This window comes from Lycium barbarum, chromosome 5 (assembly GCF_019175385.1).
Source record: "Lycium barbarum isolate Lr01 chromosome 5, ASM1917538v2, whole genome shotgun sequence".
NCBI lineage: Eukaryota > Viridiplantae > Streptophyta > Magnoliopsida > Solanales > Solanaceae > Lycium > Lycium barbarum.
In genome coordinates this window covers 130,553,808-130,625,896 of record NC_083341.1, presented here as the reverse complement: position 1 = coordinate 130,625,896, position 72,089 = coordinate 130,553,808, and the positions used below count along the sequence as shown (strand labels likewise).

The following is a 72,089-nucleotide window of genomic DNA, read 5'->3' as shown; positions in this document are numbered from 1 at the left end:
CATATACTGGACGTCCTGCAGATTTCTTGTATATTTAGAAGTGAAAAATTATGTTATGTGACTTTAGTATTTCCAGTATTTAGCAATGCAGTTGAAGAATAAATTAAACTAGTTAGGATTATTTTTTTTAGTTCTTGTTTTTCTTCTAGTGTGTAATCTGAGATTCACAGTTTTAAGTGTTTTTGTTGTGAATTAAATTGTCTAAAGGTAGATACATCTAGTTGATTTTGTATTTGTGTTATTGGCTTATTACCAAAGCTAATGTAACTGAATAATGATATTGTCCTTTATAATATCTTCTCTGAAATAATCATGTCTCTCTTTTGTAGAAGAAAACCAAAATTATGAATTTTCTTAGTCTAGTTCTCTTTGTTATATCATATATGAATATGTTTTTATTGGGTGTGCAAAGACTTAACAAATAAGAAAATTCTACATATGAGGTATGGCTACTCTGTAGTGTCAGGCATTTTGGGAAAAATTCGGCCTGACAAGTGCAGAATTGGTGGAAGTACGGGACAAAGCCCAATCTTAACTCACAGCAAGAACTAGGCTCATAGCCTCCTCAATTCCCCAAGTTTGAGCGGTTTGATGACCCATTCATTTATTAACTCAATCAATTTAGATCCGTCTAATATGTAATTCAAAGTGACCCATGAGAAATCTTACTATAATCTTTTTATTTTATTTTTTATATATGTTATATATAGTCATAATAAAGATTTTTTATTAATTTTGTTTGGTAAATAAACAAATAAATTAAAACTTCGTAAGAGTTGGGCAGGTTGAACTTTAACCCGTTATTTAACTCATCTTAGTCCAAGTAATCTTTGGTGTCACGCCCCGAACCATGGCCTGGACGTAACACGGCACTCGGTGCCTGACTGCATGTGACCGAGCGAATCACATGGCTTGCTGAATCATCATGAAGCATACATGAGCGGAAATATATTATGAAACATGATGGGCTTTAAGAAAACATATGAAGCCATAATAATTATAAAATACTTGTTTAAAAACAAGAACGCGGATAATACCATAACTGAGCCAAAATGGCTAACTGATTCTGAAAGTCTAACATGACCCAACTGACTTGTCTAGTCTATGAAACCTCTATCATGAGTCTGACTGGAAAACATACTTACTGGGACAAGGCCCCCAGCATACCTTTAGATGCAAAACTAAATAACGAAAGACAATGTCTAAACCCCGAATGAGATGAGGCTCACCAATAAGCTGGTACGTGCAAATCCTAATGAGTAGAAACGTCGTCCTGTAAATCCGTACCTGCATCGTGAAATGCAGGCCCCCGAGCAATAAAAGGGGACGTCAGCACATTGAATGTACTGGTATGTAAAGCAACCGAAAGAAACAACATGGGACATGGAATAACATGATAAGAACTGAAACTGAAAACCTGGACATGAACATGAGCATGAGTACATATGTATATATATAACATAAGTAAAAACATGATAAGTAGGGAGAGCATTTCATAAACCGACATGTGATATCACCACGTGGGTACGTGGAGTCTGGTACCTCGCCGGACCAGCATAACCCTCATACCTTGCCAGAGTATAAGGTGGTAACGTGCCTGATGGATCCATTCAGTGTAAAATTAAGGTATCGTCCTAACTGGGTGGAGCGATCCTTGTCCTATGGTGGCTACATAGTTTCAGGCTATCTGAGCCTTCTCGGTAATTCGTGCAACTCCCAAAAACATGAACATAATATAATTGGCTAAGAAGCCCATGATTTTCGTGAATTAACTTGTACTTGTTTTGTAATCATGATTTCACGAAATAACTTGTAAACATGGTTTCATGAAATAACTTGAAATATAGTTTCATATAAACATAATGAGAACACATGAGGAAGAATTCATGATTCATGGATTAAGCTGGGATTCCTAATAACTGTAATGAAAGATTAGGAATACAATAACGAATATAGATACAAGATTCATGTACATAAATACATAACTACGGGCTACCAATATGTTGGATTTAGTGCCCTAGGATTTGAACTTCATGAATATCAAGAAACGGAGCATGGGGAAGAACGTAGAGATTCTCACATGTGGATGGAAGTTCTACATACCTTGACTTCCTGCTTTTTAGCGTATCACAATGTCTTTCAATCCCTTCAACTTTAATCTATAGCAATACAGGTCATAGGGATTCTATATTAGCAACAATATCCATGCTTTGATCATCTAAGCATTTTATCAAACACTTGGTGGGCATGAAGCTCCACAACCTTCATTAATGGTGTTTTCTTCACCCAATCCCCATTCTTTTACTCCTAGTTGATTCTACAATCTCAACATATCTATATTCATGATTCATTCCAACTACTACTCAACAATGATACTATTCACACTCTTATGACCCATTTTCTATATGCTTCCTCAATCCAAGTGTTTTTAACTTATCAATACTTCAATCATCATAAAACTTACCTTAGTTGTTGTAGGAATAAGCCTTGAGTTGAAATGCTTCACTTGAACAAAACCCTAGTTCCACCTTCCATGGAATTTCTTGACTTGAATGGACTTTGATGTGTTTCTCACACTTAGTTTTGTGGATTGATGAAGCGGATCTTTAGTTTCACTTGGATTCTTGCATATGAAGTGTTTGGAAGGCTCTAGAGAACTCTTGAGTCGTGGAGGAGAAATGGAAATGAAAAAAAATGAACTTGGGTCTCTTATTAAAAGCTTAAAATCTGATCCATCGGGTAATTCTACGCCAGTTTTTACGGGCCGTCAAACTGTTTGACGGACCGTCAAAATGGCCCGTAAAACTGCCCAGCAAAATATGGGTTTCTGTGACCATTTACGCTGGTCTGTGTCAATTTGACGGACCGTATAAATTTTTACGGGCCGTCAAAATTTCCTACGGACCGTCAAATGGTCCGTAGAAATTTTCTGCTCAGACAGTCTGTCGTAGAATGGCCATAACCTTTGATCCCGCTATGCTGTGAGGGCCCACGACCTATGGTTGGAAAGCTCTTTCAATTATCTATAACTTTCATTCTTAGTGTTTGTCCAAATTACAAACTTATAATGGCGTGTTGGCCCCTCCAAGTCAGATCATCCGAAAACGTTTCCTTAAATCGTCCTTTTGGATGGCTTATGCCCATATTTGGCTTATGGGTCCTTCTTGAAACTTACTTAACACTTCATTACCAATATAAGAGACATTATAATTCTTCTCCAAAATGTCATTAAGCCATCATTAATTCGATACTCGTAATTCTTGCCCGACACACAACATATACCTTGCTTTCCTTAACAACTTTCGTCTCCTACCTCAAATGTCTTTGAAATCTCATTTAGAATCATTAAATATTACTTCTTACTCGTCAACTTGTCGTATACGTCATACCCTTCGTGGGTCTATTCGCGGTATGCTAACGGGGAAATTTTCAAGGTGTAACATTTGGACTGATTAATGTCCCGCTCATTTATTAATTTACCTCTTTTGATATATACGTCCATTTACCACGCTAAGCAAGGACCACCAGAAAAATGTTAAAGTTCTATTTATAGAACAGCAGGAAAGAAAATATACCATTTGCAAAATCTAGGAAGAGAAGGAAAATATATACATCTCTTGAGAAAGATGGTAAAATTAGCGTCTAAACTTTATGTTTCTATTTTCATTGCTTACTATATTAGTATGAAAAGGTGAGATTATATCTTGAATTAAAATTCAAGTAAGATAATTACTAGTACAGTCAAACCTTCTATAATTGTCATTCGATATAACAATATTTTATTATAACGATCTGATTTTCTCTAGAACCGATTTTTCATGTTATATTTTACTACTCTATAACAACATTGTGACATTCATTATAACGGTACACTCTTTATAAAATTACCTCTCTATAACAGCCATACTCAAATATTGTGTAAGTATATTTTGGAAAAATATATAATGTATAAAAATAAAATATTAAAATATTTATGATAATCATCATTAATGTCATGAACATAGTAGAAAAGTCAACTGTTAAGCTCTTAGATAACCTTTAAGGAAAAATTATTGAATTCTTTTTTGCTGAAAGTTTGGACAAAATTCTTCGTCAATTCAAGCGTTATATTATCACTAAGAGACTGGGATTTAAATTACAAGCTACAATTGTAAAATTCTTACATCAAACTTGAAATATTTAAATTCTCAATTAATTTTAAATGCATATGTTCTTTAGATTTTAATTTTTTATCGGTATGTTACAACCATTATACTGAGTATGTTGGTGTTGTTTGGTATGGTACAACTAGTTATCGATTAATTAGTCTTTTCAATTTTAAATTAATGAAATGAAAATCAATTGAGATTTTAAAATTAACAAATATATTATTTTTGTTTATAACATAAACGTATAGAAAAATAATTGTTTGCGTACTTTTGTTTATAACAGATAAATGAGATCTAAATATCAAATATCAGTATACATGCATAACAACACTTCACTATAGAAGCAATGAAATTTTCGGACAAACACTGTAGAAGCAATGAAATTTTTGGATAAATATTGTCATTACGGAGATGTTTGATTTTAAGTAGTAATTCCTGCCGTACCATCATGAAATGGAAGAGCTAGAGTTTAAGTCAGTAGGTTAGTTCAATAGCATTTTCATTGCGGTTCGAATGAAACTGTATTCTTTAATTATTTAGCTACAAATTTTCCAAGAATATTAGGATCTTCCTAAGGTTTTGCAATCTTTAATAGTGACAACAATGTTCAGAGTTCATTGGGCTAATTAATTGAAAGTAGCTGCAAAATTATTAATTAAGTATTTAATAGAAATGCTAAAACTGATAATAAACGGTGTAATTTCATTATACTTTCCTCGTGACTGCCTTAAGAGATAAGAGTGTTTAAAGTCTACCTCTAAGCGATGCCTAGTTGAAAAATTACATTGTATACATTATGCAAAATAAGAAATAGCGTGTAGATATATAAATTGACACTACTATACGTCATGAAATTCCTAGTCCAATATGTCTTAATTTTTTAGTCTCATTTGTTAACAAAATCGAGGTCGTAAGGAATCAAACTCTAATCTTCATACACTAACAATCGACTAAAACACTATCCCAAAACTCCTTTCGATCCCTTTAAATGAAAATAAAAATCTTTTTTGAACTCATTTTTAACGAGATTATCGTGAAAACAAATAAAAAATCAAAACTCGTCGAAACCACTTGTAGTAATATACTTAAATTGTACTCCCTCTGTCCCAAAAAGATTGTCCTCCTTTCCTTTTTAGTTTAACCTAAAAAGATTATTCCCTTTCTATATTTAGAAATAATTTAACTTTATGAGATAATTTACAGCCACATAAATATCTAAGATTTATTTTGGATCACATATTTTAAAAATATTTATTTATTTTTTAAATTTTGTGTCAAGTCAAAAAAAAATAATTTAAAAAAAAAGGAGGGAGTAGTATATTGCTAATTGAAATTTTTGTGTACGTACTGACAACCAGAGTTGTTCTCTAGTGGAGGGTCCTTAACATTGAATAGGTTGATAGCAGTAGCACACCCTAGATGTAACGTGATTAGTTAGCATCACTGGGACGTGTTCTTCTTGCAAGACATTCCATACTTACAAAGTTATTTTTTTCCTTAAAGTGTATTTAATGGTGGTGTGACTATTTACTTCCTTTAATTAATTCCAACTTGACATGAAAGTGATATTTGTGCTCCTCGTGGCTACATAGCTGGCTTGGTTCACCCTTGTCCAACCATATATTATAAAGGGACTGTAACTATTTAGTAGGCTAATTATTTATGTAGATAAGCTCTAAATAGGGTGGGCGTTTGATATTCGATTCGATATTTTTAAATTTCGGGCTCGATAATTCAATAAACCATAATTGAACGTAGATATCAAATACGTAATCGGAAAAGTTCGGTTCGGTAATTTGATAATCGGTAATATCATATTGAAGTTGGATAACATAACTTGTAAACACAAATTTCAAATCTTTCGGTCAATATATAATCTTTAAAAAATTAGTCAAATTCTTCAATTAATCAAACGCTCAACGTGTCGCATATAAGCCAAAACTCGAATAGTACACAAACCTTGTTCAGATGCATAGTCCATAAGACTAGCATTTGACAGAAAAACTTATTTAGCTAGTCGTTGCCTCTTTGAGTCTTTGGGACTAAGGACGGACTTAAGGTTTTCTAGCTTTGCACTAATATTGTCTCTTGATAATGAAATTTGATGGGCCTGTTAGTGTCATATAATTAGGTTTAGGGGTGAGCCATTAAATAATTCGGTATTCGGAAAATACCGAATACCAAATGGTATTAATATCTAGTACCGAATCCGAATTTGAATCCCATAATTTTAAAATTTTACTCCCGAATATTGTACCGAATACCAAATTATCGAAATTCCTGATTCGGTTCGATAATTCGAATTTCAATTATTTATGCCCAACCCTAGCTTTAAAAGTTTTGACATGCTAATAAGTTAACCATCTAATTGATTGATCCATCCATCTGATCATGAAATTGATATATAGAGATTTCTTTTATTGTTAACCACTAAAAGATTGTTCTGGAAAGCTTTTGTAAGTTAGATCAGATCAATTATAAGTACTTTTTGATTTATTTACACGATTGGTAAACATTTAAAACAGTGCTTATAAGTCAAAATTAGTGTCAAAGAAAAAAAAAGTCAAAATTATTCAAAAGTTATAAGTTGATCATCCCGATTTGTAACTTTTTCGCTTATCAATACTTACGATTTAAACAAAATTATTATTATACAGTTTCTGATTTTTTTGTAATCATTGAAATGCCCTTCTTAATAAAATCCCTAACTCACCTTTCATTCCAATTCTGTCGTATGTCTTTCTCTATAAAGATGCTTTGTAATCTATTTTTAAATAGCTTTAAGGGCATTTCAATCATTTTCAGCGGAAGAAATGGTTTACTTCCAAACACATCATAAAATATGATAACTAAAATATACTTCTGCTTATGTGTTTTTTATGCCAATATTTCTTAATCAATTAACATGATTTTTATTAATTATTGTTGAAAATAAAATTGGTGGGATTACATCTCGTGCCTTAGAATTACCCCCTTCTCCCCATGACAAGGAAAATACCCCTCCCCCTTGTATTTGCTTCGCGTGTCTTTTAAATGCTGGTCTATTCATTAAAAGAAAAAGAATTAGTAGTAAAATATTTTTAAAACATAAAATCTTGGTAATTACGATGTGAAACTTGGGTCATATGGTACAACTTTTTGCTATTTTTTCATAAGGTATTTCTGTTGTAATTTTTTTCTCTATTGAACCCCACCCTTCTTAATTTACTAGTTAGGTCTATATGAAGGAAGTATAACTTTACGTGATTATTCAACACTAGGAGGAAAGCTAGCTGGTCTATACTGCAACTTTTGAAGTGGCTTTAATTAGATCTCAAACTTTTGAAGATGAGTCAAATTTCAACAGTAACTGAAAAGGTTATCCAAAATCATCTCAATCATTCATTACTTGAATTGACATCCAATATTATTATTGAAAAGTAGATGAAGAGGAAAAATGCACAAGGACGACTACTAAAGCATGTTCACATCAGTGACCAAAAAAAAAAAAAAAATCACATAGAAATCCTAGTTTATTATATTCTGTCATTTTCCTTCGAGATAAATTCACAGTACTGTATATAATTTTGATCTCCCGTCATAATTATTTACACTTGAAAATTTTGCTAGACGAGAACCAGGTTCATAATTGTCATATAACATCGAAATATTTCTTCATGTTTCAGTGAATAAAGTTTAGATATTGTCCCAGAATCAAATCAAGTTTCGAAAAGAAATGAATATGGATTCAATTTCAAAAGTTGCCCATGACCTTATAAGGCGCAAAAACTTCAAACGAATTAGTAGAATAATCTGACACATACCACTAAAGGTGTCAACCGGTTCATTGTAACCGGTTTTAACCGGTAACCGGTAACCGGACCGGTTAAACCGGAACCGGAACCGGTATAACCGGTTAACCGGTTCCGGTTAACCGTGTATTAGTTTACCGGTTCGGTTCCAATTTTTTTTTAACCGAAACCGTTTAAACCGGTTAAAATTAAAAAAAAAATAAAAAAAAAGGAAAGAGCCGTTGGGCCTTGGTAATGGACCGTTGGCAACGGTCCATTTGCAAAAATGGTCGTTGCCAAACGGTCATTTTCTTAATTTTTGGCCCCCCAATTTTTTTTTTAACACTTTAACCCCTCCCCCACCCCTATATAAACCCTTCTTCATTTTCATTTTAATTCACATCAATTCACTCTTCTTCATCTTTCTCTCAAATCTCAATCTCTCAATTATAGTTACTTTGCAATAATTAGCCACAAAGTCTTATTATAGTTTCAACTTTCAATTATTAATTTTGCAATTATAATATTGTTGGTGGAGTTGGTGATTTTGCAACAATCCGAAGTAACTTTGATGGATTTGCAATTCTAGCCGCCTTCGCTTTGTTGGAAATTAATCCGGCAATTTGGTACCTTCGTTCCAACTCTATCTTTAATTTTCGCAATTTAATTCTAGCAATTTATTTTTCGCAATTTAATTTACGCAATTTAATTCTAGCAATTTAATTTGTTGTAATTTATTTTCTCGTGATTTATTTGATTGTGATTTAAATTATTTCTATTTAATAATGTCAAAGAGATTAAGACGTGGTGCCGGTAGTAGTAGTCGTACTGTTAGGGGTGCGCTTAATGAGGAAACATTTGTGGAAGAAACACCTAATTTAGGTATTGATGTTGGTGGAAATAATCCACTTTTAGGTCATGAGGCAATGCAACAACATTTTACCGACACTTTTAATGAAGACTTAGATGATGATGATGAAACACAACCCCCCGAAAATCCCATAGGAGATACAGGTCCTGCACAATCACATACACAAGACAAACCGCCTAGAACTCGTAAGCCAACAGCTAAAGTTTGGAAATTTATGACTAAGGATAGGGAAAACCAATCAGTTACATGTACCCTATGTGGACAAGTATTTAGTTTTAAGCAAGGAACTGGTAAGGATGGTAGAACGGGTACACTAAATGCTCATATGAGAACCAAACATATGGATGTTTGGGGAGAGCAAACGGGTTCAAATGTGGGGGGGGGGGGGGGGGGGGGATTCAAATGACGATAGACCCACGAACCGGTAGAAATTTTAAGTATGACAAGAAAAAAGAACGCGTAGAAATAACTAAAATGGTAGCTTATGATTGTTTACCATTTTCCTTTCCCTCGGGTTTGGGGTTTGTTACTTACATTCAACGTTGTTATAACCCGTTATTTGAGGGTATTCCTAGAAGTACTTGTAGAGCCGATGTTATAGATTTGTTTAAAAAATATAGATTTTATTTGCGCCATGTATTTAATTCTTTAAATTGTAATGTTTGTCTTACCGCTGATTTGGGTCTTAGTATTAACCATTTAGATTTTTTTGCTATTACATGTCATTGGGTTGATGACAACTGGGTTATGCAAAAAAGAATTATAGCTTTTTTATACGACGAAGGAAAAGGTCGTCACGATGGAAAATTTTTAGCCGATTCAATGTCTACTATAATGAGATTTTTTAACATTTATAGAAAAACACTTTGTATTGCTTTAGATAATGCTTCTAATAATACAAAGGCAATTGGTCTTTTAAAAAGAGAAATAAACCCTCCTCTAAGAAATATTTTTCATGTAAGATGTAGTTGTCACATTTTAAATTTAATTGTTAAAGATGGTCTTATGCATTTTGATGATTCTGTTCAAAAAGTTAGAAATGTTGTTGCGTTTCTTTTTTGTAATGCTAATAGGGGAAGAATTAGAGATTTTAAGAATGCTTGTGTGGAAAATAACCTTAGACCTAGAAAAATTCAAGTAGAAATTGAGACTAGGTGGAACTACACTTACATTATGCTACAACAAGCATATGAGTATAGGATTCCCATACAATAAGTTCACAAAAAATATAATATTGATAGTGAGGATTGGTTAACTTTTAGGCATTGGGAAGATGTTAAAGAATGTATTGAACTCTTAGAAATTTTTTATAATGCAACTCTTGCTTTTTCTAGACAATTCTATCCCACGGTAACCGAAATTTTAGCCTACTTAGTGGAAATAGCTAGAGGTTTACAAGAGTATAAATATAAACCCGATTATCAAGTGGCTATTTTTGAAATGATAATCAAATTTAAGAAGTATTTTTTTCCCATCCCAACTTTATTTATATTGGGTTCCCTTTTAAATCCTTGTTTAAAAGTGTCTTATACTAAAAATTTGATTAGTCAAATTTATACATTTTTAGAAATTGAAGAGGGAGTTCAACCATCTTTAGTTGAAGCCGATCTCGCTATTGATGATGAATTTAGAAAAGTTTTTACTCATTATTCTAGTTTGGAAGAGCGTGCTACACCCGTTGCTCCACGCCCTACTACTTCTCAGAGTAGCAAAAAGGGCTTGTCGGGTTTAAAAGTTTTACATTCACTGCCTACTTCTTCTTCTACTGCAAACTTTGATGAATTTAACTTTTATTTGATGCAGCCAAATGTGGATATCAGCCAACTGGATGAGGTGGACGTCTTAGCATGGTGGAAGAAGTACAAGGTAAGCTATCCGGTACTTTCAAGAATGGCTCGAGATATCCTTACGGTTCAAGTATCAACCGTGGCTTCGGAGAGCGCATTTAGCCAAGGAAGACAGCAAATTGGAGACCATAGACATTCATTATCCGACTTTAGCTTGCAAGTACTAGTGTGCATTCGAGATTGGATTAGATCGGAGCAACGCAACCAAAACTCAGAAGCGGAGGAAGGCGAAGAGGAAGAAATTGAAGATTTGATAGCTAGTGGACCGGACCAAATGGAAGACTTTGAAGATATTTCCATGACCGAATATGATGTGGGGGAAATTAACGAAATGGTTCAAAATTGGTGATCTTATTATTCTACTATTTTTGTACAACTCATGTATTATTTGCAAGTTAAAAAAAAAATACAACTTGCAAATAAATGTTATCCAAGAATGAATAAAATATATGGCTCATTGAGCTTTCTTCTATTTACTTGTGTTCATATTTTGACTTTTATTAAGTTAGGAATATACCTAAAATATACTAAGAATATACTTATAAGTATATTAAGTTATATAGTATACTTAAACATATATAAGTATATATAGTATATATAGTATATAATAAGTAAGTATATATAGTATATAGTACATATATATAAGTATATATAGTATATATTATATATAAATATATATAGTATATATATTAAGTATATATACTTATATAGTATATATAGTATATATGTATATATAGTATATATATTAAGTTATACATATAGTATATATATTAATTTATACATATATATAAGTATATATAGTATATAGTACATATATATAAGTATATATAGTATATATAGTATATATATTAAGTTATACACATATATAAGTATATATAGTATATAAGTATATAAGTATATATGTATATATAGTATATACATATATATAAGTATATATAGTATATAGTACATATATATAGTATATATATTAAGTTATACATATATATATAAGTATAAATAGTATATATAGTAAGTTATACATATATATAAGTATATGTAAGTTATATATATATATGTATACGAAAAACACTATTCTGTATTGCTGACTTGCTATCAGGCTGTTAGTCAGTAAATATTTACACTTTAATTATAAAGTTGTATAACATATGTAAATATACCTACAATATACTAATAAATTATATATATATATATATATATATATATATATATATATATATATATATAATACAAAAAAAAAAAAAAGATTTTAACTACTCCAAACCGGACCGGTTCCGGTTTGGAGTTTAAAACCAGTTAACCGATTCCGGTTTTTTAACCGGAACCGGCCGGTTCCTTAACCGGTTACCGGTTGGAACCGGTTGACACCTTTACATACCACCAAAGGGATGTGGTGGGATGTAGGGCTGGGCATAAATATCGAAAATCAAAAAATTGGATCGGATCGAATCGAACCGAACTTCAAAAAATCGAAATCGAAAGAACCGAATCAAACTAGTTTGATTCGGTGTTCGGTGTCCACATTCAAAAAATCGAAACCGAAGTTTGATAAAATCGAACGGAAGAACCGGACGCCCACTGAAATTTAATACATTACCTAAAAAAATTAAAATAGTCTAGGCCCATTAAGTTTAAACAAAAAAAAACAATTGTAATAAGCCCTCTTTTGCTTTTGTATCCCTAATTTTCCACATCAGTTGAGAAAATCAAATATTCTTAACAAAGGAAGGTGACTATGATGTGTCTTTAGGATTAATGTATGTCATTTATGTGTTTTCTTAGTTATTTTTACTGTATATATATAACACCTAGTAATCCTATATCATGGTTATGATTTTTTGTTCTTGTGTATCCTGCTTGTTTGATTTTAATTTCAATTTATTAGTTTTTTGTTTTACTGCTTTTGAGAATATAAATTAGTGTAAATAGAATCGTTTCTAATGTCATATAAAAAAAAATCAAATTGAAAAAACCGAAAGCGAACCAAATAAAACTTCAAAAAATCGAAATCGAAAGAACTGAACCGAACTAGTTGGGTTTGGTGTTCGGTGTTCGGTATCTACCTTCAAAAAATTGAAACCGAAATAGCCGAACCAAAGTTTAAGAAAATCGAATTGAAGAACCGAACGCCCACGCCTAATGAGATGAATGAAATTCTTCTATACTTTAACCGGAGATCTTGAGTTCATGTCCCGAGACTTAAATTTTTTTCAGTACTAGTATGAAGCCCCCCACGCCCAAATAGATTTCGAATACCATAATTATGATTAAATAGAAAAGGAAAGAATAGTCCGAAGCGTTCGCAAATCAGTCTTCAATGTCATTATATATAATTTACCTGATGTCGGACATTATTTTATAACTCAACATGAAAATTTACATGTGTTATAAGATAATAAAGTAAGCAAGAATAATATTGTAGAGAAAGAGAAAAGAGAGGATATATCTTTATTTCTCTTATTAGAGATTAATTTACAATGAAGGAGAACCTCTATATTTATAGGGGAAAAGTGACTTGATCCCAAAGTCACTAATCCTAATATTTCTCCTAAAAATAGATATCCATAATAATAAATAATATTTATAACAACATGGCATTTCTTTTGAATTTTATTTTTTGTCCAGCGCATAAAGTGATCAGGTCCCTTAGACTCTACCTGAAATTTAAGTTAAATTCTCATGAAGCGGTCCAAGAAAATAATAAAGATCCTTATCACTTTTATGGCAACTTATATTTGCAAGTATATAATGTGTATAGATTCTCTAACAAGTGTTAAATAAGGCTTGTTATTTGATACAGGCGGTTTCCTGTTCTTGTGAGTTTCAAGTACTTCGACTGGCTTAATATGTTAGCTTGTTAATTTCAATTTCTATTATTTTCACCTATATATTGTTTCTTTTCATGGATCAGTATTACTATCCCTCCTTTAACAAAAAAAGATAAAGCCCTTTACATAGACTTCCTGATGGACAATCCAATCTACTTTTTAAATGATAATGAAACCGCTTTAGTATATTCTAGTGCCCTTTTGACGCAAATAGTTTCTCGGACTTTACGCTTTTCAATAATGAACTTTGTATCAATACTGGCACATACATCTCTTGCATAGTCCAAGATTTTTCTAACCCAAAAATAAATTTTTGGAACCAAAATAACCTATTAAAAAAAAATCTAAATAGCTTTTGTGCACAGATTATGTGCGTAAAAGGACCAAAGTATACATTTATAGTTTGGTCCTTTCACGCACAGAATCTATGCGTGAAACCCTCCTCCCCTCCCGCCCCGCACCCCAGCCTTTATTTTTTGGAAATCAAACTCAAAATTAAGCTTTTTTCCATACTTTGACAAAAAATTAGCCACGTTTCAAAACACCGGAATATAAATATTTTAGATAGAACTTAATATCTTTTTTAGCGTACAATAATGTCGGCTCATTACATCAGGTATACATATATGTTTGGATCGTCGTTTTAGGGGTTGTAAAGTACTCCAAAGCAAGTTTGGAAACTTGTTATCTTTAAATTTTTTTTGGTACTTTGACCGAAGATTAGTCACGTTTCAAAACGTCGGAATATAAATATTTTATATAGAACTTAATATTTTTTTTAGCGTACAATAATGTCGTCTCATTACATCAAGTATACATATATGTTTGGATCGTCGTTTTAGGGGTTGTAAAGTGCTCCGAAGTAAGTTTGGAAACTTGTTATCTATAGGTTTAATTGTCATATTTTATAGGGTTTTAATTAATCTAGGACGTCGCATGAGTTATTATTAATTGACAATAAATACTAAAATAACTAATTATCGTTAAAAAAGATACCCAAAAATATATATAATATTAACATAAAATGTACATTTTATTTATAAATACACAATCTCCTAATGCTTAAGGCCAACCCCACTACCCTCACTATCATCAGGATCCTCTCTCCTCCTCTTAATGACAGGATGATTTATGGCATGATCATCCTTTTTTCCCTTCTTCAGGCCCTGAGTGAAAATATGCTTCCTGTGGGAGACGACGGCGGTCTCCACCCGAGTAGTCTCAGTAGATGCCTCAGGAGATGACTCAATCGAAGGAGACTGGATCACAGGAGCAGAAGAATGAACCTGAAATAACATATAAACAATTTAATGTTTCATAAACTAAACATGAAATAACATATAAACAATTATTTAATAAATTATTTCTTTGTAAAAAAATAAACTTGTGTGTCGACGGCCTCCTGAGATGGCTGGCCAGAGGGCTCCTTAGCTGGCTCCTCAGCTGTCTCCTGAGCGCTACTCGGACCTGTAGCTGGAGGTGGAGACGGGTCAATCTGAACAAGAGGAGGCGGGTCCACAGGCGTAGAAGAATGAACCTATAATACATGTAAATAATTTAGTTTAGATTAATAAAATAATTAATTAATACATTATTTTATTGTTAAAAAATAAACCTGTGTGTCGACGGGCTCCTAAGATGGCATGTGAGAGGGCTCCTAAGCGGCCCGCGGAGCCGGAGATGCAGATGGTGTCGTAGGCCTGGCTGTAGAACGAAGAAAGTAGTCATCGAAAATAATATCCAAGTCCTCATCTCCGTCTCCCATATGTAAATCACTAACTGGCACCTGTGGAAATAATGACCAAGGATCATAATGTGGGAACATCTCTGGCGTATATCCAGGTCTCTGTGAAGTCGACGGCCTGGAAGAAGAAGTCGACTGGATATCTGTAGCCGACGGAGGCTGACAGGCTATATCGTCAGGCTCATCTACTAGACCTCTGCCAGCCCGACCACCTCTATCAGCTCGACCCCCTCTATCAGCCCTACCACCTCTATCAGCTGGAGGTGGAGACGGGTCAATCTGAACAAGAGGAGGCGGGTCCACAGACGTAGAAGAATGAACCTATAATACATGTAAATAATTTAGTTTAGATTAATAAAATAATTAATTAATACATTATTTTATTGTAAAAAAACAAACTTGTGTGTCGACAGGCTCCTGAGATGGCATGTGAGAGGGCTCCTAAGCGGCCCGCGGAGCCGGAGATGCAGATGGTGCCGTAGGCCTGGCTGTAGAACGAAGAAAGTAGTCATCGAAAATAATATCCAAGTCCTCATCTACGTCTCCCATATGTAGATCACTAACTGGCACCTGTGGAAATAATGACCAAGGATCATAATGTGGGAACATCTCTGGCGTATATCCAGGTCTCTGTGAAGTTGACGGCCTGGAAGAATAAGTCGACTGGATATCTGTAGCCGACGGAGGCTGACAGGCTATATCGTCAGGTTCATCTACTAGACCTCTGCCAGCCCGACCACCTCTATCAGCTCGACCCCCTCTATCAGCCCTACCACCTCTATCAACCCTACCACCCTCAGGAACACCCTCTGGTGCAGGCTCTGGAACATCCTCATCGACAGGATGCCACTCCTGTGCCCGTGTCATACCAGTGTGGTAAGCAAAACTATCCGTGCTGCATATGCCGTTATCCCGGGATCGGTGGACTCCATAAGGGGAATGCTCTCATGGCGTGTCATCAGAGTCATCCGTAGCTACATATATTTTCAAATTTTAAGAATTGAATAAATTCGTAAAGTAATACATAATAAGACGATGGATTAAGTTTAAGACTAATATAACTTACCAGCGCCTCATACGCTCCTGAGAGTGATGCATATCCTCGGCCATCAGGATGCGGCGTTGAGGGGTTGGCAATCAAGGAGCGAGTGATACGCATGTACCATGTCATGTACTCATAGACCGGAGTGTCATGTCCGACCCCCGCTGGAGTCGTCATTCTCGCGTTCTATGCATTGACTTCCTGGTGCATATGCGCCCGCCATGCCGCACTGGTGATCGAACACTCGTCCCTGGTATAGTGGGTGTGCTCCCAACGTGTAGCCGCGGGTATGTTCTGCACATGCCCAAACTTCCGTAATACGCGATCGGGCGCGTGATGCTCAACGATGTCCATATGGATCAATGGACACAGTGCCATCCACATGTGCTCACCAGCCCTACAAAACGCCGGCAGCTAACCCAAAATCTAATCATACGGCGTCCATATGAAAGCCTATAAAAGGAATTCAACTAGTTAACAATAAAAGACTAACAAAAATAACAAACTAATGTTAAATAAAAAAAACTTACCTCGGGCGCCATCATGCGGTCTAACTGATCCCTAAACGAGAGAATGACATGGTGTGTCTCCACACCTCTGGTACGGCCTCGCGACTATCTCCGCGCGTGGCATATCCTCAGCAATATAATCATCGGGAGGGTGAGCAGCTATGGGCTGAAAAGGTCTCAACCTAGTCCACACCCATATCTGTCATAGTCATCAAAAAAATTATTTATCATTCGTCATTTCGAAAAAATATATTTAGTGTTTTATTACACATACTTAAATATATTACCTGAAGAAGAGGGCTAAATGCAGTGACCTCAAGCCTCTCGCCCATAGAGGCTCAATCAAATCCTCTGTATATGTAAGCCAGGACAACGGCGCCCCAACTGTAACATCCCAGCTGGTCTAGATCCTCAATAAATAGCAGATACCTAATGCTCATATCCGCACCCGACGTGTTCGGGAACATGATGCCTCCGAATATGATGAGAAGATATAAGCGAGCACGTCGGTCAACATCAGCCTGAGGCGTCGCCTCATTAATCGGATCCTGCAGATCTACGAGGCGCAAGTGAGCATGGAGGGAGGACCGCAACACCCGACTTCGTGCATGCATATCCCTCTGTAGAGACTCGAAACCAGTGAGTGATAACGTCCAAATACACTCCTCAAAGAGAAAGTGTACACGGTCGTATGCAATATATTTACCCAACTATGAGTCGGGGTCGATCCCACAGGGAACAATGTGCTAGGCGATTAAGAAAGTAAGGAATTTTTACTAACTAAGCTCTGCCAAACGATAAATGATATTTTGGGTTTTTGAGAAAGTTATGACTAATGCGAAAATATATAAACTAACCTAGAAAGCAAGTAAATTGATCAATGGCCACAAGCATGGATACAAAGGAAATTACACTCAAGTAACGATCCAATATATTTTATGATATTACAACTAAGAGCGGGTCTATGTTAATAGATAATGATTTCTAAAATCTCATTGAAAGTTTCTCAACCAAATCAATGAATTTCACTCTAAGCTTTCTCAAGCCTTAGAGTGTGATGTTAAACACAATCAATTCAACCTCAAGTTAACTATCCTATCTCTAGCTCAAGTTATTAGATGAGTTTAATGACCCAAATCCTTGCTATCAAACTCTTTTCCTAACTTTCACTTTCTTTCTCAAGCAAAGTAAAAGTGCTTAGGCACAAATAATGTTTGCAACCATTAGGAGATATTTAAGCATGAAGAGTTAATAGAAAAACAATAAACCCACTTCATTAGAAATAAAAATCATTCAATACATAAGCATAACAAGAGATTCAATCCAAACTTTAATCAAGAATATTTTCATAAACAAGATTCAAGTATTGAAATGAAATACTACACACTTAGATATACAATACAAAACAAGAGATTGAAGAAATGAATTAAAGGTTTAAGAAATGCTCAACCAAATCTTCAAATCTTCAACCCCAAAGTGTGGTGTAGATGAACCCTAGCCTCCAAGCTTGCAAAATGGCAAAAGATGAATAAAATTGCTCCCTTCTCTTTCTTTTGTAATTACCTCATTTTTTCAAGTTCCAAAAATGACAAAATATGCCCCAAATTTCAGTTTTTGCAGTTCTGCCCGTTTTTTGCAGTTCTGTCCCGTTTTTGCAAAACTGTCCACTTTTGACAGTTTTGCAAAACTGTGCAGTTTTTGTCCAATTTGGCCTCTTTTTGACTTGGTTTCTTCCGATCACTTCTAAATCACATAAACCTATAAAATGGAAGTAAACGACATTAAATGCACTATTTTTTCAATCAAAACATAGCAACAATCTAAGATTAAAGAAGAAATAAGTTGGTAAAATACCAACTTATCAGTGAGCCTAGTCAACTCCTAGCGATACGGTAGCATCTCCGGAGGCTCCACTCTATACAATGCATGTCCATCAATCTGTAGACCATAAATCACCTTAACATCCTGCAGGGTCATGGTAGCCTCGCCCGTGCGGAGATGAAATGTATGGGTCTCTGGTCGCCAGCGCTCAATCATGGCCGTCACTAGAGCCCAATCGTGCACAAGCCGACCAACCTCGATGCACCGGTCGATACCGCCCGACGTAATATATCTATGACATGAGGATGTGGGGGAATAGCCTCTAGAATATCCCATGCTGACTCCCCCGTACGGGTACGGACCACTCTACTAGAGGATACCGGTGCATCCCATACATACTGGGACCTATGCTCATGTTGTAGATAAAGTACCCCTCTGTTGTCGAAGGGCCCCGGCTCCATGGAGGTGTCCTATCTATTTTAGGCATTTTAAATTAATCATTAATACATGAAGTAAGGATTAAAGTGGTATATTTTTTACGCATTTTAAATTAATCATTATTTTTTTAATTAATCTCTAATACGTAGTATTAGTTATGTAATCTTTTACCGAGAAATTATACAAAGGATTGAATCCTAAACTAAGGATTTTCAATTTCTAATTAGCAAATAAATATAACAATTAAAGATATAAAGATTAATAATTAACAAATCAAAAAATTAACAATTAGCTAGCAAACAATTAGCATATAATTAATAAATAAACAATTAACTAACTAATCAAATAATTAACAAATTATTAATAAATAAACAATTGGCTTAACAAAAACTAAATAAATAATTAGCTAGTCTAACAATTGAAATAACTAATCTAACAATTACCAAATACTAAATAAACAATTAATAAACAGTTAACAAATTAAAAACAAATAAACAAATAAAAAAAATTAATTATCATATAATTAATAAATAAACAATTAATTAACAAATCAAATAATTAACAAATAAAAAATTGGCTTAAAAAAAGCTAAATAAATAATTAGCTAGTCTAACAACTGAAATAACTAATCTAACAATTACCAAATACTAAATAAACAATTAACAAATAAAAAAATAAAAAAAAATGAAAAAAAAATGAAAAAACGGGCTGAAACAGCCCTTTTGCGCACAAAAAAAGTGCGTAATTTTTTTTTGTCCATATTCGCACAATAGTAATGCTTAGGTTAATATTGTAATAGAAAAATTGTAGTAAAATACCTAGATTGAAGGTTTGATTTTGAGTTTTTGAATAGAATTATATGCCGCTTTATTGCGAAGAAACTTATTTCTATACTTCAATATACCAAAAATATTGACTTTTGGGTTGAAAATCAACAAGAAAACGATGTTTTTGATTGCGTGAGACCTCGGAAAGGGACCTTTAATGGCTGATTTTTTTTTTTTTTTTGAATTGGGGGACCACTGGTGGGGAAGAAGAAGGGCCTGATTTATTTACCTCCTTCACGCACAAATTCTGTGCGTAAAAGGACTTCAGTGTAAAACTACACTTTGGTCCTTTTACGCACATAATCTGTGCGTAAAGGCTATTTAGGGCATTTTTTTAATGGGTTATTTTGGTTCCAAAAAATTATTTTTGGGTTACAAAAGTCTTGGGCCGTCTCTTAGTTTTTTTTTTTTTTTTTTAATTATATAAAACACGTGTTTTTGCAAGTGTAATATTCTTTTTCTACCATGTTTAGATTTTTTGTTTGGTGCATAGTAAGGTAGGATATCCCAACACTAATTTTTTGTATCATATTTGGTAGAAGGTATAAATTTATTCTGAGATAAATTTATATATTCTACCAACAGAGTATAAAATGAAGTACAATCTTAAGGATGTGATATCCCACCTTATCCCATTAACCTTGAGATTATTTTATCCCATCTCCTAAATAGGATAAATTAGTCTCGAAATTATAATTTTCGGAATAATTTAGTCCGCATACCAAACGACACCCAATAGTTTTAGATTATACGAGTATATCGCAAGGGACTAGTTAATATGCCTACAACTTGTGTTTTACTTCATTTAAGTGGTCAACTAGTCACAACGTTAATTAATTACTTAATTTCCTGCAAGGTGTTGGAAACATGTGGCATCCTGTTAAATAATAAATGGACCTTATGCCTAATTTAACCCCAAAAGCTAATTCAAAAGGTGAGGATTATCTACGTCATATTAAAGAGACCATTCATCTTTAATACAGCGATGTGAGACTATTCACAATATCTAAGCTTCTGCGCATTTAAAAGTAAAGCCAAATTTAACCCTCACTACAAGAAAAAATATATTTGGCAACAAATGTTTTTTGTTGCAATAAATTGATTATTGTTACAAAAAGTACTTTTGACAACAAAAAAATATTTTGTTGCATGAACTTTTCCCAACGGCTGTTATTGCATCAACGTGCAACATTTTTTTTTTGTTGCCAAAAGTACTTTTTGCAACAATAATCAATACTATGGCAATAAAATTAAATTTTTCGGCAACAAAAAAATCATTTGCCATCAATAAAACTAAATTGTTACCAAATATAATTTTTTTTATTGCGATTTCTATACTTTCTTGTAGTGCCTTTTTGGTAATGACGAAGACGTCTGATCCAAACTATTAACTCACGGCAAATTTGGACAATTTCATACTGTTCATGAGCAAATATGACCTTTTTTCCTTTTAATATCATATAAAGGTTTATGCATACAAAATTTAGCGCTACATACATATATTAATTGGTTATATCATACTCCAACTTATTGAAGTTAGTTTGTGTACCATTTAAAAAGAAAAAAGAAAAGAAAAAGACAATTAAATGGGGAAGAAATGACTCCGCCCTACTAGTTTCTATTATATATAAGTGTCAAATTTGGACTAACACAACTTCACCAACTTGTACCAAAAGCTTTACAGCTTGTACACGCAATAATGCTTGTACCATAAGATATATAACTTGTACACTTTACTCAACTATTTTTTTATCTCACGTGGACATATGTCATAGTACTTAATATTTATTCTCTTCTCATGTATAGACATATGCACTTTTACTTGTTCAGTTTTGACTTTTTCCGTTCTTGCTGAATATTTATTCTCTTCTCATGTATAGATGTATGCAGTTCAATTTTAATTCTCCTACATAAATTTCTATTTTATTTATTTATTTTCCTTCTCATATATAGACGTATGCACTGTAATTTTAATTCTCCGACACATTTATTTCCTCCATGTACTTTTACTTGTTCACTTTTGACTTTTCCTGTTCTTGCTAAATATTTATTCTCTTCTCATGTATAGACGTATGTAGTTCAATTTTAATTTTCCTACATAAATTTCTATTCTATTTATTTATTTCTATATATATATATATGTGTGTGTGTGTGTGTGTGTGTGTGTGAAGAGAGGACTAACATAGCAATACAAATTTGTACCACAAGCTATATAAATTGTACAGTTTAACCAACTAATAGAAAAACGAAGTACTTCATCCGTCCCATATTATTTGGCCACATTACTAAACAACGTTTTTATCCCACATGGACATATGTCATAGTACTGAATATTTATTCTGTTATCATGTATACACGTATGCACTTCAATTTAAATTCTCCGACACATTTATTTCCTCTGTGCACTTTTACTTGTTGACTTTTGACTTTTCAAGTTCTTTAAGAATTAATAAATTAAGTGCTCCCTCCGTCCCATATTACTTGGCCACATTACTAAACTACTTTTTTATCCCACGTGATATATGTCATAGTACTGAATATTTATTCTCTTATCATGTATACACATATACACTTCAATTTTAATTCTCCGACACATATTTATTTCCTCCGTGCAACTTTTACTTGTTCACTTTTGACTTTTCACGTTATTTAAGAATTAATAAATGAAGTACTCAGCATTACTAAAAATATATGTCCAAATTACTTGTTCATTTACAAAATCAAGATAAAATTAATTAAATCTGTTCCATCTTACCCTCTCCGTCCCATATTACTTGGCCACATTACTAAAAACTGGACATATGTCATAGTACTGAATATTTATCTCTTCTCATGTATACACATATGCACTTTAATTTTAATTCTCTGACACATTTATTTTCTCCGTGTACTTATACTTGTTGACTTTGACTTTTCAAGTTCTTTAAGAATTAATAAATGAAGTACTCCCTCCGTCCCATATTACTTTGCCACATTACTAAACTACTTTTTCATTCCACGTGAATATATGTCATAGTACTGAATATTTATTCTCTTCTCATGTATACACGTATGAACTTCAATTTTAATTCTCCGACACATATTTATTTCCTCCGTGCACTTTTACTTGTCCACTTTTGACTTTTACGTTCTTTAAGAATTAATAAATGAAGTATATATTTTATCATAATATTCGTATTTATTGGTGTATAGTCTCAATAGCTTCAGAAAATGATTTGAAAATGAGTAACTGATGTGAAGGTTAAAATAATAAGAAGAGAAATTTCTTTCTCTTGATATGTTAACGTGGACAAGTAAAAGTGAAGGGAGGGAGTGACTTTTATCCCTATTTTCGTTCTTTGTCAATATTTTACTTATTTTACTCTTCTTTGCATTTTCTGATTATTGTTTCTTTACATTTATAAAATGTATTACTTTATATTTTAATTTCGGAATTAAAATTTTGGTGATTTACGATATAACATATATCTTTCTAATTTTGATTTCTTTGTAAAAATTATTTTTATCTATAATTGTTAATATAAAAAATTACAATATATTTTTGAAGTAATTTAATAGTTCTTTTTATTAGTTTTGCTTTTAAAAAATTCGATATATACATTAATTGACATGGATATCAACATGTCGGTATACATATGAGATATTAACGAATTTAAAAGAAAAAATCTAGAATCAAAATATTAATTTTCCCTCATATTCTTACTAATTTTCTTTTTCACATCGATGAACAACTTTCATTGTCATGACAATGAGAAAAAAGTCCAATGCATCGTACAGGCATGTATTGCTAGTAGTATATATAAATGTGGATCATTAATTGAACAGAGATATTTATAAATCAAAGAATAACGCATGTTGGTCAGTGGAAATTTACAAAGAAGAATAAGGAACATTTTTGTGGTCCTTTAATTTATGGTTAAATACACATTTACGTGGCACATAAAATGAGTAATCTAAAATACGATGTTCTATTCTTGATGAGTTGATATTAAAGTTAAATATCTAGCAGATAGCAAAAAAATTATAAATTTGTTAGATATTTTTGTTTCAGAATTCGAAACCTCAACATTACAAATAATGGTGAAAGCTAAATGTGGGACAATTGATGTTGAACAAAATAATTGAATAAAACTACATCCATAATTATCAAAGTTGACGTTTTGATTTTTTACTTGGTGTCTGGTACACATCCTAAGGACTAGATTTATCGATTTCGCTTCACAGAAGGTCCATTATTAGAGGTAGGATGTTTTTCATTCTCAGATCAGTTCGAACCCGAAATATTGGTTAAGGATGGAGGAATCCTATCTATTTTCCACAACCTCGATTGTGACATTTTAAAGTTGAAGCCTCTAAATTGGTGCCTTTGAAAAATTAAAAGTTAGTATTAGAACAAAACTAAATCCAAAGTAAATAAAAAAAAAAAAAAAAGGCGACAGAAAATTAAGGGATACAATGGCTAGCTTAAATTGCTGTAAAATGAAAAGTATTGTTAAATTAAGTAATCATTTAAAAGTATCTATAATTATGTAATTAATGCTCTTATATCAGCATGTGGTATAAAAATCTAGTACATTTATAAGTAGGTGTTTGGACATGCGATTTCAAACCATGGTTGTTATACCCCATTTTAACCGGGTTAGAGCGGAGTACAACATATTGGAGACTCCTAAATTGCTTGTTTAAAGAGTCGCCACCTAATTGATTTTTACGGCGAATTAGGACACCTAATTATTAACTAAGGTAAAGTTAAAACTAAACCTCCGTTAATAGTCTGCTTAACCAGTGTGATTCTAGGTAAGGGTTCTATATTATCCTAAAGGGAAGGGGTTAGGCATCCTTTAGAATCCGTTAACTACGGTTATCCGGCCAAACTTAGGTTAATTAATCAAGATTAAATATAGTGTTTAAATTTTAAGAAAATAGCTTGTACATATTACTAAGGTTTCAAAGGAAAATATAATAGTGCCGTTTGAATTAACTTGTAGAAAAATATAGTAATTTTATAAAGGAAATGCTGAGACTTATAAATGTTGTTAAAAAAAAACTTTGAATGCGAAGAGTAATGCTATTTTAAAAAAATATGACTTGTAAAAAAATATAATAATTTGTGTAAAAGGAGAATTTAAATACTATTTAGAATAAGGTTTATAAATTGTTGCTAAAGCTTTAAACGAAAATATAATGATGCAATTCAAAATGAGACTTACAAATAAAAATAGTTTGCATATAAGTAATAGCTTTTTTTTTTTTTGTAAATATAATAGTTTGCATATAAGTAATAGCTTTTAAATAGAATGCAAAAGAGGTAAGTTTTCTTTTTCTTTATTTAACTATGTTTGGCTAAAATATGCATAATTGGGTGACTCTTAAAAGTGTGTTCATAAAATATATTTGAATTTATATTTACACATTAGTGACGTTTTGGAATTTCTAGGATAGTAAGAATAAAATATGATTCTTTTAACTCAATATGTATAGCCATGCTAATTTACAAATCAATTAAATAAAACCAGAAAAGAAGAGAATAAAACTTATGGAATTAATTCGTAGTCTTCCTTAAACTAACTACCCGTTACTAAAACTAAACCTACTGATTAATTAGGATTTATCTAAAACTAATAAGAACAAAACAAACAAAGAGTTAGTTGAATAATATAAATTTATATGCACAAAATAAAACAAAGGGGTAATAGGTATCAAATGGGCCAGCCCATTCGGGGACTGCTGGACCCATTTCTGTTGGGCTTCGGCCCAGCAGTTTTTTTTTTTTATTACTGGGCTGCTGCTGCTGTTCCTGTGTATCGGGCTTTGGCCCAGAATATTGATTTCTATTTTTTGCTGTAGACGGGGATGGACCGAGAGAAGATCTCGTTGGGCCTTTAGCCCAACACCGGATGCGGAGAGGGACGAGTCCTTTGAACTCGTATGCGAGGTTCATGCGAAAAAGAATGAAAGACGGAGATTAGTATATGATCAACAAGGTTAAGCATACAAACATATAAATTCAAAACAGACTCCGTTAATTATATATGCTATGTATATCCAAGTGCATTTCACGAACACAACTTCAATATGCATTGATATACAGATCTCAATCTGACATATACTTGCAACAAACGCACAAAATTTAAGCAAACCCAAAACTGAAATATAGACTATGCTTTTCACGCAAATGACGTATATATATATATATATTAAGTATACTTCGAGTATACATACGCATAATTCGTAAGCAGACAGCAATGGTGCGCACATACGCATTATTGGAAGTTAACTAGAGACTTACTTGGAGTCACACAGCATATAGAAAAGCAGTAGAGTAGTCAAAGAGATAAAGAAGACAAGTATGAGCACACATGTGAAGTTAGAAAAGCAGAAACAAATGGAGGGCCCGGAGTATTTATTCAAATCAGTGATATTTCACCAGATTATAGTAATCTTTTTTTTTTTCTAAGAAGGCAGCAAAGTTATAATAACAACCATTACATCAAGTGTAGCATATATGCTCATTCTAAAACACTAATCCATTAAGAATACTTTAAGAGTGATCAGCATGCTTGACTGCAAACAACATCAACAAAATGACAGACAAGGAAGAACCAAAAAATGCTACAGCTCAGAAGGTATCCCAGCTACAGGAAAAACAAGTCCTGGACACCTATCATGCCCAATACACTTAGAGAAACATGTATATGGGAAACTTGAAGGGTCATTTGGAGTTTGCACATTCAATCTTTTACTCAGCTCTAATGCATTGTGATGTGTGATCAACTGATGACCAAACTGCAATTTTGTGACACACACAGAAAGAGAGCTGGAACTAAACATAGATAAAGATGCATATTCAGGATTCAACTAAGACCAGTTCTAAAAGTGGGAGGCAGTTGATGGCACAATACAACAATAAAAGGAATCTGTATGGTTTAAGTTCACTTACTACTTAAATGTAATCATCAACTAGCCATTTCGAAGTAGATGAGCATAGGAGTTACAAACACAGATTAATACAAGCAAGAGAGGAGAAAAGCATAACTAGTTATTACAAATCTATTTTTTAACACATAGAGGACCTGAAGACTAGATGGGATTAATATCTAATTCTTATTTGGATCATGGTTAATGAATGAACCAACAGAAGTCCAAACCTTTGCACTTAGAGCATGCTTGCATGGACACAAGGCTTTTAACAGCAAGTTCTAAACTAGACAAAGTTAGGGTTCAAGTACCTATATAGCCAGTTAAAACTCCAGTTTAAATCTTCAACATGATCATGTCAAGCTATTTAATGAATGTCAGACACCAAATAAAACACAATAGGGGTGCTGCCTGATAACGTCCAAAATACACTCTCAAAGAGAAAGTGTACACGGTCGTATGCAATATATTTACCCAACTATGAGTCGGGGTCGATCCCACAGGGAACAATATGCTAGGCGATTAAGAAAGTATGAAATTATCACCAACTAAGCTAAAGCCAAACGATAGATAATATTTTGGGTTTTTGGAAAAGATTATCACTAATGCAAAAATATAAACTAACCTAGAAAGCGAGTAAAATGATCAATGGCCACAAGCATGGATACAAGGGAAATTTCTCTCAAGTAACGATCCAATGTATTTTACAATTTTACAACTAAGAGTGGGTTTGTGTCAATAGATAATGATTTCTCAAATCTCATTGAAAGTCTTCCAACCAAATCAATGAATTTCACTCTAAGCTTTTCCAAGCCTTAGAGTGTGATATTAGGCACAATCAATTTAATCTCAAGTAACTATCCTCTTCCGAGCTCAAGTTATTAGATGAGTTTAATGACCCAAATTCTTGTTAATTAATCTTTCCCAACCTAGATTTCCTTTTCCAAGCTCAATCTAAGTAAATGGGTGAGTCCTAGGGTTAGCTAATCCCTTTGGAAACATTCAAGAACGAGATTAATTAAATCAACAAAGACCCACTTCAATAGCAATAAAAATCATTCAATACATAAGCAAAACAAGAGTTTCATTCAACACTTTAATCATAGAATATTTCCATAAACGAGATTCAAGTGAAGAAAATAAATACTACACACTTAGATATACAATACAAAACAAGGAATTGAAGAAAGGTTTAAGAATTATCTCATTAAAGAACTCCAATCTTCTCCTCCAATGGTGTAGGTGAAAGAAACCCTAGCCTCCAAGCTTGTAAAATGGCAAAAGATGTGTTTTACAAACCCTAAAAGAGTATTTATATCATCCCAAAAACGGAAACAAAATCTGGGCAAAAATACCCTCGTGCACAACATGCTGCACAACATGCGGTTCGCATGTTCAACATGCTGCACCGCATGTTCAACATGCTGCACAGCATGTTGTTCGCATGTTGAACATGCTGCACCGCATGTTCAACATGCTGCTTCGCATGTTCAACATGCTGCTTCGCATGTTCAACATGCTGCACCGCATGTTCAACATGCTGCACGCATGTGTTGCTAGCATATGCTGCCAGAAAGTGCTTCTTGTTCAATTTTTGCTCCGTTTTGCTTCATTTTGCTCTCCGGACATCTTATCCTACAAAACAACATAAAAACACACAAAGTAACAACAAAAGTTCTTAAAGAGTCACAAAAATTTAAGGAATTAGCATCGAATATCGCGTAATTTCACGACTTATCAATACCCCCAACTTAAAGTCTTTGCTTGTCCTCAAGCAAATCAAAACTAAAATCTCAATGAGGAATCACTTTAAGCACAAGAACATGACTTTGGTTGGTACCAACAATTAGGCTACAAGCATGTGAAGATTTAACCAAATAACTCCCTCATTTCAAAATACAATTTCAAGAATGCAATAGAGAATTAAAACTAACAAGCAACAACACTCAAGTCTCAATAAGTGACTCAAAACCACTAGTTTCCTAGATATGCTCAATTGACTCAACTTGGAATTTAACATCACCACTCTATCGTAATCCATATGCCCTCACAAGAAAGAAAGTCCCAAAATCACTATATTCACAACAACAACACAAGGGACAAATACACAAAAGTCACTCACGCTCAACAAAGAAGTTCTAGTGCTAACAAATATCACACCATAAGCTTGCCCTTATTTTCGTTCATCACTAACTCAAGAACTTTCAGTCGGAGATCACATAGGGACTTTTTAAGATCGTAATGTAGGCTTAGGGAAGGGTAGGATAAGTATTTGAGATACAAGTGATTACACCCTCCTTGAACACTACACAAACTTTCCTCTTCATTTCAAAACATCGCTCCTTCCTTTGCATACTAGTTTCCCTAGTTATTCAAACTTTTTTTTTTTTTTTTTTTTTTTTTTTTTTTTTTTTTTTTACACAAATGGTTTGCAACATTTTTTTTTTTTTTTTTTTTTTTTTTTTTTTTTTCTTCCTTTCTTTTGAATTTTTCACAACACCAACCTTCACCGCTCTCAAGCAACACTAACACCCCCAACTTAGGCTTTTGGCCTCAAATTCACAATTTCATGTTCAAAGAGGGAAAGGTTCAAAAGAGAGACTTTTCATCAAACATGGTAAAGGCTTGTAATGTGGCAATCAAAGAAAAAGTCATAAGCTCAAATGGGGTTACTAGTGATATTATTTATGCAATGGTAGGCTAGAAAGACTAAAGAGGTTTTTTTTTCACAAAGATAGCCCAAGGTCATCTCTCCAACCAACATAATCAAAATTAGCATTGAACGACTAACCGGGCAAGTTCTAGATGATAAAAGTAAACACAAGATTTATTCAACAAACACTCACACACATGGCATATGAACTAGTCAAGATGGATCAATTTCACTTTCCAAGCAAGAACAACTAGTGCAATATCTCATAATCCAAAGTCAACACACTAGTAGGTAAAGAGTCACAAAATGAGCCAAAAAGTTGTCACAAAGATCATTCTTTCCTATGCACCTTGCTTTTTAACTTTCACAACAATTTGGAGAGGTATTCACATTTCAATTTCACATGTAAGAGACTAACTCTATTCGTACCAAACAAGCCAAGAGTTTTCACATTTTTCCTCAAAGGAGAATAAAATAACAAGAGTGATTAATCCACAATATGTCAAAAGAACAAAATTTTCAAAAATTTTGAGCAAGTGTCAAAATATAATGCGCTACCGCGTGCCACCCCCAACTATAAACATTGCAGTGTCCTCGCTGCACATAATCAAAACAAAACATAAAAATAGAAAAGGAATTTTTTTTTTTTTTTTTTTTTTTTTTTTGCTGGCATGACATGCGACCGAACATGCGATTCGCATGTATGACATGCGAGTCGCATGTGATGTCATCAGTTTTTTGTTTTTTTTTTTTTTTTTTTTTTGTTTTTTTTTTTTTTTTTTTTTTTTTTTAGTCTCTGTCACCAGATGCGACGACACATGCGATTCGCATGTATGACATGCGAATCGCATGTTATGACACCAGAAAAAAATATTTCGCAGCTTTTACTGGTTTTGGGGGCTGTCCGGGTATCCGATTTGCTCAAAATAACTCCAAAAATTCTGAAATTTTGCAGATTAGTCAAAAACCATAGACTAAACTATTCTAAAAAATAAAATTTCAAAAACGATTAAAAACTTTTAAAACGATGGGTTACCTCCCACCAAGCGCTTGATTTAACGTCGCGGCACGACGGTTACCTTTACCACTTTTCCTTCCATTTGGAAGATATGAATTGGGCACCCAACTTGGACTCAAGTTTGTGACCACGAGCGATGGGGGGTGGTAAGTAGATGAACAAGCCAAACGTTAATTTCTTCATTTTGCACTTCTTGGCTTTCAAATGAGGAATGTCATTTTGCCTTCTTACTCTTTCGAATTGCAAGATGTAAGGCACTTGTCTTTCTTCTTCACCATCCAACATGGATGTATGTGGCTCAATTCCCATATCACCATACAAATCCAATGTTGAAAAATGCTTGGAATGAGACTTCAACCTCCCAATTTGCAAAATTTTTCGGATTTTGACATTCTCATTTTCCCCCAAACTAGAGTCAACTTCCACCATTTTTCTCAAGACAACTGTTGACTCTAATTTCTTTTCTTCTTTGGCATCTATACTGAAAATGGATTCGTTTGGAGGACTTTCAATTCTTGATTCCTCCTTTTCATGATTGGCCTCCAACATGGGCATTCTCTCCTCATATTGAGCATTTGAGAATTCTTCTTGATTTTGTTCAAATGCCCACGGAAGATTTTTGTATTCATTCATCAAGTCATTTTGGAGACTAGTTTCCAAGTACTCCTCCAAGACTTTTTGCTTTTCATTTCCTCCTTCAAGTAGGCATTCCATCATGAGCTTGAACTCTCCATTTTGTCCATTCTCAACTTCTTCCACTTCCATTTCCCTATAATTGTCACAACAAAAAGTAGACTCGTCATAGTGGGGGTTCGGGGAAGGGAAGGACACATAAGCACAATTAGCCCCATGGCCATTTTGACCATCACATCTACCACATATGCTCCATTCATGGGTTCGAGATTGTGCGCACAATCCTCCCCCGGGAGACTTTAAACAATTTTGCCAAGAGTGGGGTCCTCCACAATAGGGACAAGGGTCATCAAAGTATGAACAACTTCCATCCGACCCATTTTCATGGAATGATGCCATATTTTTTTTTTTTTTTTTTTTTTATAAAAATAAAATTCAAGCAAAGAAAACAACTACACTAATATTTACGAATTTGGACCAAAGCAAGCAAGCTTAAATCCCAAACTAACCTAAATACGCCAAATTGTTCCCCGGCAACGGCGCCATTTTTGATAACGTCCAAATACACTCCTCAAAGAGAAAGTGTACACGGTCGTATGCAATATATTTACCCAACTATGAGTCGGGGTCGATCCCACAGGGAACAATATGCTAGGCGATTAAGAAAGTATGAAATTATCACCAACTAAGCTAAAGCCAAACGATAGATAATATTTTGGGTTTTTGGAAAAGATTATCACTAATGCAAAAATATAAACTAACCTAGAAAGCGAGTAAAATGATCAATGGCCACAAGCATGGATACAAGGGAAATTACTCTCAAGTAACGATCCAATGTATTTTACAATTTTACAACTAAGAGTGGGTTTGTGTCAATAGATAATGATTTCTCAAATCTCATTGAAAGTCTTCCAACCAAATCAATGAATTTCACTCTAAGCTTTTCCAAGCCTTAGAGTGTGATATTAGGCACAATCAATTTAATCTCAAGTAACTATCCTCTTCCGAGCTCAAGTTATTAGATGAGTTTAATGACCCAAATTCTTGTTAATTAATCTTTCCCAACCTAGATTTCCTTTTCCAAGCTCAATCTAAGTAAATGGGTGAGTCCTAGGGTTAGCTAATCCCTTTGGAAACATTCAAGAACGAGATTAATTAAATCAACAAAGACCCACTTCAATAGCAATAAAAATCATTCAATACATAAGCAAAACAAGAGTTTCATTCAACACTTTAATCATAGAATATTTCCATAAACGAGATTCAAGTGAAGAAAATAAATACTACACACTTAGATATACAATACAAAACAAGGAATTGAAGAAAGGTTTAAGAATTATCTCATTAAAGAACTCCAATCTTCTCCTCCAATGGTGTAGGTGAAAGAAACCCTAGCCTCCAAGCTTGTAAAATGGCAAAAGATGTGTTTTACAAACCCTAAAAGAGTATTTATATCATCCCAAAAACGGAAACAAAATCTGGGCAAAAATACCCTCGTGCACAACATGCTGCACAACATGCGGTTCGCATGTTCAACATGCTGCACCGCATGTTCAACATGCTGCACAGCATGTTGTTCGCATGTTGAACATGCTGCACCGCATGTTCAACATGCTGCTTCGCATGTTCAACATGCTGCTTCGCATGTTCAACATGCTGCACCGCATGTTCAACATGCTGCACGCATGTGTTACTAGCATATGCTGCCAGAAAGTGCTTCTTGTTCAATTTTTGCTCCGTTTTGCTTCATTTTGCTCTCCGGACATCTTATCCTACAAAACAACATAAAAACACACAAAGTAACAACAAAAGTTCTTAAAGAGTCACAAAAATTTAAGGAATTAGCATCGAATATCGCGTAATTTCACGACTTATCACTGCCAGCTCCAGAATAGCCTAGAACAAGGCACTAACATGAACATGCATTTGGAGAGAATAACAGGTCATTTTTTAATGGCAATACCATCTGTAAGCTAATGTGGATTTTCTGCAAGCAACATAGATGGCATATTTTAAATCAAACTTGACACTACCAGCTTAAGATTTTTTCTTTCAACCTCTCAAGAGAAATACTAAAAATGGTTTAAGGTTTCTAAACTTTCTTCCAGAAACAGCATTCGAAATTCAATGAAAAGAAAAAAAAAGAAACAAGTTGGAGTTCTTACTTTGGGAGAACAAATATAAATTAGTTTTAGATCAAAGCAGCCTCATGCCAAACTTGTACATAACTTATTATCAAGGTGTAACATACAACAAATTTAAGCTCCTTAAGAATTAACGTCATTTGAAATAACCATTCTATATTGACCTGCAACCAGACATATACATGCTTAACTATGACTTTATGCCACCAAATACCAAACAACTATTTAGGAATCAGGTAAATCATCAAAACAGGCTACATAAGCATTTTCAGTGATTCTGACTAACCAAGACATCCAAGCCAGTACAATGCAATCAAACTATTCACTTACACAAATCGACGAATCCCTAACAGACAATGTGATAAATGCAGGAGCAGAAACAGCATACACTTCTATACTTTATATGAGCTCACACAATTCCAACAAAGCCATACACAAGTCGATTCTAGCTCATTAACTTAACTAACATGCAGCCAGATTCAAGTGATTTAAGACCAAACCTATACTTAATAAAATTTAAAACTAATAACATCTAATCCATGTCACATAATAATTTAACTGAAAAAACCACTTAAACCATGCTTAACCATAAAAACATATTAACCTAACAAGTAACCAACTACTAATGACGAAAGAAACCAAATGATAAAAATGCAAAATAAATGAAAGGGGTTTACTGACCTTTTGCAGGTGCAGCGAAATGGGTACGGGGCTTCAGATCTACCTTTGAAACTACCAAATCTGAGCTCGCGAGGCTTAGATTCCCAACACCAACAGAATCAGATAAAAAAATGTTTGACGTATCTTTTTGACTCGATTATTACAACGAACTACAAATTTGATATTTGGGAAATTCTGTGCGTCTGAAGACTGGTATTTTTCAGAAGATTTCCGTTGATAACAAAAAAAAACTTATTTTTTGTAGGGGGTTTTGGGGGTTCCAGAACTGTATGCCTTTTTTGGGGGGCTTTCCAACCCTGTTTTCAAACGATTCAACTCGCCCCTCTTTATAGGGTTTTGCTCTTTTTTTTTTTTTGTGTTGAAGAAAAAGGGAGGAGCGGGAGAGAGAGAAGAGCGGGGAACAGGGCTAAGTGGGGGACAGGGCATGGTGGGGGAAGCGGAGAAGAAGGAGGAAAAAGGGGAAGTGGGAGCGGCGGAGGAGAGGCGGGAAAGGAGGAGGCAGGGGAGTTGAAGAGGAGAGGAAAGGAGGAAAGCGGCGTGGGAGTGACGAAATGAAGGGGAAACCCTAAAAGGGTTTCCCTTATTTGGACGAAAAATGGATCGGACCCGGTCCATTTGTGGACCGGGTCAAATTTTAGACTGGGTATTAAAAAGATGGACTAGTGAATTTAAACGTGGACTGGTCTAAAATTGAGATAAAAAATATGGTCTAGTCCAAAAAATATTAGGAGTTAATCGGACTTTGATTTGGGGTCCGGTAAGTCAAAATACGGACCGAGTGCAAGAAATAGTTTGGCTTCTAAATTTGCATAAGAGGCCCATTTTGATTAACAATGTACTAAGGGTGCCAGAATATCACCTAATACGGAAATATGTAATTATAAAAGATCCGGATAATAAAATCATATGATGTTGCAATGACCGTGCAATAATATTTAATGACAAACAAACGCTAACATTTAAATGTGCGAAATAAAATGCGATATGCATGCGGAAGTTGGTAGAAACGTTGAGAAATGCAAGTTTGAATAATACTAAATAATAGCACCAAATAAATAGCGGTAGTAATACTGCTAATAACAATAATGATAATGGTAATAATGATAATGTTGATGATAATGGTGATAAAAAATAATAATAGATATAATAATAATAGTAAGCAACAAATATTGATAATTAAAAATGATAATAATTAATAATAACAATAAAGATGATAATAATTAATAATAAAATAATAATAATAAATAACAATTATTGATAGTGACAAAATGTTAATAAATTAATAATAATAACAATAATAGTGGTAATAATAAGATAATAATGATAATAATAATAATAAGAAATAATAATGATGATAATAGTAATAAATAACAGTTGTTGATAAAACAATAATAATAATTAATAATAAAAATAACGATGATAATGATGATTAATGATTGATAACAAAAATAACGCTGATAATAATGATTAGTAATTAATAATAATAATAATAATAATAATAATAATAATAATAATAATAATAATAATAATAATAACGATAATGGAAATAACAGGAATAATAATAATTAATGACAATCAGTAATAAAAATGATAATTTTAAGAATAATAATAGTAATAATAATAATGATAATAATAATAATAATAATAATAATAATAATAATAATAATAATAATAACTGCAGTGGAATAATAAAACGTGGGCGTTAATAAAAGACTAATAATTATAGTAAAATTAAAATGCATATTTTTAATTTCTCAAATTACCAGAGGTATAAATAGGTATTTCGGGGGAGAGGCGGGACAAAATTGGGTGTCAACAACTTGTCCCTCTTTGCCTGGTAATGATGAAAGAATTTTCGGGCAAAGACGTTGACTTAGTAGCCTATTTTGTCTCGGCTAAAGGATTGTGGAAGACTAAGGGAAAAGAAAATTACGGCCGAACTCTGGTCTCTGAATCGCCTACATATCTCGGGTTGCACGAGAATCAGGCCGTGTGTAGTTCTGGGAAGACTACGACACCTATGACTGGTAACTCACGATTTGATGCGAATCTTCGCAAAAAATATTGTCCCAGTGTCGAATTATGATGACACTGGGTATTGTGATAGAAACCTGAAAATTGATTGTGCTGGAATGTGAACGGGAGATTTGGATTTGGAGCCGAGTGTTCGAGGTAGATCTTTGACCCTTGTCGAGAAGTCTGCTTGTCCTTCCCGACGTATTGCCCCAGTTCGCTGCCGAAGAAATAGTTCCACGTTGCGCTAAAGCTCCTGCGAAACTAAAAACTAGATGAAAATAGGCAGCAAGAATAAATATTGAAATACAGCGATGCAAGTGCGGTGCAATGCGGCTGCGAGCATATGCAAGGCATTAATAAAATAATAATAAAACAAGGCAGGTGTGGTGCAAAGTCTTTATGCGAAAATTTAAAAGGGCGGTGCATGGCCTATGTAACACATGAAAGCGATGCAAAGGGCGGTGCACAGCCCATGCATCAGATGAAAGGTGGTGCTCAGCCTTATGCAGAAATTTAAAAGGGCGGTGCATGGCCCATGTAATATGAAAGGCGGTGCTTAGCCTTATGCAGAAATTTAAAAAGGGCGGTGCATGGCCCATGCAATATATGAAAGCGATGCAAAGGGCGGTGCGCAGCCCATGCATAAATTTAAAAGTGGCGGTGCATGGCCCATGTAATATATGAAAGGTGGTGCTCAGCCTTATGCAGAAATTTAAAAGGGCGGTGCATGGCCCATGCAATATATGAAAGCGATACAAAGGGCGGTGCGCAGCCCATGCATCATATGAAAGGCGGTGCACAGCCTTATGCAGAAATTTACAAAGGGCGGTGCATGGCCCATGTAATATATGAAAGGCGGTGCTCAGCCTTATGCAGAACTTTACAAAGGGCGGTGGATGGCCCATGTAATATATGAAAGGCGGTGCTCAGCCTTATGCAAAGAATTAAAAGGGCGGTGCATGGCCCATGCAATATATGAAAGCGATGCAAAGGGCGGTGCGCAACCCATGCATCATATGAATGGCGGTGCACAGCCTTATGCAGAAATTTAAAAGGGCGGTGCATGGCCCAGGCAATATATGAAAGCGATGCAAAGGGCGGTGCGCAGCCCATGCATCATATGAAAGGCGGTGCACAGCCTTATGCAGAAATTTTAAAAGGGCGGTGCGCAGCCCATGCAACATATAAAAGGCGGTGCTCAGCCTTAAATATGCAGGAATTTCAAAGGGGCGGTGCACAGCCCATGCAACATATAAAAGGCGGTGCTCAGCCTTATATATGCAGGAATTTCAAAGGGGCGGTGCACAACCCATGCAACATATAAAAGGCGGTGCTCAGCCTTAAATATGCAGGACTTTCAAAGAGGCGGTGCACAACCCATTCAACATATAAAAGGCGGTTGAGCCCCGAAATGTCCTATTTTAGGATGGAAGAACCCGTGTATCCTGTTTTAGGGTGGAAGAACCCAAGCATCCTATTTTAGGGTGGAAGAACCCAATATCCTATTTTAGGGTGGAAGAACCCAATATCCTGTTTTAGGGTGGAAGAACCCGATATCCTATTTTAGGGTGGAAGAACCCGATATCCTATTTTAGGGTGGAAGAACCCAATATCCTATTTTAGGGTGGAAGAACCCAAATATCCTATTTTAGGGTGGAAGAACCCAATATCCTATTTTAGGGTGGACTAACCCAAGCATCCTATTTTAGGGTGGAAGAACCCAATATCCTATTTTAGGGTGGAAGAACCCAATATATCCTATTTTAGGGTGGACTAACCCAATATCCTATTTTAGGGTGGAAGAACCCAATATGTCCTATTTTAGGGTGGACGAAACCAAGCATCCTATTTTAGGGTGGAAAACCCAATATGTCCTATTTTAGGGTGGACGAACCCAAGCATCCTATTTTAGGGTGGAAGAACCCAATATCCTATTTTAGGGTGGAAGAACCCAAGTATCCTATTTTAGGGTGGAAGAACCCAATATCCTGTTTTAGGGTGGAAGAACCCAATATGTCCTATTTTAGGGTGGACGAACCCAAGCATCCTATTTTAGGGTGGACGAACCCAAATGTTGTGCGTTTGCGAACAATGATGTTGTGCCTTTGCGGGGTATTTGAAAGTAATAATGCAATGCAGGTGCGGTGCTTTTGCAGTGCGGGACATTTGAAAGCAGTAGTGCGTATGCAGTGCGGGAAATTTAAAGCAATAGTGCATATGCAGTGCGTGGTATTTAATATAGTAGTGCATGCATTGCGGGGAGTTTAAAGCAATAGTGCATATGCAGTGCGTGGTATTAAAAATAATAGTGCATGCAGTGCAGGGAATTTACAGCAATAGTGCGTATGCAGTGCGTGGTATTTAAAATAGTAGTGCATGCAGTGCAGGGAATTTACAGCAATAGTGCGTATGCAGTGCGTGGTACTTAAAATAGTAGTGCATGCGCAGAGCATTTGAAAGAAATAATATCTGTGCGTGTTATAAGAAGATTCAAACCGCTCGATGCGCAGTCCCTGCAAAGCTGTAAGCATACTTCAGCTTCCGCAACTGGAAACCTTGGTGATATTTCACCACGAATAAAATTCCTGCGCTCAAAGAAATTTATAAGTTTCGAAATCTGTGTTGATTTTGAATCATCCTTGCTTCACGACTTTCGTGATGTTTTCTTGATGCTAAGATTCGTATGTCGTGCATTATCGCTGAGGAGTAGCTAAAAATCGGTTCTGCGTTACTCAAAGAAAAATTGTTAGTATAAAAGGAAGTGGTTGCCTTGCGTTGAACATTGAAGCTTTGGCTTTGAATCTGTGCTTCTCGTTGCTATGCCATTGCGGAAATCTGAATATGGCTTGGGATAAGCCGTCTGCAAAATTTCTCCAGTTCGACTTGGGGGGAAATTGGAATTTTTATTTATTAAGACCGGACCCAACATGGGCGCCTACGTATCCTGCTACTAACAGGAATCAGGTCGACCGTAGTTCATTTCAAAAGTCTAGAAAAGATTACAAAATAGCGGCTACTCCTAAAGATGGGCATGTGGAGAATGATATTCTCAAGTGGCGAGATGATGTCCCTATCAGTCTGCTTGACTTGTTGCACGCTTTCTTTTCAAATGCCTTGGTGCCAGTTTCGATGAATCGCCCTTAACAACAGTTGTGTTTGTGTTTGCAATATCACTGGTTGAAGGCTCTAGCTGTAGCTTTATTTTGCCACTTTCAATCATGTTTTGAATCTTAAATCTTAGTGCTAGACATTCTTCAATGTCATGTCCTTGAATGTTTGAGTGATAAGCACAACTCTTAGATAAATCAAAGTTTGGCGGTGGATGCTTAGGTATAAATCCCTCCTTTGGTTGTAGAATACCCTTAGCACTTAACCTCTCAAATATATTTGCCAGTGGTTCATTTAGAGGAGTGAAGCAAAAAGATTTCCTCTTCTTTTGATGTTGAGAGCTTGATTGTGCTTGGTGAAACCGTTGTTGGTGGCCTTGCTGGGAGTTTTGCTGACGAGGACATTGCATGGTGGCGTAAGATTGAAAAATTTGGTGACTTTTATGGCATTGCGCTTGATGCATAGTCGTGGAAGCAAATTGGTTTTCCTTCATTTCACTTTGCAGATTTCCCAGTATCTTCGCTTGGAAGGTTTGGTGAACGTCTTGTGTTGCTGAGCTATCTATAATTCTTCCTTCTTGAATGGCATTTTCTAGTTCTCTACCAATCCTAATCAAATCAGAGAAGTTGTGTGCACAAGCTCCGAGCAACTTATCATAATATAAGTCTTCCTGAATTTGGATGAAGGTTGAGATCAATTCCCTCTCGGATAATGGAGGATGTATTTTTGAAGCTTCTAACCTCCATCGTATGGCATATTCTTGGAAAGACTCATGTGGCGTTTTCTTTATTCTAAGCAAATCGGCTATGTGCGGATCGCCTCCATTGTTAAACTCGAATTGCTTTATAAATCCGCGGGCCATATCTTCCCACGTAAGCCATTTGCTAAAATCTTGTTTAGTGTACCAATAGAGTGCTGATCCTGATAAACTTTGAATGAACAATCTCATTCGTACGGCTTCAATATGTCCAATACCAATTAATCTGCTGCAATAGTCCTTTAAATGAGCGACGGGATCTCCCTTCCCATTGAAAGTGTTAAACTTAGGTATTTTGCACCCTGACGGAAGCTCAACTTTTGGATGCACACACAAATCTTCATACTTCAAAATCTGGAAATTCCTTGAACATAACTCTTCATTAATGACTTTCCTCAAATTGTGGAGTTCTTTTCCCAAATCTTCATGGTAAAGCGACTTGATTTCCTTTCCAGGCCTTCTGTATGGGGATATTGCTAGTTCGTTTTTCTTACTTTTCTCGAATTGAGCGGTGGTTATGGCAAATTGAGGATTAGGAATTATCGCTACTTGATCGAGAGTGTAGGTTGAAGGTATTTGTGGAATGGTATAGGTAGGATCTAAGTGAGGCGAAATGGCTAAGGAAACGTTGCTGGAAGTTGGGGTTGTGTTAGGAAGAAGGCTTAAGGTATTTCCCAGATTGGCTACAATATTTTTTCGAACCACCTTTCCCTTGCTATCGTTTTGCTCTTGCACCAAACCTATACCGATGTTGAAAGCTTCAAATATCTCTGCCATTATAGTCTCGTCCTTAATGCAGATTCGCAGCCAAAACAATGTTCAATGCCAGACAACCTTTTAAAGAGAAAAGTAAAACTTCATAAACAAAATAAAATGTTAGTGCATGAAGTAAAAGCTTCATAAACAATATATATATATATATATATATATATATAGATATCTTTTTTTTTTAAGTGATCTAATTAAACAGGCTCTAGATTAGAGACGACTTGAGTCATATAAAGGAAACGAATGGACGACAACGAATCATCAGCTATTTAGCTCTGACGGTTGAGAATGAATCGAAAGAAAGAAAACTACATTGGAGTAGAACATGCCATTTGAAAAAAAAGGTTGACTCATATCGAACGCCAAAGCTTGGTTCCGAGTTAATTCTTACCAATTCCAGCATATTTTAAAAAAATTTGCCCCAGTTTAGGATGTTTTGAAAAATGTTTTGTGTTGCATTCCAAAATTGTCCCAGTTTCATGCTCCTTCGTTTGGGGAATATTAAAATTTGTAATAAATACGACCGGGCCTTATATAGGCTGCCTACGTATCCTGTATCCGACAGGAAATCAGGTCAAACGTAGTTCGGGTGGTGTGAAAAAAGATTTTTTTTTTTAATAATGCAAGAGATTAGCTTAGAGAAGATCATGATTGATCGGGCGCAAGACAGTTGAATTTAATATACCCAAGAGTTACGAAGCACTGGCGGGTTGCAAAATGTCAAGGACAGGAGACCTATGAGATTGTCCTTCGACTTGTATGCCAAAAATCGAAATTAATGGGTGCGCGAAGATAAATTTCAGCAACCCAGAAAGACGCGATTGACTGAGCGAAGACTCCGCAGAAGCAAGGTACTTGAACAGTCATTTTTGAACAACTTGATGGCAAAAATCGAACAAATGTCGAGAAGTGCCATTTGATAGATTGGACTAATAAATTTGGACATCTACCAATTTAAGAAACGATAAATGCTGAAAATGGTAGAATTTGAAAGTAAAAGTTCCATGACGTAAACCGAGTGCAAAATGGATTCTACGAGGCATGGAGCTAACGGGTCAAATGTTTCGTCGTTTGAGACAAAAGATCATACCCGTAAAAGGACACAAAAGGCTCTAGAATTTGTAGTTTGATGCGAGACAAATTGTTCGATACTAATAGATTTGAGTAACTAAGCAAATAACGATAAGAGAATGCCTATTAAAATAAAGTTGGAATGATAAGAGTTAACTTTAAGGATTTTCAAGGCTAGTTCATGTATGCGAAAATTAGGAAATTTCCTCCGACGATTAGAAATTTGTCGGGAGTCATGCTAAGAATGCGAACGATCTCAAAGGTGCTCTAGAGTGGCTAAAGTGCGCTAACCGCGGAAATTTTTTTTTTTTTTTTTTTTTTTTTGAAGTGAAGATGATGCAAAATAATTAATGAACAATATGCAATTGTGCGGCAAAGCAAATATGAATTTTACTTTTCTTCTGAAACAAAGATGATGTTAGTAAATATCAAGTAATAACTTTTCACAAATAAATTCAAATAAGTGCCTTCAAATAAATTTAAGTAATGAGCTTGGCATCAGGTGATAATCGCAAATAAGTTCAAAAGCGAGCATATTGCAAATAAATTCAAGTAAACCACTTAGCAAGCAAGCACGCAACTTAAAAGCTTATAACACAAGTATATAAGATAACAGTCACGCATGTTAATACGCAGGGGACCTCCTTATGCCCGAGGTAGGCCTAACGTGTATTTGAAAGATGAAGGTGTCATTATATGTCATCCCATTTGCTCTTTAATTAATTAAACGGGTCTATTCCCAAAATGAAGTACATAAATATTTTTAAGCTTTATTACATGCCAAATAAGAAAAGAAAAAATATTCCTAAAAATAAGCTAAGCGCAACTGCGTCCAAGCTTCTTTAAAAAACTGACGATCTTCATGGCTATCTGCATCACAAAAGGTTAGTCAAACCCCACCATCCTAAAGTTTAATTAATTAGAGCAATGGTCGATATTTGGCCCAATCAACTTCAAATAATGCACACATAACATGATAAGCGTCGCTTGGGGTCATGAACCCACTTGGACATTTGGACGAGGTTGACTGATGGACTTAATACGCCTTGGGTATTAAGCCTTCCTAGGTTCGTGCATGTTCTTAAAAAGGGTTTTGGCTTAGGTTTATCTTAGGCTGACTAGGAGTTGTTTTCCTATGACACAAGGCTCCCCTAAGCGGACAACTTGGGAGTGGAAAGTCTGTGGCCGTCGACTGCACCGCCGATCGACTAAATCCACTAGACCAATTCAACTAAAGGGGTAATTTAGTAGTGCACGGGCGCGAACCGCGAAGCCGCTTTAAGTGTGTGAATATGTGTGAGTTTTCCAGGAGTGGAAGAAATATGAACGGAATGCCAGTTAAAGAAAGCAGTAACATATTAAAAGTTTCACATAATAAAACAATCACTCAAAAGAACATAAGAGAAACAAACAAAGCGACAATAAAGGAAAAAATAAAGAAAAACAACCAAACATCCAACAAATTAATTATTAACCTAAGTTGTTATGGTTAAGAACCTAAAGTCCCCAGCGGAGTCGCCAAGCTGTTATACCCCATTTTAACCGGGTTAGAGCGGAGTACAACATATTGGAGACTCCTAAATTGCTTGTTTAAAGAGTCGCCACCTAATTGATTTTTACGGCGAATTAGGACACCTAATTATTAACTAAGGTAAAGTTAAAACTAAACCTCCGTTAATAGTCTGCTTAACCAGTGTGATTCTAGGTAAGGGTTCTATATTATCCTAAAGGGAAGGGGTTAGGCATCCTTTAGAATCCGTTAACTACGGTTATCCGGCCAAACTTAGGTTAATTAATCAAGATTAAATATAGTGTTTAAATTTTAAGAAAATAGCTTGTACATATTACCAAGGTTTCAAAGGAAAATATAATAGTGCCGTTTGAATTAACTTGTAGAAAAATATAGTAATTTTATAAAGGAAATGCTGAGACTTATAAATGCTGTTAAAAAAAAACTTTGAATGCGAAGAGTAATGCTATTTTAAAAAAATATGACTTGTAAAAAAATATAATAATTTGTGTAAAAGGAGAATTTAAATACTATTTAGAATAAGGTTTATAAATTGTTGCTAAAGCTTTAAACGAAAATATAATGATGCAATTCAAAATGAGACTTACAAATAAAAATAGTTTGCATATAAGTAATAGCTTTTTTTTTTTTTTAAATATAATAGTTTGCATATAAGTAATAGCTTTTAAATAGAATGCAAAAGAGGTAAGTTTTCTTTTTCTTTATTTAACTATGTTTGGCAAAAATATGCATAATTGGGTGACTCTTAAAAGTGTGTTCATAAAATATATTTGAATTTATATTTACACATTAGTGACGTTTTGGAATTTCTAGGATAGTAAGAATAAAATATGATTCTTTTAACTCAATATGTATAGCCATGCTAATTTACAAATCAATTAAATAAAACCAGAAAAGAAGAGAATAAAACTTATGGAATTAATTCATAGTCTTCCTTAAACTAACTACCCGTTACTAAAACTAAACCTACTGATTAATTAGGATTTATCTAAAACTAATAAGAACAAAACAAACAAAGAGTTAGTTGAATAATATAAATTTATATGCACAAAATAAAACAAAGGGGTAATAGGTATCAAATGGGCCAGCCCATTCGGGGACTGCTGGACCCATTTCTGTTGGGCTTCGGCCCAGCAGTTTTTTTTTTTATTACTGGGCTGCTGCTGCTGTTCCTGTGTATCGGGCTTTGGCCCAGAATATTGATTTCTATTTTTTGCTGTAGACGGGGATGGACCGAGAGAAGATCTCGTTGGGCCTTTAGCCCAACACCGGATGCGGAGAGGGACGAGTCCTTTGGACTCGTATGCGAGGTTCATGCGAAAAAGAATGAAAGACGGAGATTAGTATATGATCAACAAGGTTAAGCATACAAACATATAAATTCAAAACAGACTCCGTTAATTATATATGCTATGTATATCCAAGTGCATTTCACGAACACAACTTCAATATGCATTGATATACAGATCTCAAACTGACATATACTTGCAACAAACGCACAAAATTTAAGCAAACCCAAAACTGAAATATAGACTATGCTTTTCACGCAAATGACGTATATATATATATATTAAGTATACTTCGAGTATACATACGCATAATTCGTAAGCAGACAGCAATGGTGCGCACATACGCATTATTGGAAGTTAACTAGAGACTTACTTGGACTCACACAGCATATAGAAAAGCAGTAGAGTAGTCAAAGAGATAAAGAAGACAAGTATGAGCACACATGTGAAGTTAGAAAAGCAGAAACAAATGGAGGGCCCGGAGTATTTATTCAAATCAGTGATATTTCACCAGATTATAGTAATCTTTTTTTTTTTCTAAGAAGGCAGCAAAGTTATAATAACAACCATTACATCAAGTGTAGCATATATGCTCATTCTAAAACACTAATCCATTAAGAATACTTTAAGAGTGATCAGCATGCTTGACTGCAAACAACATCAACAAAATGACAGACAAGGAAGAACCAAAAAATGCTACAGCTCAGAAGGTATCCCAGCTACAGGAAAAACAAGTCCTGGACACCTATCATGCCCAATACACTTAGAGAAACATGTATATGGGAAACTTGAAGGGTCATTTGGAGTTTGCACATTCAATCTTTTACTCAGCTCTAATGCATTGTGATGTGTGATCAACTGATGACCAAACTGCAATTTTGTGACACACACAGAAAGAGAGCTGGAACTAAACATAGATAAAGATGCATATTCAGGATTCAACTAAGACCAGTTCTAAAAGTGGGAGGCAGTTGATGGCACAATACAACAATAAAAGGAATCTGTATGGTTTAAGTTCACTTACTACTTAAATGTAATCATCAACTAGCCATTTCGAAGTAGATGAGCATAGGAGTTACAAACACAGATTAATACAAGCAAGAGAGGAGAAAAGCATAACTAGTTATTTCAAATCTATTTTTTAACACATAGAGGACCTGAAGACTAGATGGGATTAATATCTAATTCTTATTTGGATCATGGTTAATGAATGAACCAACAGAAGTCCAAACCTTTGCACTTAGAGCATGCTTGCATGGACACAAGGCTTTTAACAGCAAGTTCTAAACTAGACAAAGTTAGGGTTCAAGTACCTATATAGCCAATTAAAACTCCAGTTTAAATCTTCAACATGATCATGTCAAGCTATTTAATGAATGTCAGACACCAAATAAAACACAATAGGGGTGCTGCCAGCTCCAGAATAGCCTAGAACAAGGCACTAACATGAACATGCATTTGGAGAGAATAACAGGTCATTTTTTAATGGCAATACCATCTGTAAGCTAATGTGGATTTTCTGCAAGCAACATAGATGGCATATTTTAAATCAAACTTGACACTACCAGCTTAAGATTTTTTCTTTCAACCTCTCAAGAGAAATACTAAAAATGGTTTAAGGTTTCTAAACTTTCTTCCAGAAACAGCATTCGAAATTCAATGAAAAGAAAAAAAAAGAAACAAGTTGGAGTTCTTACTTTGGGAGAACAAATATAAATTAGTTTTAGATCAAAGCAGCCTCATGCCAAACTTGTACATAACTTATTATCAAGGTTTAACATACAACAAATTTAAGCTCCTTAAGAATTAACGTCATTTGAAATAACCATTCTATATTGACCTGCAACCAGACATATACATGCTTAACTATGACTTTATGCCACCAAATACCAAACAGCTATTTAGGAATCAGGTAAATCATCAAAACAGGCTACATAAGCATTTTCAGTGATTCTGACTAACCAAGACATCCAAGCCAGTACAATGCAATCAAACTATTCACTTACACAAATCGACGAATCCCTAACAGACAATGTGATAAATGCAGGAGCAGAAACAGCATACACTTCTATACTTTATATGAGCTCACACAATTCCAACAAAGCCATACACAAGTCGATTCTAGCTCATTAACTTAACTAACATGCAGCCAGATTCAAGTGATTTAAGACCAAACCTATACTTAATAAAATTTAAAACTAATAACATCTAATCCATGTCACATAATAATTTAACTGAAAAAACCACTTAAACCATGCTTAACCATAAAAACATATTAACCTAACAAGTAACCAACTACTAATGACGAAAGAAACCAAATGATAAAAATGCAAAATAAATGAAAGGGGTTTACTGACCTTTTGCAGGTGCAGCGAAATGGGTACGGGGCTTCAGATCTACCTTTGAAACTACCAAATCTGAGCTCGCGAGGCTTAGATTCCCAACACCAACAGAATCAGATAAAAAAATGTTTGACGTATCTTTTTGACTCGATTATTACAACGAACTACAAATTTGATATTTGGGAAATTCTGTGCGTCTGAAGACTGGTATTTTTCAGAAGATTTCCGTTGATAACAAAAAAAAACTTATTTTTTGTAGGGGGTTTTGGGGGTTCCAGAACTGTATGCCTTTTTTGGGGGGCTTTCCAACCCTGTTTTCAAACGATTCAACTCGCCCCTCTTTATAGGGTTTTGCTCTTTTTTTTTTTGTGTTGAAGAAAAAGGGAGGAGCGGGAGAGAGAGAAGAGCGGGGAACAGGGCTAAGTGGGGGACAGGGCATGGTGGGGGAAGCGGAGAAGAAGGAGGAAAAAGGGGAAGTGGGAGCGGCGGAGGAGAGGCGGGAAAGGAGGAGGCAGGGGAGTTGAAGAGGAGAGGAAAGGAGGAAAGCGGCGTGGGAGTGACGAAATGAAGGGGAAACCCTAAAAGGGTTTCCCTTATTTGGACGAAAAATGGATCGGACCCGGTCCATTTGTGGACCGGGTCAAATTTTAGACTGGGTATTAAAAAGATGGACTAGTGAATTTAAACGTGGACTGGTCTAAAATTGAGATAAAAAATATGGTCTAGTCCAAAAAATATTAGGAGTTAATCGGACTTTGATTTGGGGTCCGGTAAGTCAAAATACGGACCGAGTGCAAGAAATAGTTTGGCTTCTAAATTTGCATAAGAGGCCCATTTTGATTAACAATGTACTAAGGGTGCCAGAATATCACCTAATACAGAAATATGTAATTATAAAAGATCCGGATAATAAAATCATATGATGTTGCAATGACCGTGCAATAATATTTAATGACAAACAAACGCTAACATTTAAATGTGCGAAATAAAATGCGATATGCATGCGGAAGTTGGTAGAAACGTTGAGAAATGCAAGTTTGAATAATACTAAATAATAGCACCAAATAAATAGCGGTAGTAATACTGCTAATAACAATAATGATAATGGTAATAATGATAATGTTGATGATAATGGTGATAAAAAATAATAATAGATATAATAATAATAGTAAGCAACAAATATTGATAATTAAAAATGATAATAATTAATAATAACAATAAAGATGATAATAATTAATAATAAAATAATAATAATAAATAACAATTATTGATAGTGACAAAATGTTAATAAATTAATAATAATAACAATAATAGTGGTAATAATAAGATAATAATGATAATAATAATAATAAGAAATAATAATGATGATAATAGTAATAAATAACAGTTGTTGATAAAACAATAATAATAATTAATAATAAAAATAACGATGATAATGATGATTAATGATTGATAACAAAAATAACGCTGATAATAATGATTAGTAATTAATAATAATAATAATAATAATAATAATAATAATAATAATAATAATAATAACGATAATGGAAATAACAGGAATAATAATAATTAATGACAATCAGTAATAAAAATGATAATTTTAAGAATAATAATAGTAATAATAATAATAATGATAATAATAATAATAATAATAATAATAATAATAATAATAATAATAATAACTGCAGTGGAATAATAAAACGTGGGCGTTAATAAAAGACTAATAATTATAGTAAAATTAAAATGCATATTTTTAATTTCTCAAAATACCAGAGGTATAAATAGGTATTTCGGGGGAGAGGCGGGACAAAATTGGGTGTCAACAATGGTTTCATGTCATGAGATGAAATTAGTGTTTGGACATGCGATTTCATCTCATGGTTTCATGTCATGAGATGAAATCCCAAATCATCCAAAAAAGCATGATTTGGAATTTCAAATCACGGTTTCAAAAATTTTAACTGTAAAACTTGACCCATAAGTTTATATTTTGTAAAAAAAGACTTATAAGTTGGTAGATATTTTTAACAATTACTCCCACCAACCATTTATCAACCTCATTAACTTCTACCTACATTTATTTATATTCTAACTTCTACCAAGTCACAGTTACATTACTATTCATGTTAATTTTTTTTTTATTGAACTAAAGTTTGATCAATTGATGTTGTATTTTTTAAAAAGGCTTTCTAGTAGCGTATTAATTTTGTTATGAACTATGACTTGCTCATTTGATAAGATTGTATAAGAATTGGGAATGTTTTGATAGTTTTCACAACTTGTGGGGTTTTTATGTCTATAAAAAAAAATACAACTTAAGAAATCCAAATTGCATGTTCAAACATGATTTCAAATCATAGTTTCATCTCATGGTTTCAAATCATGTCCAAACAACAAGTAACTCATTCATATTATGTCTAGAACTTCTTACAGTCTACTTCCTAATCCAATCTTAATTTATACTCCTTCCGTCTCAAAATATTTGTCGTCTTTACTAAAAAAACTTGTCTCAAAATATTTGTCGTTTTATTTACCCAAGATAAAATTAAGTAGATTTTTTCCATTTTACTCTTGCATAAATTATATCAATGGCCATTTTGTGAGTTCACATACCAACATTTAAGAGATTTCATCATTAATAAAGCAAATATTTATTAAGGAGAGAGAACATGATAAAATATGTTAAGACGATAAAATAGTCAAAATGCTACCCTTTTAAATGCTTTCTTAATGGACGTGTAAATGAAAAATGCGACAAATATTTTGAGACAGAGGGAGTAGTACCAAAGGGCTAGGCATCCTAACATTAAGGAATTTTAACTTGATGTAGCTTCTTCTAAAAGGTAATTATTAATAATAACTACCTTTTAATTTATTTATATTTAGTAGCTACATGGATTTTGTAAATTACCGTTCGTAGCTATACCAAATACATAAAGTTGGAGTGGCTGAAGTGGTTATTGGGCGATGCTCTCACCCTGCCCACCCAGGTTCGAATCTGGCCAACAACATTATTTTTCTTGCATATTTTCCCTAGCTTCTTCTCCTTGTATTTGAGTGAATTTCGCCATACCTATTTGGCTCATATTTGTATCTATATGTATTTGGCCCGAGTGTATTTCGTCAAATATATTTGGCTTGAGTGTATTTCGTCATATGTTGTAACACCCTGTACCTTTAACGAAAGTTTTGACCACGATCCTAGACTTAGAAAATCAGATAAAGAATGTGAGAATTGAAATTTTCCTGTTCAGTTGTGATATGGTGGTTTACGGCCATGAACAACGGTCGTATTTCAATTTACGACCATGAACAGTGCCCGTAAACTGAAACCAAGAATTTCTTAACATTCTGGAATTTGACATTTTGAGGTCATATGGTTAAATACGGATCGTATTTCACTTTACGGCCCGTATTTCAAACCATATTTGGAATTTGGGAAAGCTTCCTTGATGAAAGTTGTAGAGCATTGAAATACCTTTCCAACGGTATCTTACGGGGGTCAAACGGACATCTGTGCAAAGAGTTATGGCCATTTTACTGAAGAGATGCAGTGCAGTCCATAGGGCAAAATACGACCCGTAAACTGAAAATACGGCCAGCACAGTGCTGGACGTAAACTGCATTTTTCCAGGACAGTATATATTCATCCATGTCAGTTTAACTCATTATTTTTCACTCCCTCAAACCCTAGAACGACCTCCTACTCTCCTCCAACATTAAGAACACCAAGGTAAGTCCATTCTAATTATTTCAACTCAATTCTAACATATATCCTTGTAATCTAAATAAGAAATCATCATTCCTAATCTAGGGTTTTCAAGAAAACCCATCTCAAGATTCAAGAATCAAGATTTAGGAAATCTTCTCCAAAATTCAAGTCTTTAATTCAAGTTTTGGAGCAATTAAAGTATGTAGAACTTCCATCCACATGAGGGAATCTCTATGTTCTTCCCCATGCTTCATTTCCTTGATATCCATGAAGTTCAAATCTTAGGGCATTAAACCCAACATATTCGTAGCCCGTATTTAAGTATTTATGTACATGAATTTTGTATCTATATTCGTTGTTGTATTCCTAATCTTCCATTACGGTTATTAGGAACCCTAGCTTAATCCATGAATCATGAATTCTTCCTCATGGGTTCTCATTATGTTCATATGAAACTTTATGATTTTATTTTGCAAGTTACAATCATGTTTTCAAGTCAATTACATATATATGATTATGAACTATTGTTATTACTCATGAATCAAGAATATGTTTACAAGCTATTTCATGAAACCATGTTTACAAGTTATTTCGTGAAATAATTATTACAAGACAAGTACAAGTTAATTCACGAAAATCATGGCTTCCTAGCCAACTATATTATGTTAATGTTTTTGGGAGTTGCACAAATTACCGAGAAGGCTCAGATAGCCTGAAACTACGTAGCCACCGTAGGATAAGGATCGCTCCGCCCAGATAAGACGATACCTTAATTTTATACTGAATGGATCCATCAGGTACCTTACTACCTTATACTTTGGCAAGGTATGAGGGCTCTGCTGGTCCGGCGAGGTACGAGACTCCACGTACCCACGTGGTGATTTACTACCTTATACTCTGGCAAGGTATGAGGGCTCTGCTGGTCCGGCGAGGTACCAGACTCCACGTACCCACGTGGTGATATCACATGTCGGTTTATGAAATGCTCTCCCTACTTATCAGGTTTTACTTATGTTTTATATATACATATGTACTCATGCTCATGTTCATGTCCAGGTTTTCAGTTTCAGTTCTTATCATGTTATTCCATGTCCCATGTTATTTCTTTCGGTTGCTTTACATACCAGTACATTCAATGTGCTGACGTCCCCTTTTATTGCCCGGGGGCCTGCATTTCACGATGCAGGTACTGATATACAGGACGACACATCTGCTCAGTTGGACAACATTCATATCAGCTTATTGGTGAGCCCCATCTCATTCGGGGTTTAGTCAACTTTTGTTTTATGATTAATTATGCATCTAAAGGTATGCTGGGGGCCTTGTCCCAGTAAGTATGTTTTCCAGTCAGACTCATGATAGAGGTTTCATAGACTAGACAAGTCAGTTATGTCATGTCAGACATTTGGAGTCGTATAGCCTTTTGGCTCATTCATGTTATTTCCGCACTCATGTTTAAACAAGTATTTTATTAATTATTATGACTTACTACGTTTTATAAAGGTTCATCATGCATTCATGTTATATTTCCGCTCATGTATGCCTCATGATAGTTCAGCAATCCATGTGGTTCGCTCGGTCACATGCAGTCAGGCACCGAGTGCCGTGTTACGTCCAAGCCATGGTTCGGGGCGTGACATATGTATTTGAGCTTTTTGTCTTTATCTGAATGTATTTGGCCTGAGTGCCTTGTATCTGAATGTATATGAATGTTCGGGCCTTGCCCAGATACACAACTTTTGCTTAAAAGTAAGCTACGAATTGTAATTTGAAAAATGATAGCTACTAATGGTAAGATCCTCATAGAAGACAGTTATATATGTAAGTTTGCCTAACATTAATACCCAACTTGACCATTGAAGATTATGGGCTGAGGATTTTCCCTAGCTTTTTCTCCTTGTATTTGAGTGTATTCGCCATATGTATTTGGCTCATATTTGTATCTATATGTATTTAGCCCGAGTTTATTTCGTCATATGTATTTGAGCTTCTTGTCTTGTAGCTGAATGTATTTGGCCTGAGTGTCTTGTATCTGAATGTATATGAATATTCGAACTTGGGCCTTGCCCAAATACACAACTTTTGCTTAAAAGTAAGCTACGAATTGTAATTTGGAAAATGATAGCTACTAATGGTAAGATCCTTATAGAAGGTAGTTATATCTGTAAGTTTGCCCAACATTAATACCCAACTTGACCATTGAAGATTATGGGCTGAGGATTTTCACTGACCTCCTCTACCATGCAGGCCCAAGCCCAATCGCGCAGAAGTTCAACATTAAGAAAAACATGTATTTTATGCCGTAAACAGTTACCACTAATTGACATTAGTTGTATTAATTGTGTGATACGCAGAATAAAACTTCTCTCTTTTTTAGTTTTAGTTGTGGCTTACTATGCTCCTATAATAGTGTGTTATTTCATATTTTTTAGATGATTTTGTTGTAATGCTTTTAATTTCTCTTATATTTACATCGAGAAATCATGACGAAGCAGAAAATGTAAAAGTATTCAATTCAATACTCACCAATTACAGCATAACCGAAGAGCCATACTTTGGATTTGAAGAACAGAATTCGTCTTTTCCCCATTACTTTTTTCTTTTCATTTTTTTTTTAAGTTGAACTCATCAATTGATCTACTTAAAAGCGTGTGTTCAAGATGACATCTTGTAAGATAGGGGATCGGAATAATCAAAATAATAAATAAAGGTATCTATCAAACTGTTCTGCCTTTTTTTTTGGGTGTTTCATCGTCACCAAAGACTTTGTTTTTTGTTTCTAATAGTTGACTCAAGTGAGAAGTTATATCGTGTGATCCACATCAAATAATAAAAAAAGGGAATACTTATGTGTAAATAAAAATTGTATTTCTACATAAATAATCAACATAAATTGTACATTTTAGATATTTTTATTATTAAAAAATAATCATATATTTGGCACAAGAATTCGTATTTTGAGAGAAGTTTTCTCAAACTCCTCCTAAATAAATATCTTACATGTAGAGTTGCTATGGCCTGAGATCACTATTTATGTCTTCACAAGTTTTTTTTTTTTTGGAAAAAGAATGCCTTTTCATTGAGACTGAAACAGGTTTAAGGTACACTAGGACAAAATTTCTTACTATAAAGATCATGAATGAGGTAATCGCGAGAAACTAGTACAATTCCGACCTTATAAATTCAGTATTCACCGCCAACATACAATATTCTTCAGATTTGATCGACTTCTATAGAAGAAAATTATCAATCATATGTTGGATAACATCAGCACCTTCTGCATGCATGTATTGATCTTTCGCCTGAATAACACTGTGTGCAGCAAATCTGAGCCTGCTGCTGTGAAAGCTGACATCTATTTTCTCCCAAGACACCCGAGATAAACCAGTCACCAATTCCTCTTCTAGCCTGTCAAAACAATCATCTTCCTTTACAACAGACTCACCCTGCTCACTATCACACGCCTTGCAATGTTCTTCATGCACAATATGAGGATACTTCTCATTTAGGGAATCCTCCCACTTGGGAAGTTCATTATTACGTCTAATTGACGATGTTCTCCAACCTACAATATGATCATAACCAACATTTGAGTATGCGACCCTTCGCTTGAATGAACCCAATGCAGACATAAAGCGTAATTCAACATCATCTTCCACCATCCGTCTCAGTAATGGAGGCTTCCCATCATCTTCATTAAGAAAAAGGTGTCGTCACAAGTTTTTGTTCTTATCCTACAGTATATATTATATGCATAGATCTCCATCATAAAAGTCCACTTACATATAAGTCCTCTCAAGTTGACTCATTTTATATAGGGAAAAGAGTCAAATATAACCCTCTACTTTATTTTATTAGTTAAATATATTCTCCGTTAGCTAAAATAGTCGAATATACCCTTTTGTTAGCCAAAGTACACAAATATACCCCTGAATGGAGGGAAAATCTCAAATTAGCCCAAATTATTCATTTAACAAAAATTACCCATGCCCCATCACTTAGACCCGACCCGACCCACAAAATAATAATAATAATAACAATAATAATAATAATAATAATAATAATAATAATAATAATAATAATAATAATAATAAACATTTGAAGCAAAAATAAGAAAATAAAATATCAAATACTTTTGAAAATATTTTAATTACTAAATTTTGTACTAATATATGTTCTTATAATATTTTTGAGATCACCATTTCTCCTTGTCAACAGTGAACAATTCTTTTTCTCTCTCATTTGCAATACCCATTTTGAGAACCCAATAATCCGAATCAATTCAGATTTGGTATTATTATTTATTCGTTTTTGAAGTTATCTTTTTCATAATATTTTTGGGTGTCTGCTATTTTTTTTTCTCAATTAACTAGTTTTTTCAAATCATAATGTTGTTGCAGAAATTATCAAAATGGTGAGATTAGAAAGAAAATGGGGTTTGTGATGACAAGTTTAATATTTGCAGTGGGAGTTGTTGCATCCTTTGGTGCTGGAATATGCTGTAACAAAGGACCATCCACTAACCAGATTAGGTCGCGTAGAGGGGTATATTTGGGTGGGGGAAAATAATTTTCTGGGTCGCGTCGGGTCTAAGTGATGGAGCACGAGTAATTTTTGTTAAATGGGTAATTTGGGATGATTTGAAATTTTCCATCCATTCAGGGGTATATTTGTGTACTTTGGCTAACAGAGGGGTATATTCGACTACTTTAGCTAACGAAGGGTATGTTTGACCAATAAACTAAAGTAGAAGGGTATATTTGACTCTTTTCCCTTTTATATATGTGACTATTTTATATATTCCCTTTCTGCATCTCATTACTTAAACTAAGAAAAGTCTTCATATATTACTACATTATAGTACAGGATTTTACTGGATAAAATATAAAGGTGAAAATGATGATGTCATTATATATATATAAAACTAAGGTCCCTAAAGTCAACTCTTTAAATGTCCTAAATTCTCCTTTAGAGGTTTTTTCCCACCTCATCCCATCAAGAGGATCAATTGCTAGTAGTTTTTTCGGAAAGCTGGGACCTTCCTGCACTTGAGGAGTGATCAATTAAGAAAAAAAGAGGAGTGTAAAAAACTAACAAGTTGAAGGAGAAAAGTGTAGAGTTGATTCTTTATATAAGAAAGTTTATTTTGTTTCTTAATTATAATTCGTGTTTAATCTTTTTGAACTTTTCATTTTCACCTTTTTATCTCCTCTTCTCTCTCTTAACTCTGTCTTCAGCATTTTAAGACATATATTAATAACATAGAAATGTAACCTAGTAAATGGTCGCTTGATTCATTATTCACAGATGTAATGAGGAGTATTATATGTGAAATGAAATGATAATCTAATTAATTAATCTATGTGATTGATCAATTAATAATGCTTCTGTATTTAATATGAATACAGTAGAAAGTAAAGGAATCTTGATCGTGCTACATGGAACAAATAAAGTGGACCAACTTACAATAAGTTGACGACTCAACAAAAGTATTTATGGAATAGTAAACTAATTCTGAGCCAAAAGTGAAGAAAGAAACTAGAAAGGCTGTGCCCATATGTCTAATTTGTATCTCAACTCTTCTTCTTTCATTTAATTGCAGTTGAAGTTCATATATAACAGTTTAAATATTCTTTTGTCAAATATGTTATGGTTGTTTTAAATATTCTTTTGTCATAACTTCTGAGTGATGGCTTCAGACAAAGAATTTACATCTAGAATGATAGAGGGCTTACTTCTTATACTGGCTGATCAAAAACATTCTCCTGACGACTGCGGTATGAAGTTCATGCTGTGGGAGTTAAAATTCCTAGATAGTTTTCTTTGGTTTGCAAAGCTTCGCTTTCATAGGCGAATGCGGCATCCTAGATTTCACACAGAAAATGTTAGCAATTTGGAAGAACAATTAAGAATCAAATATGGTACTGCCAAAGCTGGAATTCAGAGCAAAATACTCCTTTCCCAAAATATCACCACTTTCAGCCAACAAGGTGGATGATATTATTCCTACCGCCGATTTTGTGATGGCATTTATGGATGTTGTAGAAGAGAATCTCAATGTTCTACTGCTCACTGATGATCCAGAATCATTGCTTTTTGTTCCGGTATCCAATAAGGACCAAATAGAAGAGGTTTTAAAGGAGTTGAAGTTACTACAATTTTTTGTCCTCTTTCTTTCAAAGAAAGGTGGCATTGAGCCTCAAATCCGACATACTTTTTACACTCACGTTTTGATTGTTAAAAGAAGAGACTGATTTTAATGATTTTCCCCTTGTATTCATTAATCTGTTCATTCTTATATATACATGTTATTGTAAATAAAATAGGCTCAGAAAAAATACTAAAAATTAAAATCCTATACACTTGCCTACTTATGATTTGTACAATGGTATAATAGAAAATATTCCTTCACATGACTAGCACGTGAAGGAAGGCATGCTGTGGTTGCTTCATGTGGCATCCAATGCTTTAGTCAACATAAAACACATTGAAATGGGAGACATGTTACTTTTGTCTAAAATTGTAGAACAAGTTGAAGTGGAAGGCAAGGCATGCTACTTTTGTCTGGGCATCTTTTTCTTTTCCTTTCTCAAGTGGAAGACATGTAGTCATTGTCTGAAATTCTTTCTCTTTCCTTTTCTCTTTCTTTTCCATTCGTCTTCTTCTTTGTTTGATTATTTCCATTTGTAACCATGGACGCATCATTCAAACTCGATATGGTTGGATCTTCATTATCCCCCCTCAAATTGGAGGGTAGTGAAACAACCCCCAATTTGTCTAGCAAAAATCGGTGAGATGCCCCAGATAGGGGTTTTGTGAATAGATCCGCAATCTGATGCTTTGAAGGGACGAAGGACAAAGTAATGAGACCGGAGACGAACTGTTGTCTTACAAAATGACAATCCAGTTCAACATGTTTCGTCCTTTCGTGGAAGACCGGGTTTTTCGCAATATGGATAGCCGCTTGGCTATCGGATTGAACAGTCACTGGCAAGCTAGGAGGAGTGGCAAGATCTGATAGAAGCCTCACTAACCAGGTAATTTCTGCTGTCACTCTACGCATTGAACGGTATTCAGCCTCCGCAGACAATAATGATACTGAAATTTGTTTCTTTGATTTCCAGGAAATGGGTGCTCCACCAAGGGTGATGAAAAAATCACTGACTGACTGTCGAGAGTCAGTACAAGATGCCCAATCGGCATCGCAGAAAGCAAGTAATTCGAAAGATGAATCGGAGGAGAGGAGGATCCCTTGACCTGGATCATTTTTCAAGTACTTCAAAACTCTAGTAGCAGCTAATAAATGTGATTCTCGTGGTTGTTGCATGTATTGACTAAGACTTAGAACTGCAAAACTAAGGTCAGGTCTATGGGTCAAATAGTTGAGTTTTCCCATTAGGTGCCTGTATAAAGTGGGATTGGATATCAAAGGGCCATCGTGTGCATTTAGTTTGGAATAGGGGTCAAGAGGAGAGGAAACTGTAGCACCTGAACAATCAAATTCTTGTAAAAGGTCGAGAGTGAACTTTCTCTGATTTATGATGAACCCCTGTTTTTCTCTTAAGATTTCCATACCCAGGAAATAATGAATATCACCTAAATGTTTGACCTTGAAAGCTGTGTGTAAAAAATTAGTGATGTGTCGTATTTCAACAAGATCATTACCTGTAATCAAGATGTCATCCACATAGACTGCTATGATGGAGATAAGATTGGCATTTTTCTTGAAAAATAGTGAGTAATCATTAAGAGAACTAGAATACCCTTAAAAGCTAAAGCACTAGCCAACTTAGCATACCACTGTCTGGATGCTTGTTTTAAACCATACAATGACTTCTTTAATAAACAAACCAATTTAGGATTAGGACAGTCCATACCTGCAGGAAACTTCATGTAAACCTCTTCCTGCAGGTACCCATGTAGAAAGGCATTGCTTACATCAAGTTGGTGTACTTGCCATCCCTTTTTCACAACAACAGTTAAGAGACATCTGATTGTGGTCATTTTTACCACTGGGGAAAATGTCTCTGTATAATCCACACCTTCCTGCTGGATATCCCCCCTCACTACTAACCTTGCCTTTAACCTTTCTATTGTTCTATCTGATCTGTGTTTAACCTTGTAAACCCATTTACAAGGTAGTGGTTTCTTGTCTGGGGGCAATTCAACAATATCCCAGGTATGATTGACCTTGAGAGCATCTAGCTCTTCTTGCATAGCTTTGCTCCATCCTGGATGTTGAGAAGCTTGTGCAAAAGAGTTTGGTTCAGTAATAGTAGATAGAGAAAGGAAAACTTGTTGGTTATGTAGTGATAGAGATCCAAAGGAAAAAGCAGTAGGAGGATTGGGGTGAATGAAACAGGCAGTAGTTAGATCAGTCAAAATGACATGATTGCAAACATAGTCATCTAGATATGCTGGTTTTGACTAACTCTCCCTGATGTTCTAGTGATGACTTCATTTTGTGGGTTGTTAGACACAATGGGAGTAGGAATAGAAGTTGGAGTGTTGGAAATTGGAGTGGAATTGGTAGCTGTGTCATCAGTGGAATTGGAGGGCTGATTAATAGAACATGATGGTGGGGTGTGTTGTAGAGTAGTGGAATGATGACTAGTAGGTAAAGTAGGAGAAGGGAATAAACTAGTTTGAGGTGGGTCTGAATTTGATGGAGTAGGTTGTGGCATAGAAAAAATGGTAGATGGAGAATTCAAATTAGATGCAAAAGGGAATTGTTGCTAAAAAAATTTAACATCTCTGGAGACAAAAACCCTTTTGGTGGATAAATCCATTAATTTGTACCCCTTTTGTCCTTGTGGATACCCCAAGAAAACACAAGCTACTGCCCTAGGATCAAACTTTGTTCTGTGTTGTGCTAAGGTTGAGGCATAGCACAAACAACCAAAACACCTCAAGCTATCATACTGTGGTCTAATTCCAAATAAAACCTCATATGGTGTCCTTCCTCTCAACACCCTGGAAGGAAACCTATTGATAAGATGTGTTGCAGTCAATATACACTCTCCCCAAAAGGGACTAGGTAAGTGAGACTGAAACATCAGACCCCTGGAAATTTCCAGGAGGTGTCTATGTTTTCTTTCAACTACTCCATTCTGCTGTGGAGTCCCTACACATGATGTTTGGTGTATTATCCCTTGAGATTTGAGAAAAAGGGCTTCCTGTGTTCCTTTACCCAATTCTAGGGCATTATCAGATCTTATAACTTTTACCTTAGCATTGAATTGCCTTTCAACCATGATCAGAAAATCCTTTAAAATAGGAAAAGCATTACACTTAGAACTCAATAAGAAGGTCCAAGTTCCCCTACTGAAATCATCTACTATAGTGAGGAAGTATTTGTATCCATTGTGAGTACATGTCTTATATAGTCCCCATGTGTCAATATGAATCAGATCAAAGTGTCTTTTAGACTGGATTTGACTTAGGGGAAAGGGTAGCCTAGTCTGCCTGGCTTTAGGACACACATCACAAATATGTTGGAAATTTGAAGGAAAATTGATAAAAGGAAACTGTCTCATTACTGAATAAGGGACATGTCCCAATCTTACATGCCATAGATTTATGCTAGGAACTATATTTGCTGAAACTGGAAGAGAAAATGACTTAGACTGAGGAATGAAATTGTTTACTTCTTGATATGAAACTACACTGTCATATGAAATAGACTTAGACTTAGGACTAGGCTGCAACAAGTAGAGTCCTTCTTTTGCCTCACCAAAAGCTTGAGTGTTCCTCATTAAAGGGTCCTGTAATATGCAGCCACTAAGAGTAAACAACATATCACATCTAAACTGATTGCATAACTTATGAACTGATATTAAGTTATATTTGAAGTCTGGGACATAGAGGACATTTTTTAAGGTAATTTTAGGAAGAATAGAGACACTTCCTGCATGAGTAACAATGATCCTAAAAGAATTAGGTAATGTGATACTAATAGGAACAGGAAGGATAGACAAAGAAATAAAGGATTTAGAATCAAAACACATGTGTTCTGATGCTCCCGAATCAATAATCCAGGTGGAAGTGTTAAAAACAGATAAGCAAGTGCCTGAATACTTTAGAATTGTACCAGCAATTGCTCCTGCATTGAACCCACCATTTGAACTGTTTGAACTTCGTGTTTGTCCCATCTTTACTTCTTTAATCACTTGTTGAACCAGATCTGCATATTGATCCTTGTTCATGTGTGGAATAGGATTATTGTGATGGTTGTTGGATGCCTCCCCTTTAGCAAATATCGTGTCCTCCTCAGTAACTATTCCATTAGCCTTTGCTTGATAGGGTTTAGCCTTTGTGAATTCAAAATCCTCAGGAAAACCATGAAGCTTGTGACAATCATCCTCTGTATGACCTGTCCTCCCATAGTATGTGCAGCTCACATTTGGGTTGTATTTGTTTTTCCTAGGTTTATACTTTGAATTTTTTTTGTTTCTTGGTGTGTAGTTGCCAAACCTTTGCTGTGGTTGATTTGATGCTTTAAAGTTTTGATTCCCATTTCTCTGATAATTTCTGCCTTGTAAAGTCACCATGAACGAGGCAGATTCAGTAGTGTGGTTAGCATTGACATATGCTTCTCTTTGCTTTTCATCTTGTAAAAGCAAAGAGTATGCCAGATCCATACTGGGTAATGGGTTCATCATGAGAATGTTTCCTCTTGCCTGTGTGTATATATTGTTTAACCCCATCAAAAATTATATCAATCTTTGGTCCTCAAAAGACTTCATTAGTTTGGCTTTTCCTTGACACACACATACACATGAACAACATATGACAACATCAAGTGCATCTAGTTCATCCCATATTCTTTTTAGTTTGGTAAAATACCAAGCAATGTCATTATTTCCTTGAACAAGTCCCGATAATTCCTTTTGCAAATGATAGAGTTTGTCTCCATTTGACTTGCCAAACCTTTGCTCTAGGCTGTCCCAAAGTTCCTTTGCTGTTTTAGAACTCATTACACTATCTGCAATTTCCTTTGTTAGTGCATTTGAGATCCAACAAATAATCATATCATTAACACAACTCCATTGTTCATATTCTTCAGATTTCAGATCTGGAGCCTTACAAGCTCCATTGATGAATCCAAGTTTTCTCTTGGCTGATAAGGCTAGGAGAATAGATGTCCTCCAACCTGGATATCCTTTGCCATCAAACACATTGTTGATTAAAGCCATTCCAGGTGAATCAGAATTATTCAGATGATAAGGATGACTGTTATCGTAGGTGATAGTTTTGTTTACATTGCTTGACTGTACATTTGGTGTTGCATCAACCATTTTGATTTATTCAGAGATTGAAGGTGATTTTGATGAAGGCTTCGGATCGAGCTTAAGTCTGCTCTGATACCATAAAAGAAGAGACTGATTTTAATGATTTTCCCCTTGTATTCATTAATCTGTTCATTCTTATATATGCATGTTATTGTAAATAAAATAGGCTCAGAAAAAATACTAAAAATTAAAATCCTATACACTTGTCTACTTATGATTTGTACAATGGTATAATATAAAATATTCCTTCACATGACTAGCACGTGAAGGAAGGCATGAAGTGGGAGACATGTTACTTTTGTCTAAAATTGTAGAACACGTTGAAGTGGAAGGCAAGGCATGCTACTTTTGTCTAAAATTGTAGAACACGTTGAAGTGGAAGTCAACATAAAACACATTGAAGTGGGAGACATGTTACTTTTGTCTAAAATTGTAGAACACGTTGAAGTGGAAGGCAAGGCATGCTACTTTTGTCTGGGCATCTTTTTCTTTTCCTTTCTTAATGGAAGACATGTAGTCATTGTCTGAAATTCTTTCTCTTTCCTTTTCTCTTTCTTTTCCATTCTTCTTCTTCTTTGTTTGATTATTTCCATTTGTAACCATGGACGCATCATTCAAACTCGATATGGTTGGATCTTCATTAATTGTAGCCAGCCACGTAGCAATGGTTGCATGGTTGTATGTGCCACCCCGTGAAATCCCAAATGTATGCGGGGATCCAAGTACTGAAATGAATGTTATGCTTTCTGATCTCCTGCAGAAAAAGAATAAGAACATTCAGCCAAGCATTCCAAAAATCTGTATTGATGTTCTGCAAGCTTTGAAGTCGACAATACGATCAGGACGGCATCCCAATATTCAAAATGAGCATGCTGCTGGTAGTGCCTTTGTGGAGAATTTGGTGGAGCTACCAACTATTTGTAATCTGTGCCAGATTGTCGGTTCGAACAATCAAATGACAATTCTCCAGGAGATGCGAAACCTATTAAGAGACAATCTCGTCCATTTGCCAGTATTAGATCATGAATTTCCTAATTGTCAAGATATTGACACTGTTATTGTTGATGCCGGACTCCTAGTTTACTCACTGTTGATATCAGGAGGGAGAAGGAAGAAACAACATCGGAGGATGTGAACCGGGCACTTGGTCTTGATCTTCCAAGCAACATTGAGCCTATCAGGGCGATGATCTGCCTCATCGTCTGGAAGGCATTTCAATCTAATTCGCCAAGGATTAATGGTCTAGGCATTGTTGATTTTCTTTTAAACAACCTGAAGGAGTTCCAAGACCGCTATTCAGATTCACTCGCTTCTGCCAAGAACTAACTTCAAATCACTCAGAAGGAACTTGAGAGAATACAACCTTTTCTCAAGGATGTTGCGGAAGAGCGACATAACAAGCACGGGGGACTTCAACAGTGGGCCACACAATTGATTGGCAAAGCATATGAGGTGGAATATGCAATTCATGCTTACATTAGGAAAGAATGATCTGGAGAATGATCTGGAGAATGATCTTGTGCGTTGGCTCTCGGATATCATTGAGGAGATTACCCTTATCAGGGAAAAGGTAAAGAATGATCTGGAGAAGAAAATTTTGAACCCAATATCTCATGACGCCATGGATACTGCCACTGCTGAAATGACATCACAATTGGCTAAAACCCCGAGGATGAATGAAGAAACTGTAGGCTTTGAGGACGTGTGGGGAGAACTAAGAGACGAAGTAATAAAAGGATGCAAAGATTCAGAGGCCATTGTCGAACAAAGTTATCAGGATTTACCCTGTCATCTTAAAGCTTGCTTCCTTTATTTTGGAGCATATTTGGAGGGTAGAGTGATTGATGCTTTGAGTTTAAAAAGGTTATGGATATCAGAAGGATTTGTAACAAGTTGTGAAGGCAAGAGTTTGGAGGATATAGCCGAAGGTTACTTGGAGAATCTTATTGGAAGAAATCTAGTGATGGTTTCCAAGAGGGCCTATTTAGATGGTAAGGTCAAATCATGTCGCCTTCATGATGTATTGCTTGAGTTTTGCAAGAAAAGAGCAACGGAGGAGATTTTTCTGCAATCCATAAAACAGTAATTTAATTTGTTTGTTCAATCAATCAAGTATTTCAAGTCATATTTGAAAATTAATGTTATGATTCAACTAACTTATTTGTTCACATCGATCAAGTCGTCTATGTTTGAAAATCAAAATTATGATATTGCTAATTTATATATTCTCAGCGATCAGAATGCCAATCCAACTTCCCGTATTTACTCTTGCAAGCAACACACTCAACCTCGTTTGGCTTTTTGTGAAGTGGATACTCTTGTAGAATGGAGCTCGTCTTGCTCACTTGTTGGCTCTGTACTTCTTAGGAGCTTTAAATCATCTGAGGAACTCGCAATTTCAGGCATTTTACGGAATTTCAAGTTTCTAAAAGTGTTGGATTTGGAGGCGCAATACGTTGTTCTTGATTCTTTCCCATCGAATCTAGTTCACTTGAGGTATTTCTCTGCAAAAACTATGCAGAATTCAATTCCTTCATCTATATCCAACCTTTGCAACCTTGAAACTCTCATAATCGGAGTCTTTCAAGGAGAAGTGTCATTGCCCTTTATGATTTGAAAGCTAGTTAAATTGAGACATCTGCAAATTACTGGTTCCTCCTTCACTATAAGAAATGTAGAAAATTTAATACGTGACGACTTCTTAAACTTTCATGAATTGGGAACTCTTTCCACTCCATATTTTTTTTGGGTCAAGTATGCGGAATTGATGTTGAGGAGAACACCTAATCTTCGGGAACTGGAATGCAGTTTTATAGGTGTTGGCGATGGTCCATTCCCAGTATTGGATTTCCCAACACGGCTTGAGACGCTACACATTTACCAGATGTTCATCGACTCAGATGAATATAAGATAAGCTCATCGACTCAGATGTTCACCGTATTCATCTCCGCATCAAATCTAAAAGAACTGAAATTAGCCTTCTTTAGAATGAGCATTCCGCACTTATCAAACATTGCTCAGCTTCAGAACCTTCAGGCATTCAGGCTATCTTCGATAAAATTTGACCAAGGAAAATGGGAAGTGAGCAATGAAGAGTTCCCTCAACTCAAAATCTTGAAACTACGATATTGTGGAAGTCTTAAAAAATGGACCGCCTCCAATGATGCATTTCCTAAGCTTGAATGCTTGGTTTGCGTGATTGCAATTTGAAAGAATGGACTGTCTCAGATGATGGTTTTCGTAACCTCGAATGCTTGTTTCTGCGTGCATGCGAAAAACTTAAGGAGATCCCTTCTTGTTTCTGACACATCTCTACTCTTAAGTCCATTCAGGTGGAGCATTGCAGCAAATCAGTTCAGAAGTCGGCCACTAATATCAGAGAAACACTAAGTTAAAAATCATCAAAATGCTGATTTCAAGCTCTTCATCAAGGAAAATTGAGGTACACTATACTTGGAAAATATAACTCTGTTAAATGTGTATTTCGCTTACTATAAATAGTTGCTTTTACTAACTATTCCTTTTGTTTAAAGCATTATTAGTTGCATTTAGTAGCTAGGTTATTTAATTGAAGATAAAAGTTGTTGAATTAGTAAAAGAAAGATGAGTTTTTTTTAGCAATGAAAGATGGATAATGTCATCAAAGCCTAGGGAAATTTCCTCCTGATTTGTATATTATTTGGTGAAGGCAAAGTGCAGATGACTGGTTGTAAGTACTCATCAGAGGCGGCTGTTAATGAAGTAGAGAAGATTGTATTGTTGATGCTGGAGATACCGAAAACAACTACAGTGTTCCAGCCCCTTATCACCTTGAGGATCTGGGCCAGTTCCCACCCTTGGGTAGCAAGTAAGGCTGCACAACCAGCCATCCAAGGATTTTTGCCTTGATTTTGTGCTCCAACATAGGCAGATCAACTCCAAGACTCTTTTGATGTACTACATCATCTCAACTTTATTCTTCTTTTTTAAGACTGTAAATTTACATGTCTTCTGTGGTTTGTTTACGCCCTTTGTCTTTCTCGACTTTTGACATGCATGAATAGTACCCTTTCCCTTCATAAGTAAGCTGTAGGTCCATTTTTTATTTTTGTTTGCAGTCATTTTCTCTAGGCGATGATTTTTCTTGAAAAGTAAAAAAGAAAAGTACTCAACGGGAAATTGTTGGTTTTGCAGATTGATTTTCGAAGCAAAGTGGAGGAGCTGGTAACTGGACTGGGACTCAAGGTTTTATCTATTTTCAACTAAAATTTCTGTTTAAAAGAAGAAGAAGAAAAAAAAAAAGCAACGAGTTAATCGCTCAGTAACGAAGAGTTTGTAGCTGAAACAATTGGAAAGATCACTATGTCATAGTTTTTCTACTTTTTTCTTTAATAATTCTGTAAAGATGTCCGCCAGTTATTGTATTCATTGCAAGTTACATTTCATAGTTTAACGACGGAACAAGTTATTGATGTACCGTGAAATTACGGGATATTCGATGCTAATCTCTTAAGCTTTTGTAACTCTTCAAGTACTTTTGGTATTACTTTTGCTGTGTTTTTGTCATTTTGTAGGAAAAGATAATCAGAAAGCATAACGGAGTAAAGTGAAGCAAAGTAGGACAAGTTGCGCAACATGCGAGTTCAACATGCGGTCCGCATGTTCAACATGCGGCACAACATTGTCACCGCAAAGAGTGACAGTCACTGAAGAATAGAAATGAAAAGTTGTGCCATATGCGAGTCCAACATGCGGTCCGCATGTTCAACATGCGGCACAACATTGTCACCGCAAGAGAAATGAAAAGCTGCACAACCTGCGAGTTCAAACATGCGGTACGCATGTCAAACATGCGGTCCGCATGTCCGACATGCGGTACAACAATGTTCACGCAACTTGTGCCAGAACTCTGGGAAGCTTGAAAGCAAAGGCACAAGGTGCGGCGGCTGAGCACGACATGCGTCTCGCATGTTAAACATGCGGTAAGCTATGCGAGACGCATGTTGTATCTGCAGGGGTACTTTTGTCTAATTTTGTGCACGTTTTTGGGAGATATAAATAGCCAACTAGGGTTCTGACAAGGGGGATCCTGGAGGTTGATATTGTCTTTTCTTTTGGACGAACAAAAACATTTTTTTGTCTGGTTGTTGAAGCCAGAAGAAGATTCTGGGACTTTATTTTGAGTTGTTTTTCCAACAAACTTTGTAAGCATTATGACTACATTATTTATCTTTGTTTCTTACTTAATGCAAATGTCTAGCTAATCTCGTTAGCTAAGGTTGTGAGACCAAATGTGTTAGTAATGTGATTGGGTTCATATCTGTACCTCATTCGTATGTTGATGGTGCATTCTATCTACTCTTCGTACCTTAATATCTCTTGATGGTTGCAAACATCATTTGTGCCTAATCACTTTCACCTTGCTTGAGAAAGGGGGTGGAAGTTAGGAAAAGAGTTAGATAGCAAGGATTTGGGTCAATATACCCATCTAATAGCTTGAGCTAGAGATAGGATGGCGAACTTGTAGCGTATTGGATGTATATTTAGTTTACATTCTAAGGCTTGAGAAAGCTTAGTAATGATCTTTATTAATTTGGTCGAAAGACTTTTAATAAACTTAAACAATCCAATGTTAATTGCATCTCAGCATTCGACGAGGTTAAATTGAGACCCACTAGCATTACTTTCCATTGGAACCACAACCTTAGTCACTTTCTTGAATAGTTTACATCTCACTACAATACCATTTAATTGTCAGTAACAAATCATTGAACCCAATATTATTATATCCCCTCGCCCTCGAAATATAGACTAATAGCTGAGTATTACACTTGATAAGTCCATTTCTTCACTCTATTCTCTGTGGGATTCGACCCCAACCTTGTTGGGTTCTATATTTGACAACGACCGCTTACTCCTGATAAAAAGGGTGTAAATTGGGCGTATCAAATTTGGCGCCGTTGCCGGGGAATACGGTCTAGAAATTCACTAATTAGTGTAAAACTTTACTTTTAGTCTTTATTTCTTTTCTTATTTCCTTTTTGTTGTTGTTTGTTGTGCAGGCAATATGGATGAGGATGGTATTCCGGTCCAAAATCCACCAGTAGCGGTTGGTGAAGAAGCCGCGGGGGCAGGATACGCAGCTGCAATTCAGCCCCCGCCGTTGATTGGAAACTCGAGTTTCCTTATAACCAACACAATGCTACACCTGCTCAACACTAAGGGCCTGTTCGGAGGTCTACCCAAAGAAGACCCGAATAGGCACCTTAGAAATTTTCTTGGGGTCTGCTCTACCAATGTGCATCCGGGCGTCTCAATGGAAGCAGTTAGGCTACGACTTTTCCCGTACTCTCTAACGGGGGAAGCCACAGCTTGGTTAGATGATCTTCCTTCCGGATCCATCACTACTTGGGAGGAACTGACCGAAGCATTCCTCAAGAAGTTTTTCCCTCCATCGCGGATGTTACAACTCCGTGACGAAATCAACAACTTTCGTCAACTTCCGGATGAGGCTCTCCATGAAACTTGGACACGTTTTAAAAAGAAAGTCAAAAGCTGTCCCAAACATGGTTTGCCCGATGGTGTGCTTCTACAGACATTTTATAGATCTCTAGATGCGGTCAACAAATCAGTGGCGAACAACATTGCAGAGGGATCTCTTATGGATAACTCTTATGCCACCGTTTGTGAATTATTGGATAAATTGACCGAGACTAATGAAGCATGGCACACTAGAGACTCGGAAGTGGGTGGAGGAAGTTCCTCCAAACATGTGCTCACTCGTGAGATGATCAAGAAGGAGGAAGAGAGAGATGAATCCATGGCAAAACTGGTCACCCAAATGGACCTTCTGACAAAACATGTCATGGGTGGTGGAAGCAAAAAGGTGAACGCTGTAGAAACCTGTGAAGGGGTTCCTCCGGATGAGCAATGCTTCCAAATGTATGATGAGGAGGCAAGTTATGTCAACAATCTGAGGGAGGGTTCCCGTCCGAACTACCAAGGTCCAAATCAAGGATCTTGGGGTCAAGGGAACCAAGGTTGGAACAGAGAACAAGGTCACGCTAATTGGAGAGATCATCGTGACAATAATCAAGGGGGTTACAACAATCATCGGACCACAAATCCGTACGTCCCTCCAAAGGGAAATCAACCAATTGCTGGTCAATCGCCCAACAGGGACTCCACTAATTCAAAAATTGAAGAGATGTTGTCAAGGGTATTGACAAAAGTGGAATCCACCGACACCTTCTGCAAGGAGACAAGAGATGAGGTCAAATCCATGGGCCAAATTGTTAGTTCACACTCTACCTCCATTAAACAATTGGAGTCTCAACTTGGCCAAATCTCTGCAATCCTAAACCAAAGGCAGAAAGGCTCACTCCCTAGTGACACAGTTGCAAACCCGAGGAACGATGGTGACCATAAATGCAACGCAATTACTACCAGGAGTGGCAGAACAGTTGGGGAAAGTGAGTTGGTGAAAGAGAATGTGCTGGGTGATGAAGATAAAATGGTTGAGGAACCCATCACTGACAAGGACCTCCCGGAAATTAATGATGCCTCGGAAAGCAAGAAAGCGGCGGAGGAGGTACCAAGGGCTTCACCGCCCGTTATGAGGCCTCCCCCCCCTTTTCCCCAACGATTGGCAAAGAAAGTGGAAGATGGAAAGTTCCTCAAGTTCATAGATCGATTAAAGGGGCTTTCAATAAATATTCCATTGGTTGAGGCTCTTGAACAAATGCCCGGTTATGCGAAGTTCATGAAAGATCTCGTGACCAAAAGAAGGAACCCCGGCAGTGAAACATTGGGGGGCACTCATCATTGTAGTGCAATCGTCACCAAAGCTTTGGTGCACAAAAAAGAAGACCCCGGAGCATTCACAATTCCATGCACCATCGGTAAATACAAGTTTGCTAAAGCTTTATGTGATCTTGGAGCAAGCATCAATTTGATGCCGCTTTCTATATTCAACAAGTTGGGATTGGGCACCCCCCGTCCCACCACGATGAGATTACTTATGGCGGATAGAACTGTAAAGAGGCCTACTGGCATTCTTTATGATGTGCTTGTAAGAGTGGATAAATTTATTTTTCCGGCCGATTTTGTGATCTTGGATTGTGAAGTTGACTTTGAAGTGCCCATAATCTTGGGAAGACCATTCTTAGCCACAGGGCGTGCCCTCGTGGATGTGGAAAGAGGTGATCTGAAATTTAGAATGAATGATGAAGAGATCACTTTCCATATTTGCAAGTCAATGAAACAACCGGCGGATATGAGTGTTGTGTCGGTTATTGACACAATTGATGAAGCAATGGAGACAACCATAGAACAAGAGCATATAGGTGATATGTTGGCGGCGGTGATAATGAATTATGAATGGGATGACGAAAAAGAATTTGAGGAGATGGTCAATGCACTGATTGGAATGGGGTCTTATCACTTCAATCCAAAGAAACTCGATCTTGACTTGGAAAACTGAGCTACTCCTCCTGCAAAACCTTCAATTATTGAGCCTCCTACTTTGGAACTCAAACCTCTTCCTTCACATTTGAGGTATGAGTTTCTTGGACTCAACACCACATTGCCTGTGATTATTTCTGCCCGGTTAACGGATGAGCAAAGAGAAAGGTTGATGGTGATCTTGAGAAGATACAAAAAAGCTATCGGGTGGAGTATTGCGGATATTCAAGGGATTCCACCCGGTATTTGCACACATAAAATTCAGCTTGACGAAGACTGTGAGCCAAGTGTTGAACATCAAAGGAGGTTAAATCCTCCCATGCAAGAGGTCGTAAAAGTTGAGATAATCAAGTGGTTAGATGCCGGGGTTGTGTACCCCATTTCGGATAGCTCATGGGTGAGTCCGGTTCAATGCGTACCAAAAAAAGGTGGGATCACCGTGGTTGCAAATGATAAAAATGAGTTGATTCCCACTCGCAAGGTCACCGGATGGCGTGTTTGCATGGATTATCGGAAGCTGAATAAGTGGACCAAAAAGGACCACTTCCCAATGCCATTCATGGATCAAATGCTTGATAGGCTTGCGGGTAGGGATTATTATTGCTTCCTTGATGGGTATTCCGGGTACAACCAAATCAGCATTGCCCCCGAGGACCAAGAGAAAACTACTTTCACTTGTCCTTATGGGACCTTTGCTTTCAAGAGAATGCCTTTTGGGTTATGTAATGCACCCGCAACATTTCAACGTTGCATGATGTCTATTTTCTCCGATATGGTTGAGGAATCCATTGAAATCTTCATGGATGACTTTTCCGTAGTTGGGGATTCCTTTGATGAATGCTTGCTGAATCTTGCCCAAGTATTGAAACGATGTGAAGAGACAAATTTGGTTCTAAATTGGGAGAAGTGCCTCTTCATGGTTAGAGAAGGCATCGTCTTAGGGCACAAGATTTCGGAAAAGGGGCTTGAAGTCGATCAAGTCAAGATTGAGGTTATTGTTAAGCTTCCCCCTCCAATTTCCGTTAAAGGTGTTCGTAGCTTCCTTGGGCATGCCGGGTTTTATAGAAGATTTGTCAAGGATTTCTCGAAAATAGCCAACCCTCTATGCAAGTTGTTAGAGAAGGAGTCGAAGTTTGTATTTGATGATGCTTGTTTGAAGGCATTTGAGGTTTTGAAAGAGAGACTCACATCGGCTCCTATCATCATTGCCCCGGACTGGTCTCAACCCTTTGAGCTGATGTGTGATGCAAGTGGCTTTGCCATGGGGGCTGTTCTTGGCCAGAAGCGTGATAAGATTTTTCACCCAATTTACTACGCAAGCAAGACTCTGAACAGTGCCCAAAGGAATTACACTGTCACAGAACAGGAATTGCTAGCAATTGTGTTTGCCTTCGAGAAGTTCCGGGCTTATTTGTTGGGCACCCATGTGATTGTTCACACCGATCACGCAGCCTTACGTTATCTCATGACAAAGAAAGATGCAAAACCGAGATTGATACGTTGGGTCCTTCTTTTACAAGAGTTTGACTTTGAAGTCAAAGATAGAAAGGGGTGTGAAAATCAAGTGGCGGACCACTTGTCTCGTCTTGAAGAGGGTGGGCGTCCATTGGATGGCCTAGAAATCAATGAGTCATTTCCAGATGAGCAAGTAATGGCAGGGTCGCATGACATGATCCCTTGGTATGCTGATTTTGCTAACTTTCATGCAAGTGACATTATGCCGGGGGACTTGAATTTCCACCAAAAGAAGAAGTTTTTAAGTGATGCCCGGAAATTCTATTGGGACGAGCCATATCTATTCAGGGTTTGTGCCGACAACATCATAAGGAGGTGCATACCCGAAGTAGAAATGATGCCCATCATCGAAGCTTG

The 72,089-nt window shown here is 35.6% G+C and overlaps 3 protein-coding genes and 1 pseudogene across 3 annotated transcripts in view; 2 read left to right on the top strand and 2 right to left on the bottom strand.

Moving 5' to 3' along the window:
* The window catches only part of LOC132639814 (protein PHYTOCHROME KINASE SUBSTRATE 2-like), a 1,175-nt gene extending 890 nt beyond the window's left edge, over window positions 1-285 (top strand). Inside the window, exon 2 of the mRNA XM_060356224.1 lies at window positions 1-285. This exon is cut by the window's left edge and continues 817 nt beyond it. Within this exon, the coding sequence (XP_060212207.1) occupies window positions 1-38 (38 nt within the window). The 3' untranslated portion in view covers window positions 39-285.
* A 14,231-nt stretch (window positions 286-14,516) lies between these two features.
* On the bottom strand, window positions 14,517-16,424 carry LOC132639813 (uncharacterized). The gene is made up of 5 exons (XM_060356223.1): window positions 16,272-16,424; window positions 15,770-16,057; window positions 15,242-15,526; window positions 14,858-14,998; window positions 14,517-14,747 (listed from the first exon to the last, which is right to left on the bottom strand). The coding sequence occupies exons 1-5, from the start codon at window positions 16,422-16,424 to the stop codon at window positions 14,517-14,519; spliced, it is 1,098 nt and encodes a 365-aa protein (XP_060212206.1).
* A 37,289-nt stretch (window positions 16,425-53,713) lies between these two features.
* Window positions 53,714-54,145, bottom strand: LOC132639812 (uncharacterized). Its single transcript, XM_060356221.1, has one exon. The coding sequence runs from the start codon at window positions 54,143-54,145 to the stop codon at window positions 53,714-53,716; it is 432 nt and encodes a 143-aa protein (XP_060212204.1).
* Window positions 54,146-56,196: 2,051 nt separating this feature from the next.
* Window positions 56,197-65,216, top strand: LOC132639811 (late blight resistance protein R1-A-like; annotated as a pseudogene).
* Window positions 65,217-72,089: the final 6,873 nt, after the last annotated feature.

Excerpts from the sequence above, each read along its gene's own strand:
- LOC132639813 (XM_060356223.1), bottom strand. The coding sequence starts at position 16,424 with ATGACGACTCCAGCGGGGGTCGGACATGACACTCCGGTCTATGAGTAC. Across the intron at positions 14,999-15,241 it reads CATTATTTCCACAGGTGCCA|GTTCATTCTTCTACGCCTGT; the intron begins GTTAGTGATTTA and ends CATGTATTATAG. Across the intron at positions 14,748-14,857 it reads GCCAGCCATCTCAGGAGGCC|GTTCATTCTTCTGCTCCTGT; the intron begins GTCGACACACAA and ends ATGTTATTTCAG.
- LOC132639812 (XM_060356221.1), bottom strand. The coding sequence starts at position 54,145 with ATGGTGGAAGATGATGTTGAATTACGCTTTATGTCTGCATTGGGTTCA.